Here is a 72,089-nt window from a genome sequence, read left to right as displayed (position 1 = left end):
GAATCCCTTGCAAACCTAAAAAATTGTCCAAAAAAACACATTTTCCACATATTTCTGTGGTGGAAAGTTCCAGAATCTGCGTGGATCCACAAATTTCCACCCACCCCACGTTCCCCAAAGTCTTACGAGAAAAATGGTACCTCACTTGTGCAGGTCGGCCTATGGCCTGCGACAGGAAAGTGCGCAAAACGCAACATGGTCACACCTCAATTTTGCAGTGAAAAATGACCGTTTTTTGGCAAAGTGGCTAGCGGTAGTTCTTGAACCCTACCTCTGTGGGCACCTTCGGAAATCTAGCAACCCTATACATTTTTGAAAACTAGACACCCAGGGAAATTCAGGGTGGTGTGACTTGACTGCCTCCCACCATGGTCTATTACCCGGAATCCCTTGCAAACCTAAAAAATTGTCTAAAAAACCACATTTTCCCCATATTTCTGTGGTGGAACGTTCTGGAATCTGCGTGGATCCACAAATTTCCACCTACCCCGCGTTCCCCGAAGTCTTACGAGAAAATGGTACCTCACTTGTGCGGGTCGGCCTAGTGCACGCGACAGGAAAGTGCGCAAAACGCAACGTGGTCACACCTCAATTTCGCAGTGAAAAATGACCCTTTTTTGGCAAAGTGCCTAGCTCTAGTTTTTGAACCCTAGGTCTGCGGGCACCTTGGGAAAACTAGGAAACCTATATGTTTTTGAAAACTAGACACACAGGGGAATCCAGGATGGGGTGAATTTACTCCCTCCCACCAGGTTCTGTTACCCAAAATCCCTTGCAAACCTAAAACATTGTCACAAAAACAAAATTTTCCCCATATTTCTGTGGTGGAAAGTTATGGAATCTCCGTGGATCCACAAATTTCCACCCACCGGGCGTTCCCCAAAGTCTTCTGAGAAAAAAGGTACCTCACTTGTGCGGGTCGGCCTAGTGCCCGTGACAGGAAACAGCGCAAAATGCAATGTGGTCACACCTCAATTTCGCAGTGAAAAATGACCTTTTTTTAGCAAAGTGCCTAGCTGTAGTTCTTGAACCCTAGCTCTGTGGGCACCTTCGGAAACCTAGCAAACCTATACATTTTTGAAAACTAGACACCCAGGGAAATTCAGGATGGTGTGACTTGACTGCCTCCCACCAGGGTCTGGTACCCAGAATCCCTTGCAAACCTCAATTTTTTTCCAAAAAAACACATTTTCCCCACATTTCTGTGGTGGAAAGTTCTGGAATCTGCGTGGATCCACAAATTTCCACCTACCCCGCGTTCCCCGAAGTCTTTCGAGAAAAATGGTACCTCACTTGTGCGGGTCGCCATAGTGCCCGCGACAGGAAAGTGCGCAAAACGCAACGTGGTCACACCTCAATTTCGCAGTGAAAAATTACCCTTTTTTGGCAAAGTGCCTAGCTCTAGTTTTTGAACCCTAGGTCTGCGGGCACCTTGGGAAACCTAGCAAACATATACGTTTTTGAAAACTAGACACACAGGGGAATCCAGGATGGGGTGAATTGACTCCCTCCCACCAGGTTCTGTTACCCAAAATCCCTTGCAAACCTAAAACATAGTCACAAAATTCACATTTTCCACACATTTCTGTGGTGGAAAGTTCCGGAATCTGCGTGGATCCACAAATTTCCAGCCACCCCGTGTTCCCCAAAGTCTAATGAGAAAAACGGTACCTCACTTGTGCGGGTCGGCCTAGTGCCCGCGACAGGAAACAGCGCATAATGCAATGTGGTCACACCTCATTTTCGCAGTGAAAAATGACCCTTTTTTGGCAAAGTACCTAGCTCTAGTTTTTGAACCCTAGCTCTGCGGACACCTTGGAAAACCTAGGAAACCTGTACGTTTTTGAAAACTAGACACAAAGGGGAATTCAGGATGGGGTGACTTGACTCCTTCCCACCAGGTTCTGTTACCCAAAATCCCTTGCAAACCTAAAAAATCGTCCAAAAAAACACATTTTCCCCAAATTTCTGTGGTGGAAAGTTCTGGAATCTGCGTGGATCCACAAATTTCCACCCACCCCGCGTTCCCCAAAGTCTTACGAGAAAAATGGTACCTTCCTTGTGCGGGTCGGCCTATAGCCTGCGACAGGAAAGTGCGCAAAACGCAACGTGGTCACACCTCAATTTCGCAGTGAAAATTGACCCTTTTTTGGCAAAGTGCCTAGCGGTAGTTCTTGAACCCTAGCTCTGTGGGCAACTTCGGAAACCTAGCAGACCTATACATTTTTGAAAACTAGACACCCATGGGAATCCAGGATGGTGTGGCTTGACTGCCTCCCACCAGGGTCTTTTACCCAGAATCCCTTGCAAACCTAAAAAAATTACAAAAAAACATATTTTCTCCACATTTCTGTGGTGGAAATTTCCGGAATCTGTGTGGATCCACAAATTGCCACCCACCGCACGTTCCCCAAAGTCTTCTGAGAAAAACAGTACCTCACTTGTGCGGGTCGGCCTAGTGCCCGCGACAGGAAACAGCGCAAAACGCAACGTGGTCACACCTCAATTTCGCAGTGAAAAATGACCCTTTTTTGGCAAAGTGCCTAGCGGTAGTTCTTGAACCCTAGCTCTGTGGCCACCTTCGGAAACCTAGAAGACCTATACATTTTTGAAAACTAGACACCCATGGGAATCCAGAATGGTGTGGCTTGACTGTCTCCCACCAGGGTCTGTTACCCAGAATCCCTTGCAAACCTTAAAAAAATTACAAAAAAACATATTTTCTCCACATTTCTGTGGTGGAAAGTTCCGGAATCTGTGTGGATCCACAAATTTCCACCCACCCCGCGTTCCCCAAAGTCTTACGAGAAAAACGGTACCTCACTTGTGCGGGTCGGCCTAGTGCCCGCTACAGGAAACGGCGCAAAACGCAACAAGGTCACACCTCAATATCGCAGTGAAAAATGACCCTTTTTTGGCAAAGTGCCTAGCTCTAGTTTTTGAACCCTAGCTCTGCGGGCAGCTTGGGAAACCTAGCAAACCTATACATTTTTGAAAACTAGACACCCAGAGGAATCCAGGATGGGGTGACTTGACTGCCTCCAACCAGGGTCGGTTACCCAGAATCCCTTGCAAACCTAAAAAATTGTCCAAAAAAACACATTTTCCCCACATTTCTGTGGTGGAAAGTTCCGGAATCTGCGTGGATCCACAAATTTCCACCCACCCCACGATCCCCAAAGTCTTACGAGAAAAATGGTACCTCACTTGTGCAGGTCGGCCTATGGCCTGCAACAGGAAAGTGCGCAAAACGCAACGTGGTCACACCTCAATTTTGCAGTGAAAAATGACAGTTTTTTGGCAAAGTGCCTAGCGTTAGTTCTTGAACCCTAGCTCTGTGGGCACCTTCAGAAACCTAGCAACCCTATACATTTTTTAAAACTAGACACGCATGGAAATTCAGGGTGGTGTGACTTGACTGCCTCCCACCAGGGTCTGTTACCCGGAATCCCTTGCAAACCTAAAACATTGTCCAAAAAACCACATTTTCTCCACATTTCTGTGGTGGAACGTTCTGGAATCTGCATGGATCCACAAATGTCAACCTACCCCACGTTCCCCGAAGTCCTACGAGAAAAATGGTACCTCAGTTGTGCGGGTCGGCCTAGTGCCCGCGACAGGAAAGTGCGCAAAACGCAACGTGGGCACACCTCAATTTCGCAGTGAAAAATGACCCTTTTTTAGCAAAGTGCCTAGCTGTAGTTCTTGAACCCTAGCTCTGTAGGCACCTTCAGAAACCTAGCAAACCTATACATTTTTGAAAACTAGACACCCAGGGAAATTCAGGATGGGGTGACTTGTCTGCCTCCAACCAGGGTCTGTTACACAGAATCCCTTGCAAACCTAAAAAATTGTCCAAAAAAACACATTTTCCCCACATTTCTGTGGTGGAAAGTTCCGGAATCCGCGTGGATCCACAAATTTACACCCACCCCGCGTTCCCCCACAGTCTTACGAGACAAAATGGTACCTCACTTGTGTGGGTCGGCCTATGGCCTGCGACAGGAAAGTGCGCAAAACGCATCGTGGTCACACCTCAATTTCGCAGTGAAAAATTACCCTTTTTTGGCAAAGTGCCTAGCGGTAGTTCTTGAACCCTAGCTCTGTGGGCACCTTCGGAAACCTAGCAAACCTATACATTTTTGAAAACTAGACACCCAGGGAAATTCAGGATGGTGTGACTTGACTGCCTCCCACCAGGGTCTGTTACCCGGAATCCCTTGCAAACCTAACAAATTGTCCAAAAAAACACATTTTCCCCACATTTCTGTGGTGGAAAGTTCTGGAATCTGCGTGGATCCACAAATTTCCACCTACCCCGCGTTCCCCGAAGTCTTACGAGAAAAATGGTACCTCACTTGTGCGGGTCGACATAGTGCCCGCGACAGGAGAGTGTGCAAAACGCAACGTGGTCACACCTCAATTTCGCAGTGAAAAATGACCCTTTTTTGGCAAAATGCCTAGCTCTAGTTTTTGAACCCTAGGTCTGCGGGCACCTTGGGAAACCTAGCAAACCTATACGTTTTTGAAAACTAGACACACAGGGGAATCCAGGATGGGGTGAATTGACTCCCTCCCACCAGGTTCTGTTACCCAAAATCCCTTGCAAACCTAAAACATTGTCACAAAATTCACATTTTCCACATATTTCTGTGGTGGAAAGTTCCGGAATCTGCGTGGATCCGCAAATTTCCACCCACCCCGTGTTCCCCAAAGTCTAATGAGAAAAACGGTACCTCACTTGTGCAGGTCGGCCTAGTGCTCGCGACAGGAAACAGCGCATAATGCAAAAGGTTCAAGTAATCTACCACACCTTTCCAACTATTGTGCACCGCTCGGATTCATCTGATTGTGCTAAGATCAATGATAGGATCCTAGATTTTTTGGCCCCCCTATCTGAGGAGGGTTTTGATTTACTGAGCCAAAAAATTAAATCTGGCTCCCCTGCAGACCCCCTCAAACCGGCCCTATTTAAAAACATGCAGGCCACATGTCGCGCACCCTTGCTTGCCCTTATTAATATGTCACTGGGTTCAGGGATTGTACCCACCAAGTGGAAGCAAGCGGTAGTTACCCCCATCCTAAAAAAGCCTACCCTAGATCCTATAAAACCTGAGAACTATCGCCCCATCTCTCTGCTGCCGTGGGCTGCTAAAGTCACCGAAGCCCACGTGAATGGGATCCTGGCCGACCATCTTGCCAAAGCTAACATCTTGGATCCCACGCAAATTGGTTTTCGTACAGGCCACAGCACGGAGACTGCCTTGTTATACATGGTTGAACATCTGCGCTCCGTGCTGGACACCGGACAAACAGCGGCACTCCTGTTGTTAGATCTGAGCGCCGCCTTTGATACGGTGTCCCACGAAATCCTGTTGCGGCGGTTAGAGGAAGCTGGGGTTAGGGGGCTGGCACTAGGCTGGTTCCGCTCCTTCCTTTCCAATAGATCTTTTCAGGTTGCGATACCACCCGGTAAATCCACCTCTCACCCGCTCACCTTGGGGGTCCCACAGGGATCATCTCTGAGCCCCACTCTCTTCAATCTTTATGTGAGGCCGCTGGCTGCGGTAGTCAAAGGCTGGGGCTTGACAATGGTGTCCTATGCGGATGATACGCAGCTGGCGGTCACACTAAGTGGGGACTCAGCCATGGACGCCCTCAACTTCTGTGAGGGGATACGCTCGGTGGCCAATTGGATGAACCAGAATTGTCTCCAATTGAACACAAAGAAGACAGAGGTGATGGTGTTTGGGAAGCAACCTGGATGTTGGAATGACAGCTGGTGGCCCCCCGAGTTAGGAATGATCCCCTCTCCTGCTATGGAGTTAAAAAACCTCGGGGTCTGGCTTTACCTTTACTTAGCTTCACTTGCCAGACTAAGAGGGTGGCTGCCTCTTGTTTTGGCATTATTAGGGGCATCAGGCCGGTGCTTAAATTCTTCGATGCCCCCACTAGACAGCTGGTGGTCCAGGCCTCGGTACTATCCAGGATAGATTATGCCAGTGCTCTGCTAGCAGGCACGAACAAGGCTGAACTTCTGCGGCTACAACGAGTGCAGAATGCCGCCGCAAGAGCGATATTTGGGCTGCCCAAACGTTGCTCAGTGTCCAGAGCATTGCAAACACTCCATTGGTTGCCTGTTGCTCGGCGGATTGAGTTTAAGGTGCTCTGCCTGGCCTTTAAAATTTTGAAAGGCATGGCTCCACCTATTCTCATGAACCTTCTGACTCCATATGTCCCCTCTCGCTCTTTGAGATCGATGGGCCAGAATTTGGCTGTTGTTCCTCGCTTTTTGCTGAGCAGGATTGGAGGCCGTTCCTTCCGAGTAGTAGCCGCTAAGCTTTGGAACGCTCTCCCTAATGACATCCGTGCTTTGGAAGATTTAACCAGGTTCAGACGTGTCATCAAAACTTTTCTTTTTAATAAAATCAACTGACTCTGCTGCATTTTGTGATGTTGTGTTTACCTTTCTTGGCGCCAGGACGCCCCTCTGCTGGGGCAGCTGTGCGCGGTATAAAAACCATTAACATAACATAACATAACATGTGGTCACACCTCAATTTCGCAGTGAAAAATGACCCTTTGTTGGCAAAGTACCTAGCTCTAGTTTTTGAACCCTTGCTCTGCGGACACCTTGGAAAACCTAGCAAACCTATACGTTTTTGAAAACTAGACACCCTGGGGAATCCAGGATGGGGTGAATTGACTCCCTCCCACCAGGTTCTGTTACCCAAAATCCCTTGCAAACCTAAAAAATTGTCCAAAAAAACACATTTTCCCCAAATTTCTGTGGTGGAAAGTTCTGGAATCTGCGTGGATCCACAAATTTCCACCCACCCCGCGTTCCCCAAAGTCTTACGAGAAAAATGGTACCTCACTTGTGCGGGTCGGCCTATGGCCTGCGACAGGAAAGTGCGCAAAACGCAACGTGGTCACACCTCAATTTCGCTGTGAAAAATGACCCTTTTTTGGCAAAGTGCCTAGCTCTAGTTTTTGAACCCTAGCTCTGCAGACACCTTGGGAAACCCAGCAAACCTATACATTTTTGAAAACTAGACACCCAGGGGAATCCAGGATGGGGTGGCTTGACTGCCTCCCACCAGGGTCTGTTACCCAGAATCCCTTGCAAACCTAAAAAAATTACAAAAAAACATATTTTCTCCATATTTCTGTGGTGGAAAGTTCCGGAATCTGTGTGGATCCACAAATTTCCACCCACCCCGCGTTCCCCAAAGTCTTACGAGAGAAACGGTATCTCACTTGTGCGGGTCGGCCTAGTGCCCGCTACAGGAAACGGCGCAAAACGCAACGTGGTCACACCTCAATATCGCTGTGAAAAATGACCCTTTTTTGGCAAAGTGCCTAGCTCTAGTTTTTGAACCCTAGCTCTGCGAGCACCTTGGGAAACCTAGCAAACCTATACAGTTTTGAAAACTAGACACCCACGGGAATCCAGGATGGGGTGACTTGACTGCCTCCTACCAGGGTCTGTTACCCAGAATCCCTTGCAAACCTAAAAAATTATCCAAAAAACACATTTTCCCCAAATTTCTGTGATGGAAAGTTCTGGAATCTGCATGGATCCACAAATTTCTACCTACCCCGCATTCCCCAAAGTCTTACGAGAAAAACGGTGCCTCTCTTGTGCGGGTCGGCCTAGTGCCCGCGACAGGAAATGGCGCAAAACGCAAGGTGGCCACACCTCAATTTTGCAGTGAAAAATGACCCTTTTTTGGCAAAGTGCCTAGCTGTAGATCTTGGACCCTAGGTCTGCGGGCACCTTGGGAAACCTAGCAAACCTATACGTTTTTAAAAACTAGACACACAGGGGAATCCAGGACGGGCTGAATTGACTCCCTCCCACCAGGTTCTGGTACCCAAAATCCCTTGCAAACCTAAAAACATTGTCACAAAATTCACATTTTCCACATATTTCTGTGGTGGAAAGTTCCGGAATCTGCGTAGATCCACAAATTTCCACCCACCCCACGTTCCCCAAAGTCTTACGAGAAAAATGGTACCTCACTTGTGCAGGTCGGCCTATGGCCTGCGACAGGAAAGTGCGCAAAACGCATCGTGGTCACACCTCAATTTCGCAGTGAAAAATGACCCTTTTTTGGCAAAGTGCCTAGCTCTAGTTTTTGAACCCTAGGTCTGCGGGCACCTTGGGAAACCTAGGAAACCTATATGTTTTTGAAAACTAGACACACAGGGGAATCCAGGATGGGGTGAATTTACTCCCTCCCACCAGGTTCTGTTACCCAAAATCCCTTGCAAACCTAAAACATTGTCACAAAAACCACATTTTCCCCACATTTCTGTGGTGGAAAGTTACGGAATCTCCGTGGATCCATAAATTTCCACCAACCGCGCGTTCCCCAAATTCTTCTGAGAAAAACGGTACCTCACTTGTGCGGGTCGGCCTAGTGCCCGTGACAGGAAACAGCGCAAAATGCAATGTGGTCACACCTCAATTTCGCAGTGAAAAATGACCCTTTTTTAGCAAAGTGCCTAGCTGTAGTTCTTGAACCCTAGCTCTGTGGGCACCTTCGGAAACCTAGCAAACCTATACATTTTTGAAAACTAGACACCCAGGGAAATTCAGGATGGTGTGACTTGACTGCCTCCCACCAGGGTCTGTTACCCGGAATCCCTTGCAAACCTACATTTTTTTCCAAAAAAACACATTTTCCCCACATTTCTGTGGTGGAAAGTTCTGGAATCTGCGTGGATCCACAAATTTCCACCTACCCCGCGTTCCCCGAAGTCTTTCGAGAAAAATGGTACCTCACTTGTGCGGGTCGGCATAGTGCCCGCGACAGGAAAGTGCGCAAAACGCAACGTGGTCACACCTCAATTTCGCAGTGAAAAATGACCCTTTTTTGGCAAAGTGCCTAGCTCTAGTTTTTGAACCCTAGGTCTGCGGGCACCTTGGGAAACCTAGCAAACATATACGTTTTTGAAAACTAGACACACAGGGGAATCCAGGATGGGGTGAATTGACTCCCTCCCACCAGGTTCTGTTACCCAGAATCCCTTGCAAACCTAAAATATTGTCCAAAAAACCCTTTGTCCATGTCTCCCAAGCTGGAAGGACTCCCAGCAGCAGGAGGGAAGACTTGTGTCGGTGGTGGCAGCGTCCATTTTGTGGAGCTGAGGCTATGTCTGATTTTACCCGGGTTTCAGGTTCTGTACATGTCGTGTCCCTCTAGAAGGGTGGAATGCTAACCCCATCGCCAGAATTGGTGAGGGGTTAGTATTCCAATTCGTATGACACCTTACTCTACATGTTTTGTTAAAGCCAGACCAAAGATAGCATTTAACCGCGAGGTTCATAATGCACTTAAGAGTATATGGTATGACGATATCTGGAAACAGTAGAAGGAAGTTGTTCCGACCACTGCAGACAGGCTCAGCTCATGCCAGAGCACCATCTCACATGGAACCAAGCACTCTGCCTTCAGGATTGTTAAGGCCTGCCATAGGAGTGACTTATAGGTTACCATGTGTCCCATTTAAGGTTAGGTATAGGTATACTACACCTAAGTAAGTGGTGATTACACCAACTTACCCCAGCTGAGTGATCAGCCAGTTGTGTCAAATTGTTAGGCCAAGCCTGGGGTGGCATAATACATGCTTCAGCCCCTGGCAGGCCTTGGGTACACCAATGCCCTGGGTACCTAGTGTACACTGGTACAGGGGCTGACAGGGTGATCCACTTCCAATTGGTTATGCACCTAGGGTGCATAGTTTTAATTTAGTAGAGAGAACAGCAGGCTGGGGGTCTGATTGGCAGGCCCACAGCCTCAATATGTCAAAAACCAGTGAAGCAAAAAGCAAAAATTTGGGGTGACCATAGGATAGCAGACCCTACTCTCCTACACAACCCCCCCCAAACGCTGGGACATTAAACTAGCCTTGACCAGTCTCGTCTTCATGTCCTAAGTGGAAGTACCTGGAGAGACCATCTGCATTCCCATGGTCAGTACCTGGCCGGTGCTCCACTGTGAAGTCCATCCCCTGTAGGGAAATGGACCACCTAAGCAGTTTGGGGTTTTCACCCTTCATCTGATTTAGCCACAAGAGGGGCTTATGGTCGGTCTGAATCTTGAAGTGAGTGCCAAACAAGTATGGCCTCAGCTTCTTCAGGGCCCACACCACAGCAAAGGCCTCCCTCTCAATAGCTGACCAATTCTTCTCTCTGGGGGTCAACCTTCTGCTAATAAAAGCAATGGGTTGGTCTTGACCATCTACATTAAGTTGTGACAGCACAGCTCCCACACCCAACTCAGAAGCATCTGTTTGGACAATAAACTCTTTGGAGTAGTCAGGACTTTTCAGGATAGGTGCAGAGCACATGGCCTCCTTCAGGTCATCAAATGCCTTTTGACAGCTTACTGTCCACTGAACCTTTTTGGGCATCTTCTTGGATGTCAGATCATTAAGAGGAGTCACAATGGACCCATAGTTCTTAACAAACTTCCTGTAGTACCCAGTCAAGCCCAAGAAAGCTCGAACTTGAGTCTGGGTGGTTGGAGGGGACCAGTCCTTGATGGATTGTATCTTACTCTCCAGTGGTTGAACTTGGCCTCCACCTACAAGGTGGCCCAAATATACAACCTTACTCTGCCCTATCTGGCACTTAGTAGCCTTGATAGTGAGGCCTGCCCTTTGCAGAGCCTCAAGAGCCTTCTTCAGGTGGATCAGGTGATCCTCCCAGGTGGAGCTAAAGACAGCAATGTCATCAGGATATGCTGCGCAAAAGTCATCCAACCCAGTAAGGACTTGGTTCACCAGCCTTTGGAAGGTGGCAGGTGCATTCTTCAGACCAAAGGGCATCACCACAAACTGGTAGTTCCCACCTGGGGTTGAGAATGCTGTTTTGGCCTTAGACTCCTCAGCTAATCTGATTTGCCAATAGCCAGCTGTTAAGTCAAATGTGCTCAAAAACTTTGCAGAAGCTAGTTTGTCTATGAGCTCATCTGCCCTTGGAATAGGGTGTGCATCTGTCCTGGTGACAGCATTGAGACCCCTGTAGTCCACACAGAACCTCATCTCTCTCTTGCCATCTTTGGTGTGAGGTTTGGGGACCAGAACCACTGGGCTAGCCCAGGGGCTCTCTGAGGGTTCAATGACACCTAATTCCAGCATTTTATGTACCTCAGCCTTTATACAGTCCCTGACGTGGTCAGGTTGTCTGTAAAGCTTGTTCTTTACAGGCAGACTGTCACCAGTGTCCACCACATGGGTACACCAGTCAGTTTGACTAGGTATCAAGGAAAACATATGTGAAAATGATTGTAGAACCTGTCTACATTCAGTCTGCTGATGGGCAGTGAGGTTGCCTCCAAGGGTCACTCCTTCAACTGAGCCATCTTCAGGGTTCTGAGACAACAGGTCTGGGAGAGGGTCACTCTCTTCCTCCTGTCCCTCATCTGTAGCCATGAGCAAGCCCATGTCTGCCCTGTCAACATATGCTTTAAGCCTGTTAACATGGAGTACCCTGTGGGGACTCCTGGGAGTTCCTAGGTCGACCAAGTAGGTGACCTCTCCCTTCTTTTCCAGGATTGTATGGGGTCCAGACCATTTGTCTTGGAGTGCTGCTGGGGCCACTGGCTCCAACACCCATACCTTCTGTCCTGGCTGAAACTCAACCAAGACAGCCTTTTGGTCATGCCAAGCTTTCTGTAAGGCCTGGCTTGCCTCAAGGTTTTTGGATGCCTTCTCCATATACTCAGCCATCCTGGAGCGGAGACCAAGTACATAGTCCACTATGTCTAGCTTAGGCTTTTTGAGAGGTAACTCCCATCCTTCCTTCACCAAACACAGTGGGCCTCTTACAGGGTGCCCAAACAACAATTCAAAGGGGCTGTAGCCAACTCCTTTTTGTGGGACCTCTCTGTAAGCAAACAGAAGGCAGGGTAGAAGGATGTCCCATCTTCGCCTGAGCTTTTCAGGTAATCCTTTGATCATACCCTTTAGGGTCTTGTTGAATCTCTCAACAAGCCCATTGCATTGTGGGTGATAAGGGGTGGTGAACTTGTAGTTGACACCACATTCCTTCCACATAGCTGTCAAGTATCCTGACATAAAGTTGGTACCTCTGTCAGATACTACCTCCTTAGGAAACCCCACTCTGGAGAATACTCCCAGCAGGGCCCTGGCCACAACAGGAGCTGTAGTGGTCCTAAGGGGAATTGCCTCTGGATACCTGGTGGCATGATCCACTACCACCAGTATAAATCTGTACCCAGATGCAGTGGGAGGATCCATGGGACCCACTATATCTATTCCCACTCTTTCAAAGGGGACCCCCACCACAGGTAGTGGTATTAGGGGGGCCTTTTTTGTGCCACCTGATTTGCCACTGGCTTGGCAGGTCACACAGGAGCGACAAAACTCCTTTGTATCTTCATTCATATGAGGCCAGTGAAAGTGAGGGACAAGCCTGTCCCAAGTCTTGTTCTGGCCTAAGTGTCCTGCTAAAGGAATATCATGGGCCAAGGTAAGAAGGAAGCCCCTAAATTGCAGAGGTATAACCAACCTCCTGGTAGCACCAGGCTTGGGGTCTCTAGCCTCTGAATAAAGGAGTCCTTCATCCCAATACACTTTATGGGTACCTTGAGCATTCCCAGCAGCCTCAGCAGCAGCCAGCTGTCTGAGGGGTTCAAGAGAGGGACAGGATAACTGAGCCTGCCTCAAGTCAGCCCTTGAAGGTCCCCCTGTCCCCAGAAACTCAACCTGATCAGGTTCAAGCTCTTCAGGGACAGTTCCTTCAGGGTCCTCTAGATCAGCTTCCTGGGAAGGCTGATCATCACTCTGAGGCAGGGGGGAAGGCACAGCCTTGACCCTCCTGTTCTTCTTCTTGGTAGGTGCTTGGTCCATTGTTCCAGGATCCAAGACCTGAGGTTCAGTGAGGCACTTTTTGGCCTGTGACCTGGTCACAGCAAGGACATGTGATGATATACCTAACATCTCTGCATGAGTCCTGTACTCCACTTCTGACCATAGAGAACTCTCTAGGTCATTGCCCAACAAACATTCTACTGGGAGGTCTGCACTAACCACAACCCTTTTGAGGCCAGTTACCCCTCCCCATGAGAAGTTAACAACTGCCACACTATGTGAAGTAGTGGCATTGCTGGCATTGGTCACCAGGTAGTTCTCACCTGGTATGTACTGTCCAGGGTCCACAAAGCCTGGTGTCACCATAGTGACACTGGCACATGTGTCCCTGTAGGCTTGAGCCACTTTGTCATTAATTAAAGGAGTCTGTCTGTACTTGCCCAGGTTACTGGGGCTCACAGTCAGGGACAAATCAATGTCCCCATCACAGATCAAGACTGCCTGTGTCAGGGTTCTGTCTAAGTCAGAATCTCCTTCAGTTCCCATAGTGATTCCCACTACACCCTTTGTCTGGGGACCAACACTGCTAACAGCAGTACTGGGAGCAGGTGCCTTAGGGGCAACAGTGTTGGGGGCTCCACCCTTTTTGCAATCACTAGTCCAGTGAGTTGTATTTTTGCAATGATTGCACCAGGGTTTCTTTTGACCTTCTTTCTTCTTTTTGGACTGTTGTTGGGACCCACCCTCCTTAGCAGTAGTTTGGGGCCCTGTTGAAGACTTCTGGTCTTTAGGTTTCTGATCTCCACCCTTTTGGTCTGTTTTCTTCTGATCACCCCCTTGGCTCTGGTTCTGGTTCTTTTGCTTAACCCTGGTTCTGACCCATTTGTCTGCCTTCTTTCCCAATTCTTGGGGAGAGGTCAGATCAGAGTCAACCAAGTGTTGATGCAGTTGCTGGTTTTGACAGTTATTTAAAATCTGTTCTCTCATCATCAAATTATACAATCCTGTAAAATCAGATACCTTACTTCCCAGCAACCAACCCTCCAAAGCCTTAGTGGCACATTCAACATATTCAGACCAGTCCTGAGTCTGTGTCTTTTGGGTGTCTCTGAACATTAACCTGTACTGTTCAGTGGTTAAGCCTAACCCATCTACCAGAACACTCTTCAGGACTCTGTAATTTCTGACATCCTCTTCTCTAACAGTGAGGAGTCTGTCTCTGCCTCTTCCTTCAAAGGAGAGCCAGAGGATTGTTGCCCACTGGTCTTCAGGAACCTGCTGTACTTTGCAGGCTCTCTCAAGAGCAGTTATCCATTTGTGGATGTCATCCCCACTTTTGTAGGGGGGCACAACCTTAGACAGGTTCCTATTATCAAAGACCCTATCTTTGTCCTTAGGGACAATGCTGCCACCAGTGGGTATAGACCCACTCTCTCTAGGTTGCCTAGCCTTGTTCAGTTTTTCTTCCATCAGGGCTACTTCTAGCTCCTGCTTCCTGATCCTCAGCTGGGCTTCCTGCATTCTGGCCTCATGTTCCCTCCTCTGAGGGGTGGTCATCCTTTTCCTGGAGTGACCTTGAGAGCCTCTAGAGCCATGAGAAGCATTGGAGTCACCTGAGCGATTCCTTTGCCTCCCAAGCCCTGTGTTAAGTCCACTGGGGAGATCCAATGGGGTAAACCCACTGTCAATCCCCAATAGCCTTAGTTTAGCTGGGCCAAGTATAACACTTGGCACTGGGCTAGTTCTCCCTTCATCATCACTACTTTCTGTATCCTCACCACTTTCCTCCCCTGTAGTATGATTCTCATCTAAGGGATGGCTATTGGAACTGGGTACCTCTGTAGCATCTTCAGAAGGGGGGCCTCCTGTTCCTGACCCTAAGGGGGCTAACTGGGAAGCTTTCCTGAGTTCTCTCTGATTCTCATAATTTTGTAAGAGTTCTCTGAGCTCAGCAGAGGTAGGGTTCTTGGGCTGTTTAAGGCCTCTAAGAGTTGCCAAATGCCTGAGCTCATTCTGGTTAAGGGTAGCAAAGCTGGATGGTGCCCTCTGGGGGTCACTCTCAACAGAGATGGGTACAGTGGACCCCTCTGCCCCGGCCATTGCTCTTAAGTGTGGGTGGATGTGTTGCAATCTACCTACACTTGGGTTTACCTACTAAACCTATCTAGTAGTTGTAGTCAGGGTGTGCTACTCCCTTTGCTCTACAACAACTAAGTTCAGTAGAACTTATGTATATCTAATCTTGTTTTATATGTACCTACAGGTACCTATGTGATCTTTCAATTGGTAACCAAGAGATTACAATGGTAAAACACAGCAAGCTCAAATCCAACCGCTGCTCACCAATGTGAGAAGTTGGCCTGGTATATGATGCTCACTAGTTAAAGTGATCACCTTGTACCATGCCAAGCAACCCTTATGGTGTGGTTGTAAGTCAACCTTTTCGGACTAGCTGCCCTAGTGGTAGCGTAGGCTAAGCAGTCTTTGAGGCTAAACTCGTGAAGCGTGTTAAGCCAGCTGTTTTACCAAATGTAACCCCCTTTTATACCAATGAAAGGACACCACACAGATATATATTCAAAATATATATGTATTTATTTCTCAAAGTAACCCCTAGTCTCTTTATGAGCACAGGAGCACAAATCGTCAAACAAGATTACAGTAGAATACACAGAAGTTGCACTTTATATGGATAGGCCCTGGTGGCCGCTCAAACCATATACTAAAATAGTGGTATAAGTACCACGAACAGAAAAGGGAAAAGGCCTAGGGCCTCTAGAATCGCTGGGCCTACAAGGAGCTAACTTCAGTTAGTGACCAGGAGGTCCACGGGTGGCGTGTGCAGAGCAAATAGTCACACGCGTGCTCCCATAGGTTTCAATGGGTGCGTAAAAAGTACAAAGTTACTGCAAAGAGGATCTTCCGGATGGACTAGGAACTCAAGATTTGGAACACAGGCACTAGAGATGTAATACTACACTTGGGCACAGGTGTGCCAGCTTTACCTCACCCACAGGAAGCGGGTGCACAGGCCTCGAAGTGCGTCGGGTTTCTTCGATCTGTTCCGTGGAGCCTGAAGACAAAGATGCTGCAGGCGGTCGGTCCGGGAGAGATGCAGTGGATCCAAGAGTGGATCGGGGATGCTGAAGACCTGTAAGCAGAGGGGACAGTGTTCACAGTCACTAGCCAGTGACCAGCGTGGCACCAGGTGGGTACCAGGCAATGTCGGGTGCAAACAGGAAGAAAGGTGTAGCTTGTCTCTGCAGCCACGTGGTCCCTGGAGGTCGACGACGTCCAGGAGTCGGTTCACGAGCTGTCCCACGCAGACTCTCGCTGTCGGCGGTGTCGGCGACTTGATCGAAACAACCAAGCCTTGGCAAAAGCAATTGTTGTAGGAGATGAAATAAGCTGATGGTTCTGACCAGCAAGGTCAGAAGGACTGCTCCTTTGGAGGGGAGCAAGGGCCAGTCTGGAGCAACCAGACCAGCAGTGTATTTTGTAGAGTTCGTCGCCAAGATGGCTACTAGCCAGCGGGCCAGCAACCGGTTAGGCGCGTCGAGTGGCAAAATGCAGAAGGGCCCCACGCAGATCGTGGAGATGCTGGAGGGCTCACCTTTGGTGCAGATGTTACTCGGGTGTTGGGCTTCTCAGATCCCAAAGCACAACTTGGAGGGAGCCTCGGTTGTTGCGCTTGTCAGCTTGTCGTGGTCGTTTCAAGATGGCTGGCTCCACGTGTCTCGGTGCCTCCACGGGTCTCCTCTTTTCAGGGACTGTGGATCGGGCGGTGAGAGGTCTGGAGGTCCAGGTCTTGTCAGTCTCTGGGCTCGGGCTCCGGCGGGAGGCGGCGGCAAAGCAGACGTTGATTCGCTGGATGGTGCTTGCGTTAGCAAGGTGGTCACTCCCTGACCACAGGGGAGATTGGCTTCAGTCCTCTGTGCAGCAGAGCATCGAAGTTCCCGTCTTCTTCTTAGTGTTAAGTTGATTCCAGGATGTCTGAAGTCTTAGGACACAGCTCCTACCTTTAAGCGGATTCTAGGGGCCGGACTACCTGCTAGGTCCCTCCCTATGGGTGGGACCAGGAAGGGGGGTGGTTACACCCCCAATCCTTTGTCCAGCTCGTCCCAGGCCCGGGACTGGTGTGCCCCAGGACCGGTTTGAACTGGCATATGCACCGAGGCTCCTTGTGAGCCACAGGCATGTCTGGTTTCTTTCAAGCCCTACCTGACCAATACACAAAATCCTGTCTGGGGTGGTGCACGCACCTCCCCTGGCAGGAAACCCTTTGTCCACACCTCCCAAGCTGGAAGGACTCCCAGCAGCAGGAGGGCAGACTTGTGTCTGTGGTGGCAGCATCCATTTTGTGGAGCTGAGGCTATGTCTGATTTTACCCGGGTTTCAGGTACTGTACATGTCGTGTCCCTCTAGAAGGGTGGAATGCTAACCCCGTCGCCAGAATTGGCGAGGGGTTAGTATTCCAATTCGTATGACACCTTACTCGACATGTTTTGATAAAGCCAAACCAAAGATAGCATTTAACCGCGAGGTTCATAATGCACTTAAGAGTATATGGTATGACGATATCTGGAAACAGTAGAAGGAAGTTGTTCCGACCACTGCAGACAGGCTCAGCTCATGCCAGAGCACCATCTCACATGGAACCAAGCACTCTGCCTTCAGGATTGTTAAGGCCTGCCATAGGAGTGACTTATAGGTTACCATGTGTCCCATTTAAGGTTAGGTATAGGTATACTACACCTAAGTAAGTGGTGATTACACCAACTTACCCCAGCTGAGTGATCAGCCAGTTGTGTCAAATTGTTAGGCCAAGCCTGGGGTGGCATAATACATGCTTCAGCCCCTGGCAGGCCTTGGGTACACCAATGCCCTGGGTACCTAGTGTACACTGGTACAGGGGCTGACAGGGTGGTCCACTTCCAATTGGTTATGCACCTAGGGTGCATAGTTTTAATTTAGTAGAGAGAACAGCAGGCTGGGGATCTGATTGGCAGGCCCACAGCCTCAATATGTCAAAAACCAGTGAAGCAAAAAGCAAAAATTTGGGGTGACCATAGGATAGCAGACCCTACTCTCCTACACCAAACGATCCAATCATGGAATCCAACCAACATATATAATTTACAAGGGAGCACTCGCACCGCGACACTGGTTGGCAGTGTCACAGCGCGCTGAGCGGCCAACACCATAAAAGCACATGAGGCACAGCGACAAAAAGAGGAAGGGAGACTCACGCCAAGGTGCCAGGTCTAACACGTGTCCCCTCCAGCTGAAAGGTGGGGAGAACTACCCTACCCCAGGGAGTTCCTCATCACTAAGGTGGAAAAATCTGGACAGACAGTCAGCATTGGCGTAATCTGTACCAGGGCGATGTTCCACCGTGAAATCCATACCCTGTAGGGAAATGGACCACCTCAACAGCTTCGGATTCTCACCCCTCATATGCATCAACCATCTGAGGGGCCTGTGGTCCATCTGAACCCGGAAGTGAGACCCAAACAGGTAGGGTCTTAGCTTCTTCAGCGCCCAGACCACAGCAAATGCCTCACGCTCAATAGCACTCCACCTCTGTTCCCGTGGAAGTAACCTCCTGCTAAGAAAGGCTACGGGTTGATCTAGGCCCTCCTCATTAATCTGTGAAAGAACAGCCCCCACACCATGCTCTGAAGCGTCTGTCTGAACGATAAACTCTTTGGAGAAGTTGGGAGCCAAGAGCACGGGCGCCCTGCACATAGTAGTTTTCAAGGCCTCAAAAGCTTTCTGACAGGTGTCAGTCCAAATCACTTTCCTGGGCTGCTTCTTCGAAGTCAGCGCTGTCAAGGGGGCAACCATGTTGCCATACCCCTTGACCAACCTTCTGTAGTACCCGGTGAGACCTAGGAAGGCTCTCACCTCTGTCTGGGTTTTGGGCGACTCCCAATTCAGGATGGTTTCTATCTTGGGCTGAAGGGGTGCCACCTGGCCACTCCCAACTTGGTGTCCCAAGTACACCACGGAACCCTGCCCGATCTGGCACTTACTTGCCTTGATCGTGAGGCCTGCCTTGCGCAGCGCCATCAACACTTCCCAGAGGTGGCGCAGGTGTTCTTCCCAAGTGGAGCTGCACACTGCGATGTCATCCAGGTAGGCTGCACTGAACGAATCCAGCCCAGCCAACACCTGGTTGACCAATCTCTGAAAGGTGGCAGGGGCATTCTTCATCCCAAAGGGCATAACCCGGAACTGGTAGTGCCCATCTGGGGTGGAAAATGCTGACCTCTCTTTGGCCCCCTCGGTCAAGGTGATCTGCCAATATCCAGACGTCAAATCAAACTTGCTGAGGTAGTGGGCAGCCCCTAGCCGATCTATGAGCTCATCAGCTCTGGGGATGGGGTGTGCGTCAGTCCTAGTGACTGAATTGAGTCCTCTGTAGTCCACACAGAACCGGAGTTCGGGTGTGGCTCCCGGCGCTGCAGCCTTTGGGACCAAGACCACTGGGCAGGCCCAAGGACTGCTGAAAGACTCAATTACCCCGAGTGCAAACATCTTGGAGACCTCCTCCTTGATGCATGTCCTCACCCTGTCAGTCACCCTGTAGGCCTTGTGCCGCACAGGTGTACTATCCCCAGTGTCCACATCATGGACGCACCAATCAGTGACACCGGGAACCAGGGAAAACAGATCAGAAAATTGTCCCAGCAACTGGCGACAATCATTCTGTTGCTCAGGGGTCAGGGTGGAAGAGAGGATGACACCATCCACTGACCCATCTTGCTCCTTGGCTGACAGGAGGTCAGGAAGAGGTTCTGTCTCCTCTTCCATTCCAGCATCTGTTGCCAAGAGCATGCCCACTTGGGACCTCTCCAAGTGGGGCTTGAGGCGGTTGACATGTAGGACCCTTAAGGGGTTCCTAGGAGACTTCAGGTCCACCACGTAGGTAACAGGACTCTTGCGCTCCACCACCTCAAAGGGACCGGTCCACTTATCCTGGAGCGCACACGGCTCCACGGGGGACAAGACCCATACCTTCTGTCCAGGCTGAAGCTCTACCAGAGTGGCATTCTGGTCGTACCACCGCTTCATCTCCTCCTGGCTGGCTTCCAGATTTGCCTCAGCAAGTTGCCTGAATCGCCTAGTCTGATTCCTGAAGGCCAGCATGTAACTATATACATTCTGGGGAGGTTTCCTGGGAGATTGCTCCCAGCCTTCCTTGACCAGACTTAGAGGTCCTCTGACTGGGTGACCATACAGAAGCTCAAAGGGACTGAACCCCAGAGACTTCTGTGGCACCTCACGGTAAGCGAAGAGAAGGCATGGTAAGAGGACGTCCCACTTACGCCTCATGGGTCCTTCTAGGCCCATTATCATGCCTTTGAGGGTTCGGTTGAATCTCTCAACCAACCCGTTTCCTTGGGGTGGTAAGGTGTGGTGAATTTGTATTTTACACCACACTCTTGCCAAAGGGATTTCATATATTTGGACATGAAATTGGTACCTCGGTCAGACACCACCTCTAGAGGGAATCCCACTCGGGAGAAAATTCCCATCAGTGCACGTCCCACCACGGGGGCCGTCACTGTCCTCAGAGGAATGGCTTCCGGGTACCGGGTGGCATGGTCCACCTGGACCAGGATGAACCTATTGCCCATCGCTGTCCTGGGGTCCAGTGGCCCTACGATGTCAATCCCCACTCGCTGGAACGGGGTACTGACCACAGGGAATGGCTGGAGTGGAGCCTTCTGTGCCTTGCAAAAGTCCTCCCTGGTGGGACCTCCTTCCTGCTGCCAGTGGGTCAGCTCCGGCAGGTCTCCCAGTTCAGCTATCTGCTCCCCTGTAGGCTCCAGGGCATCCCCCTCAAGGTCTGCTTCCTCCTGGACCGTGGGAACTTCAGGGGCCGGCTTCCCACGCCCCTTGCCCCTTCTCTCTGAGGCCGGTTCCTGGGCCTCCCTCTCAGGCTCCAGAACCTCTTGAGTACCTCTACTGGCTGCCATGGACCGTGTGGTGACACACGCCCAATCCGGCATACCCAACATCTCCAGGTGAGCACTCTGCTCCACCTTAGCCCAAGGTGAGCTCTCCAAATCGTTCCCTAACAAACAGTCTACAGGCATGGCGGGCCTCACAGCTACCTGAAGAGTACCAGAGACCCCCCCCACTCAAAGGGAACCTGAGCCACCTTGCAGTGCCTCTCTGTGTTGTCAGTGGCAACAATGGGATAGAATGCATTGGGGACCACCTGCTCCTGAGACACCAGGTGACACCTGACAGCTGTCACACTGGCTCCTGTATCTCTAAGAGCTTCCACTCTATGGCCATTTATGGTCACCCACTGCCTGTACTTCTTAGTGTTCTCAGGCAGCTGGGTTGGAGGGACCACTTCACGGTCTCCTAGCGAGACAAGGGACATCTCTGCGGGACCCCACCCACCTTGGATATCCCTCTCCTCCCCCAAGGCTACACTAGCCACCTGCCGGGGTGGAGCACCAGTGGGTGCTGGTTTACCAAACAAGGGACACTTTACATCAGAGGCAAAATGCCCCAAATTGTTACACCTGTAACATCTTACGGGCCCCTTCTGAACAGGAGGACCTGTCGGGGCCCCGGTCGGCTTCTGGGGTGGGGGAGGCTGAGAACCCTTCCCTTGGTTCCCTTGGGGACTACATTGGGGCCCTTTTGGGAACTGCTTCTGTTTACCCCTGTCCCCCCCACTCTTCTGCTGGGGACCCTGCCCACCTTTGGCGAAATCTCCCACGGGACCCTTGTGGACCCTGGTACTGACCCAGCGGTCCGCCTCCTCAGCAAGCTTCCTAGGGTTAGTCAGCCTACTATCTATCAGGTACTGGCGTAGCTCAGGAAAACAATTATTGGACAAGTGCTCCCATGCCATTAAATCAAGAAGCCCTTGATAATCATTTACCTTACTACCATTTACCCAACCATCCAGCGCTCTGCAAAAGAAAGTCACATACTCCACATACGTACTATTGGGAATCTTAGTGCAACCCCTGAACCTCTGTCTATATAACTCAGGGGTCAACCCATACCTAGTCATCAATGCTTCCTTCATGTGGGCGTAAGAATTATGAACATCAGCAGGTAACTCTAACAGTGTGTCCCGCCCTTCACTCAGGAACCGTCCCCACAACCCCGCTCCCCAGTCTCTCTCAGGGACCCGGTGGGAAGACATGGCTACCTCGTAGGCTCTGAACCACTGCCCGATGTCGTCATTCTTAAAGAACTCCTTCACTACATCCTTGGGAATATAAACTCTTGGTTCCGCCGGGACTGGCGGTGTGCTGCCACCAGAGGGATTGAGCTCCAAACTTTTTGCTTTCAGCTCCAGCTCCCTCAGCTTCATGTCATGCTCTAATTGTAGTTTCTTTTCTTCCATGGCTAATCTTTGTTTTTCCATATCCATCTGCCCATTAAGTCTTGCCATCTCCACTTCGTGTGCCCGGGTTGCTGCCCTGTCTGCCAACTCTTCTGGCGACAGGCCTCTGCCAAACTCATGGACACTTTCTGGTGGAACCATTTCCATCTGATTCTCTGGTGCCTTTGACTCATACCAGGCCCTCAGCGCCTTCACGAGTTGGGCCTTCTTTTTCAATCCAGTTTGGGCAATTCTGAACTTGGAGCAAAAACCTTTCAATTCTTCATTGGTATGATTCTGAAGTGCGCTTTCTTCCCAATCTATGTCCTCAAATCCAGAGATTATAGAAGCTGCCCTTCCGGCGGGAAGTGAACCAGGCATTGCTCTAACAACGGAGATTCTTGGCAAAACAAAAACAATTGCTAGTCTTGTGGCTGTGTTACTGGTCTGCTCTCACTACGTGGTGATCAGTGGTTCACTATACGCAAACCACAAATGCAAATCCGTAAATCCTCACCGCTGCCACCAATGTTAGAAATGAGGGGGCTCTGGTTGACGCAGGTGTGTACCCACAACACGCAGGGACCCTTTACTTCTTGTCAGGGCGAAGGATGACTCCCCAGAATAACCCCTGCTCACCCTCTAGGTGCGTGGTGCGAGCAGTCTAGGCTAAGTCTCAGGCGTACACGGTTAAGCAAATGCAATTACACATACAGTAAACCCCTTGCATGCACCACAAACGGACACCAATCAGGAAGTATATAAAAATAAGCTTTTATGTAGATTCAGCAGATTCAAATACAAGGCCCAGTAACGATGAACTGATGGGGCCACAACTCTTGGAAATACGGTAAAGTCTCTTTGTTACGGTAAGTTCTTTAGGCGGGCACAAGGTAACTGTGGGCCTCAGCGCACTTCGTGCCGAGGCGGCGCCCGGGAAGCACATGGCAGATGACAGGGAAATCAGAACGCTGCGGACCCTGGATCCGATGCGAGCTCGCGGTCGAGTTGGTAAGTACAGTACCTTGTTTCTTGACGCAAAGGCGGGTGCGGGATTTCAGCGGCTCTTCGACAGAAGGGCGAGGCGGCATCCGGGGCTCCCACACTTCACGATGGGGGTCTGATCTTCAGGCTCACGACAAGAGCGGGGTGTTGCAGGTGGCGGGTGAACAAAGCGGGGCAGCCGGGCACGCAGATTACGTCCGGGCCATCCGAGGCTTGGAGATGCTCACAACGTCGATTCCGGCGGGAGGGTGAAGGTGCACAGCGAGCCTCCAGTGAGCGAGGTGACAGGGGCAGCCCAGCACAGCGTAGGGGGAGCGGCTCCGATCGAGCGAGGCTCTTCCCAAGGCAGGGGCGGCTAAGCAGTCCTGGTCACGGCTCAGGGAGGGACTAGGGCACGAGGGTCACAGCTCCGGCGAGGGAAAGGACACCACAGTCCAGCGGCAGGCGAGTGAAGATCAGGTAGAGCCCAATGGTCCTGGGGCTCAGTTCAGGGGGCAAGTTCGTTTCAGGCCCTCGGAGATCGTTTTGAAAAGCACAAGTCTTGAACGTAAAAATAAAGCAAAGTCTTCAGCAACAGTTTCTCTTCTCCCCTTTGACAGCAAGGTCACCACTGCAGGCCAATCCCCCAGGATAGGGACAGTCTTCCTCCTACAGCTTTCCCGGTGCCTCCTCCTCAAGCAGAGATTCTTCTTGGTCAAAAGCGGATCTAGTTTCTTAGGAGCAGGGCTCACACATTTATACAGCAAATCTTTTGTTCTCCCAGGCCAGGGGGGCTCTTGCCTAGTCCAGTCCGGTTTCTGAGCACTTTGTTTACGCGATGCAGGCTTCTTCTTTCAGAGTGCAGGGCAGATTCATCAGACGCTCCACAGGGGGCGGAGCCGGCATTGAGGTGGCAGAGCACTGTCCTATTCAGAGCCTAGGAGTACTCCTCCCCCCATCTACCTGTCGATCGTCCTATTCACCACCAGGCTACCTAGCCCTGCCCATCTGGGTTCCCCCAGCCCTGTCACTCAAACCAGCCAGACATCAGATACATATCACGCAGAGGCGGGCTAAAATGTTTAGGCAAGCAAAGGCCAGCTTTCTAAAAGCGGCATTTGCAAACGCGGAATATTAAAATAAACCTTGGAAAAAGATGTACCTTATTATTCCGAGTTCAGGCATACTAAACTCGATCCTCTACCATGTTCCCTGGGTCGGTTAGGATCATAGGATGTAACAATCCAAGCCGCCCATACTGGCCTATGAGAACAGGGTAGCCTTGCAGTAGTGAACAACAAGATGGCGGTAATTCACTACTAGGACATGTCACGCATCTAGGCTTGTCCTACCTTATGCTTACAACGCACCCTGCCCGTGGGCCTACCAGAGGGGTGACTAACATGAAGTTAAGGGAAGGTTTAGGGACCGGCAAGTGTGGGCACTTGCCAGTCAGCATGTCAGTACCAGACTGCACGCAGGTTCTGCGATGGCAGAACTTAGACATATTTTACCGGCCGCTTCTGTGGGTGGCACAACCAGTGCTGCAAGCCCACCAGCGGTGTTTGCATTTACATGCCCTGGCGCTCCTGGCGCACTTTACTGGGGTCTGACAGTAAACCAAACGATCCAATCATGGAATCCAACCAACATATATAATTTACAAGGGAGCACTCGCACCGCGACACTGGTTGGCAGTGGCACAGCGCGCTGAGCGGCCAACACCATAAAAGCACATGAGGCACAGCGACAAAAAGAGGAAGGGAGACTCACGCCAAGGTGCCAGGTCTAACAGGAAACCTAGCAGACCTATACATTTTTGAAAACTAGACACCCATAGGAATCCAGGATGGTGTGGCTTGACTGCCTCCTACCAGGGTCTGTTACCCAGAATCCTTTGCAAACCAAAACAATTTTACAAAAAAACATATTTTCTCCACATTTCTGTGGTGGAAAGTTCCGGAATCTGTGTGGATCCACAAATCTCCACTCACCCCGCGTTCCCCAAAGTCTTACGAGAAAAACGGTACCTCACTTGTGCGGGTCGGCCTAGTGCCCGCTACAGGAAACGACGCAAAACGCAACAAGGTCACACCTCAATATCGCAGTGAAAAATTACCCTTTTTTGGCAAAGTGCCTAGCTCTAGTTTTTGAACCCTAGCTCTGCGGTCACCTTGGGAAACCTAGCAAACCTCTACATTTTTGAAAACTAGACACACAGGGGAATCCAGGATGGGGTGACTTGACTGCCTCCCACCAGGGTCTGTTACCCAGAATCCTGTGCAAACCTAAAAAATTGTCAAAAAATACACATTTTCCCAACATTTCTGTGGTGGAAAGTTACAGAATCTGCGTGGATCCACAAAATGCCACCCACCGCACGTTCCCCAAAGTCTTCTGAGAAAAAATGGTACCTCACTTGTGCGGGTCGGCCTAGTGCCCGCGACAGGAAACAGCGCAAAATGCAATGTGGTCACACCTCAATTTCGCAGTGAAAATTGACTCTTTTTTAGCAAAGTGCCTAACTGTAATTCTTGAACCCTAGCTCTGTGGGCACCTTCGGAAACCTAGCAAACCTATACATTTTTGAAATCTAGACACCCAGGGAAATTCAGGATGGTGTGACTTGACTGCCTCCCGCCAGGGTCTGTTACCCAGAATCCCTTGCAAACCTAAAAAATTGTCCCAAAAAAACACATTCTCCACATATTTCTGTGGTGGAAAATTCCGGAATCTGCGTGGATCCACAAATTTCCACACACCCCACGTTCCCCAAAGTCTTACGAGAAAAATGGTACCTCACTTGTGCAGGTCGGACTATGGCCTGCGACAGGAAAGTGCGCAAAACGCAACGTGGTCACACCTCAATTTTGCAGTGAAAAATTACCGTTTTTTGGCAAAGTGCCTAGCGGTAGTTCTTGAACCCTAGCTCTGTGGGCACCTTCGGAAACCAAGCAACCCTATTCATTTTAAAAACTAGACACCCAGGGAAATTCAGGGTGGTGTGACTTGACTGCCTCCCACCAGGGTCTGTTACCCGGAATCCCTTGCAAACCTAAAAAATTCTCCAAAAAAACAAATGTTCCCCACATTTCTGTGGTGGAACGTTCTGGAATCTGCGTGGATCCACAAATTTCCACCTACCCCGCCTTCCCCGAAGTCTTACGAGAAAAATGGTACCTCTCTTGTGCGGGTCGGCCTAGTGCTCGCGACAGGAAAGTGCGCAAAACGCAACGTGGTCACACCTCAATTTCGCAGTGAAAAATGACCCTTTTTTGGCAAAGTGCCTAGCTCTACTTTTTGAACCCTAGGTCTGCGGGCACCTTGGGAAACCTAGCAAACCTATACGTTTTTGAAAACTAGACACACAGGGGAATACAGGATGGGGTGAATTGACTCCCTCCCACCAGGTTCTGTTACCCAAAATCCCTTGCAAACCTAAAACATTGTCACAAAAACCACATTTTCCCCACATTTCTGTGGTGGAAAGTTACGGAATCTGCGTGGATCCACAAATTTCCACCCACCGCGAGTTCCCCAAAGTCTTCTGAGAAAAATGGTACCTCACTTGTGCGGGTAGGCCTAGTGCCCGCGACAGGAAACAGCGCAAAATGCAATCTGGTCACACCTCAATTTCGCAGTGAAAAATGACCCTTTTTTAGCAAAGTGCCTAACTGTAGTTCTTGAACCCTAGCTCTGTGGGCACCTTCGGAAACCTAGCAAACCTATACATTTTTGAAAACTAGACACCCAGGGAAATTCAGGGTGGTGTGACTTGACTGCCTCCCACCAGGGTCTGTTACCCGAAATCCCTTGCAAACCTAAAAAATTGTCCAAAAAACACATTTTCCCCATATTTCTGTGGTGGAAAGTTCTGGAATCTGCGTGGATCCACAAATTTCCACCCACCGCGAGTTCCCCAAAGTCTTCTGAGAAAAATGGTACCTCACTTGTGCGGGTAGGCCTAGTGCCCGCGACAGGAAACAGCGCAAAATGCAATCTGGTCAAACCTCAATTTCGCAGTGAAAAATGACCCTTTTTGGCAAAGTGCCAAGCTCTAGTTTTTGAACCCTAGCTCTGCGGGCACCTTGGAAATCCTAGCAAATCTATACATTTTTGAAAACTAGACACCCAGGGGAATCAAGGATGGGATGACTTGAATCCCTCCCACCAGGTTCTGTTACCCCAAATTCCTTGCAAACCTAAAACATTGTCACAAAAACCACATTTTCCCCACATTTCTGTGGTGGAAAGTTCTGGAATCTGCGTGGATTCACAAATTTCCACCCACCCCGCGTTCCCCAAAGTTTTACGAGAAAAACAGTACCTCACTTGTGCGGGTCGGCCTAGCGCCCGCGACAGGAAACAGCGCAAAATGCAATGTGGTTTCACCTCAATTTCGCAGTGAAAAATGACCCTTTTTTGGCAAAGTGCCAAGCTCTAGTTTTTGAACCCTAGCTCTGTGGACACCTTGGAAAACCTAGGACACCTATACATTTTTGAAAACTAGACACCCAGGGGAATCCAGTATGGTGTGACTTGACTCCCTCCCACCAGGTTCTGTTACCCAAAATCCCTTGCAAACCTAAACAATTGTCCCAAAAAACACATTTTCCCCAAATTTCTGTGGTGGAAAGGTTTGGAATCTGCGTGGATCCACAAATTTCCACTCACCCCGCGTTCCCCAAAGTCTTACGAGAAAAATGGTACCTCACTTGTGCGGGTCGGCCTATGGCCTGCGACAGGAAAGTGCGCAAAACGCAACGTGGTCACACCTCAATTTCGCAGTGAAAAATGACCCTTTTTTTTGCAAAGTGCCTTGTGGTAGTTCTTGAACCCTAGCTCTGTGGGCACCTTCAGAAACCTAGCAGACCTATACATTTTTTTAAACTAGACACCCATGTGAATCCAGGATGGTGTGGCTTGATTGCCTCCCACCAGGGTCTGTTACCCAGAATCCCTTGCAAACCTAAAAAAACTTACAAAAAAAACATATTTTCTCCACATTTCTGTGGTGGAAAGTTCCGGAATCTGTGTGGATCCACAAATTTCCACCCACCCTGCCTTCCCCAAAGTCTTACGAGAAAAACGGTACCTCACTTGTGCGGGTCGGCCTAGTGCCCGCTACAGGAAACGGCGCAAAACGCAACAAGGTCACACCTCAATATCGCAGTGAAAAATGACACTTTTTTGGCAAGGTGCCTAGCTCTAGTTTTTGAACCCTAGTTCTGCGGGCACCTTGGGAAACCTAGCAAACCTATACATTTTTGAAAACTAGGCACCCAAGGGAATCCAGGATGGGGTGACTTGACTGCCTCCCACCAGGGTCTGTTACCCAGAATCCCTTGCAAACCTAAAAAATTGTCCAAAAAAAACCACATTTTCCCCACATTTCTGTGGTGGAAAGTTACGGAATCTGCGTGGATCCACGAATTGCCACCCACTGCGCGTTTCCCAAAGTCTTCTGAGAAAAATGGTACCTCACTTGTGCGGGTCGGCCTAGTGCCCGCGAAAGGAAAGAGCGCAAAATGCAATGTGGTCACACCTCAATTTCGCAGTGAAAAATGACCCTTTTTTAGCAAAGTGCCTAGCTGTAGTTCTGGAACCCTAGCTCTGTGGGCACCTACGGAAACCTAGCAAACCTATACATTTTTGAAAACTAGACACCTAGGGAAACTCAGGATGGGGTGACTTGACTGCCTCCCACCAGGGTCTGTTACCCAGAATCCCTTGCAAACCTAAAAAATTATCCAAAAAAACACATTTTCCACAAATTTCTGTGGTGGAAAGTTCCGGAATCTGTGTGGATCCACAAATTTCCACCCACCCCGCGTTCCCTAAAGTCTTACGAGAAAAATGGTACCTCTCTTGTGCAGGTCGGCCTATGGCCTGCGACAGGAAGGTGCACAAAACGCAACGTGGTCACACCTCAATTTCGCAGTGAAAAATGACCGTTTTCTGGCAAAGTGCCTAGCGGTAGTTCTTGAACCCTAGCTCTGTGGGCACCTTCGGAAACCAAGCAACCCTATTCATTTTAAAAAACTAGACACCCAGGGAAATTCAGGGTGGTGTGACTTGACTGCCTCCCACCAGGGTCTGTTACCCGGAATCCCTTGCAAACCTAAAAAATTGTCCAAAAAAACAAATTTTCCCCACATTTCTGTGGTGGAACGTTCTGGAATCTGCGTGGATCCACAAATTTCCACCTACCCCGCCTTCCCCGAAGTCTTACGAGAAAAATGGTACCTCTCTTGTGCGGGTCGGCCTAGTGCTCGCAACAGGAAAGTGCGCAAAACGCAACGTGGTTTCACCTCAATTTCGCAGTGAAAAATGACCCTTTTTTGGCAAAGTGCCAAGCTCTAGTTTTTGAACCCTAGCTCTGCGGACACCTTGGAAAACCTAGGACACCTATACGTTTTTGAAAACTAGACACCCAGGGGAATCCAGTATGGTGTGACTTGACTCCCTCCCACCAGGTTCTGTTACCCAAAATCCCTTGCAAACCTAAACAATTGTCCCAAAAAACACATTTTCCCCAAATTTCTGTGGTGGAAAGGTTTGGAATCTGCGTGGATCCACAAATTTCCACCCACCCCGCGTTCCCCAAAGTCTTACGAGAAAAATGGTACCTCACTTGTGCGGGTCGGCCTATGGCCTGCGACAGGAAAGTGCGCAAAACGCAACGTGGTCACACCTCAATTTCGCAGTGAAAAATGACCCTTTTTTGGCAAAGTGCCTTGTGGTAGTTCTTGAACCCTAGCTCTGTGGGCACCTTCAGAAACCTAGCAGACCTATACATTTTTTTAAACTAGACACCCATGTGAATCCAGGATGCTGTGGCTTGATTGCCTCCCACCAGGGTCTGTTACCCAGAATCCCTTGCAAACCTAAAAAAACTTACAAAAAAAACATATTTTCTCCACATTTCTGTGGTGGAAAGTTCCGGAATCTGTGTGGATCCACAAATTTCCACCCACCCTGCCTTCCCCAAAGTCTTACGAGAAAAACGGTACCTCACTTGTGCGGGTCGGCCTAGTGCCCGCTACAGGAAACGGCGCAAAACGCAACAAGGTCACACCTCAATATCGCAGTGAAAAATGACCCTTTTTTGGCAAGGTGCCTAGCTCTAGTTTTTTAACCCTAGTTCTGCGGGCACCTTGGGAAACCTAGCAAACCTATACATTTTTGAAAACTAGGCACCCAAGGGAATCCAGGATGGGGTGACTTGACTGCCTCCCACCAGGGTCTGTTACCCGGAATCCCTTGCAAACCTAAAAAATTGTCCAAAAAAAACCACATTTTCCCCACATTTCTGTAATGGAAAGTTACGGAATCTGCGTGGATCCACAAATTGCCACCCACTGCGCGTTTCCCAAAGTCTTCTGAGAAAAATGGTACCTCACTTGTGCGGGTCGGCCTAGTGCCCGCGAAAGGAAAGAGCGCAAAATGCAATGTGGTCACACCTCAATTTCGCAGTGAAAAATGACCCTTTTTTAGCAAAGTGCCTAGCTGTAGTTCTGGAACCCTAGCTCTGTGGGCACCTACGGAAACCTAGCAAACCTATACATTTTTGAAAACTAGACACCTAGGGAAACTCAGGATGGGGTGACTTGACTGCCTCCCACCAGGGTCTGTTACCCAGAATCCCTTGCAAACCTAAAAAATTATCCAAAAAAACACATTTTCCACAAATTTCTGTGGTGGAAAGTTCCGGAATCTGTGTGGATACACAAATTTCCACCCACCCCGCGTTCCCTAAAGTCTTACGAGAAAAATGGAACCTCTCTTGTGCAGGTCGGCCTATGGCCTGCGACAGGAAGGTGCACAAAACGCAACGTGGTCACACCTCAATTTCGCAGTGAAAAATGACCGTTTTCTGGCAAAGTGCCTAGCGGTAGTTCTTGAACCCTAGCTCTGTGGGCACCTTCGGAAACCTAGCAACCCTATACATTTTTGAAAACTAGACACCCAGGGAAATTCAGGCTGGTGTGACTTGACTGCCTCCCACCAGGGTCTGTTACCCGGAATCCCTTGCAAACCAAAAACAAAAAAATTCCCAAAAACTACATTTTCCCCACATTTCTGTGGTGGAAAGTTCTGGAATCTGCGTGGATCCACAAATTTCCACCTACCCCGCGTTCCCCGAAGTCTTACGAGAATAATGGTACCTCACTTGTGCGGGTCGGCCTAGTGCCCGTGACAGGAAAGTGCGCAAAACGCAACGTGGTCACACCTCAATTTCGCAGTGAAAAATGACCCTTTTTTAGCAAAGTGCCTAGCTCTAGTTTTTGAACCCTAGGTCTGCGGGCACCTTGGGAAACCTAGCAAACCTATACGTTTTTGAAAACTAGACACACAGGGGAATCCAGGATGGGGTGAATTGACTCCCTCCCACCAGGTTCTGTTACCCCAAATCCCTTGCAAACCTAAAACATTGTCACAAAAACCACATTTTCCCCACATTTCTGTGGTGGAAAGTTACGGAATCTGCGTGGATCCACAAATTTCCACCCACCGCGAGTTCCCCAAAGTCTTCTGAGAAAAATGGTACCTCACTTGTGCGGATAGGCCTAGTGCCCGCGACAGGAAACAGCGCAAAATGCAATCTGGTCACACCTCAATTTCGCAGTGAAAAATGACCCTTTTTTAGCAAAGTGCCTAACTGTAGTTCTTGAACCCTAGCTCTGTGGGCACCTTCGGAAACCTAGCAAACCTATACATTTTTGAAAACTAGACACCCAGGGAAATTCAGGGTGGTGTGACTTGACTGCCTCCCACCAGGGTCTGTTACCCGAAATCCCTTGCAAACCTAAAAAATTGTCCAAAAAACACATTTTCCCCATATTTCTGTGGTGGAAAGTTCTGGAATCTGCGTGGATCCACAAATTTCCACCTACCCCGCATTCCCCGAAGACTTACGAGAAAAATGGTACCTCACTTGTGCGGGTCGGCCTAGTGCCCGCGACAGGAAAGCGCGCAAAACGCAACGTGGTCAAACCTCAATTTCGCAGTGAAAAATGACCCTTTTTGGCAAAGTGCCAAGCTCTAGTTTTTGAACCCTAGCTCTGCGGGCACCTTGGAAATCCTAGCAAATCTATACATTTTTGAAAACTAGACACCCAGGGGAATCAAGGATGGGATGACTTGAATCCCTCCCACCAGGTTCTGTTACCCCAAATTCCTTGCAAACCTAAAACATTGTCACAAAAACCACATTTTCCCCACATTTCTGTGGTGGAAAGTTCTGGAATCTGCGTGGATTCACAAATTTCCACCCACCCCGCGTTCCCCAAAGTTTTACGAGAAAAACAGTACCTCACTTGTGCGGGTCGGCCTAGCGCCCGCGACAGGAAACAGCGCAAAATGCAATGTGGTTTCACCTCAATTTCGCAGTGAAAAATGACCCTTTTTTGGCAAAGTGCCAAGCTCTAGTTTTTGAACCCTAGCTCTGTGGACACCTTGGAAAACCTAGGACACCTATACATTTTTGAAAACTAGACACCCAGGGGAATCCAGTATGGTGTGACTTGACTCCCTCCCACCAGGTTCTGTTACCCAAAATCCCTTGCAAACCTAAACAATTGTCCCAAAAAACACATTTTCCCCAAATTTCTGTGGTGGAAAGGTTTGGAATCTGCGTGGATCCACAAATTTCCACTCACCCCGCGTTCCCCAAAGTCTTACGAGAAAAATGGTACCTCACTTGTGCGGGTCGGCCTATGGCCTGCGACAGGAAAGTGCGCAAAACGCAACGTGGTCACACCTCAATTTCGCAGTGAAAAATGACCCTTTTTTGGCAAAGTGCCTTGTGGTAGTTCTTGAACCCTAGCTCTGTGGGCACCTTCAGAAACCTAGCAGACCTATACATTTTTTTAAACTAGACACCCATGTGAATCCAGGATGGTGTGGCTTGATTGCCTCCCACCAGGGTCTGTTACCCAGAATCCCTTGCAAACCTAAAAAAACTTACAAAAAAAACATATTTTCTCCACATTTCTGTGGTGGAAAGTTCCGGAATCTGTGTGGATCCACAAATTTCCACCCACCCTGCCTTCCCCAAAGTCTTACGAGAAAAACGGTACCTCACTTGTGCGGGTCGGCCTAGTGCCCGCTACAGGAAACGGCGCAAAACGCAACAAGGTCACACCTCAATATCGCAGTGAAAAATGACACTTTTTTGGCAAGGTGCCTAGCTCTAGTTTTTGAACCCTAGTTCTGCGGGCACCTTGGGAAACCTAGCAAACCTATACATTTTTGAAAACTAGGCACCCAAGGGAATCCAGGATGGGGTGACTTGACTGCCTCCCACCAGGGTCTGTTACCCAGAATCCCTTGCAAACCTAAAAAATTGTCCAAAAAAAACCACATTTTCCCCACATTTCTGTGGTGGAAAGTTACGGAATCTGCGTGGATCCACGAATTGCCACCCACTGCGCGTTTCCCAAAGTCTTCTGAGAAAAATGGTACCTCACTTGTGCGGGTCGGCCTAGTGCCCGCGAAAGGAAAGAGCGCAAAATGCAATGTGGTCACACCTCAATTTCGCAGTGAAAAATGACCCTTTTTTAGCAAAGTGCCTAGCTGTAGTTCTGGAACCCTAGCTCTGTGGGCACCTACGGAAACCTAGCAAACCTATACATTTTTGAAAACTAGACACCTAGGGAAACTCAGGATGGGGTGACTTGACTGCCTCCCACCAGGGTCTGTTACCCAGAATCCCTTGCAAACCTAAAAAATTATCCAAAAAAACACATTTTCCACAAATTTCTGTGGTGGAAAGTTCCGGAATCTGTGTGGATCCACAAATTTCCACCCACCCCGCGTTCCCTAAAGTCTTACGAGAAAAATGGTACCTCTCTTGTGCAGGTCGGCCTATGGCCTGCGACAGGAAGGTGCACAAAACGCAACGTGGTCACACCTCAATTTCGCAGTGAAAAATGACCGTTTTCTGGCAAAGTGCCTAGCGGTAGTTCTTGAACCCTAGCTCTGTGGGCACCTTCGGAAACCAAGCAACCCTATTCATTTTAAAAAACTAGACACCCAGGGAAATTCAGGGTGGTGTGACTTGACTGCCTCCCACCAGGGTCTGTTACCCGGAATCCCTTGCAAACCTAAAAAATTGTCCAAAAAAACAAATTTTCCCCACATTTCTGTGGTGGAACGTTCTGGAATCTGCGTGGATCCACAAATTTCCACCTACCCCGCCTTCCCCGAAGTCTTACGAGAAAAATGGTACCTCTCTTGTGCGGGTCGGCCTAGTGCTCGCAACAGGAAAGTGCGCAAAACGCAACGTGGTTTCACCTCAATTTCGCAGTGAAAAATGACCCTTTTTTGGCAAAGTGCCAAGCTCTAGTTTTTGAACCCTAGCTCTGCGGACACCTTGGAAAACCTAGGACACCTATACGTTTTTGAAAACTAGACACCCAGGGGAATCCAGTATGGTGTGACTTGACTCCCTCCCACCAGGTTCTGTTACCCAAAATCCCTTGCAAACCTAAACAATTGTCCCAAAAAACACATTTTCCCCAAATTTCTGTGGTGGAAAGGTTTGGAATCTGCGTGGATCCACAAATTTCCACCCACCCCGCGTTCCCCAAAGTCTTACGAGAAAAATGGTACCTCACTTGTGCGGGTCGGCCTATGGCCTGCGACAGGAAAGTGCGCAAAACGCAACGTGGTCACACCTCAATTTCGCAGTGAAAAATGACCCTTTTTTGGCAAAGTGCCTTGTGGTAGTTCTTGAACCCTAGCTCTGTGGGCACCTTCAGAAACCTAGCAGACCTATACATTTTTTTAAACTAGACACCCATGTGAATCCAGGATGCTGTGGCTTGATTGCCTCCCACCAGGGTCTGTTACCCAGAATCCCTTGCAAACCTAAAAAAACTTACAAAAAAAACATATTTTCTCCACATTTCTGTGGTGGAAAGTTCCGGAATCTGTGTGGATCCACAAATTTCCACCCACCCTGCCTTCCCCAAAGTCTTACGAGAAAAACGGTACCTCACTTGTGCGGGTCGGCCTAGTGCCCGCTACAGGAAACGGCGCAAAACGCAACAAGGTCACACCTCAATATCGCAGTGAAAAATGACCCTTTTTTGGCAAGGTGCCTAGCTCTAGTTTTTGAACCCTAGTTCTGCGGGCACCTTGGGAAACCTAGCAAACCTATACATTTTTGAAAACTAGGCACCCAAGGGAATCCAGGATGGGGTGACTTGACTGCCTCCCACCAGGGTCTGTTACCCGGAATCCCTTGCAAACCTAAAAAATTGTCCAAAAAAAAACACATTTTCCCCACATTTCTGTAATGGAAAGTTACGGAATCTGCGTGGATCCACGAATTGCCACCCACTGCGCGTTTCCCAAAGTCTTCTGAGAAAAATGGTACCTCACTTGTGCGGGTCGGCCTAGTGCCCGCGAAAGGAAAGAGCGCAAAATGCAATGTGGTCACACCTCAATTTCGCAGTGAAAAATGACCCTTTTTTAGCAAAGTGCCTAGCTGTAGTTCTGGAACCCTAGCTCTGTGGGCACCTACGGAAACCTAGCAAACCTATACATTTTTGAAAACTAGACACCTAGGGAAACTCAGGATGGGGTGACTTGACTGCCTCCCACCAGGGTCTGTTACCCAGAATCCCTTGCAAACCTAAAAAATTATCCAAAAAAACACATTTTCCACAAATTTCTGTGGTGGAAAGTTCCGGAATCTGTGTGGATACACAAATTTCCACCCACCCCGCGTTCCCTAAAGTCTTACGAGAAAAATGGAACCTCTCTTGTGCAGGTCGGCCTATGGCCTGCGACAGGAAGGTGCACAAAACGCAACTTGGTCACACCTCAATTTCGCAGTGAAAAATGACCGTTTTCTGGCAAAGTGCCTAGCGGTAGTTCTTGAACCCTAGCTCTGTGGGCACCTTCGGAAACCTAGCAACCCTATACATTTTTGAAAACTAGACACCCAGGGAAATTCAGGCTGGTGTGACTTGACTGCCTCCCACCAGGGTCTGTTACCCGGAATCCCTTGCAAACCAAAAACAAAAAAATTCCCAAAAACTACATTTTCCCCACATTTCTGTGGTGGAAAGTTCTGGAATCTGCGTGGATCCACAAATTTCCACCTACCCCGCGTTCCCCGAAGTCTTACGTGAATAATGGTACCTCACTTGTGCGGGTCGGCCTAGTGCCCGTGACAGGAAAGTGCGCAAAACGCAACGTGGTCACACCTCAATTTCGCAGTGAAAAATGACCCTTTTTTAGCAAAGTGCCTAGCTCTAGTTTTTGAACCCTAGGTCTGCGGGCACCTTGGGAAACCTAGCAAACCTATACGTTTTTGAAAACTAGACACACAGGGGAATCCAGGATGGGGTGAATTGACTCCCTCCCACCAGGTTCTGTTACCCCAAATCCCTTGCAAACCTAAAACATTGTCACAAAAACCACATTTTCCCCAAATTTCTGTGGTGGAAAGTTCTGGAATCTGAGTGGATCCACAAATTTCCACCCACCCCGCATTCCCCAAAGTCTAGCTAGAAAAACAGTACCTCACTTGTGCGGGTCGCCTAGTGCCCGTGACAGGAAACAGCGCAAAATGCTATGTGGTCACACCTCAATTTCGCAGTGAAAAATGACCCTTTTTTGGCAAAGTGCCTAGCTGTAGTTCTTGAACCGTAGCTCTGTGGGCACCTTCGGAAACCTAGCAACCCTATACATTTTTGAAAACTAGACACCCAGGGAAATTCAGGATGGTGTGACTTGACTGCCTCCCACCAGGGTCTATTACACGGAATCCCTTGCAAACCTAAAAAATTGTCCAAAAAAGCAAATTTGCCCCACATTTCTGTGGTGGAAAGCTCTGGAATCTGCGTGGATCCACAAATTTACACCTACCCCGCATTCCCCAAAGTCTTACGAGAAAAATGGTACCACACTTGTGCGGGTCGGCCTAGTGCCCGTGACAGGAAAGTGCGCAAAACGCAACGTGGTCACACCTCAATTTCGCAGTGAAAAATGACACTTTTTTGGCAAGGTGCCTAGCTCTAGTTTTTGAACCCTAGTTCTGCGGGCACCTTGGGAAACCTAGCAAACCTATACATTTTTGAAAACTAGGCACCCAAGGGAATCCAGGATGGGGTGACTTGACTGCCTCCCACCAGGGTCTGTTACCCAGAATCCCTTGCAAACCTAAAAAATTGTCCAAAAAAAAACACATTTTCCCCACATTTCTGTGGTGGAAAGTTACGGAATCTGCGTGGATCCACGAATTGCCACCCACTGCGCGTTTCCCAAAGTCTTCTGAGAAAAATGGTACCTCACTTGTGTGGGTCGGCCTAGTGCCCGTGAAAGGAAAGAGCGCAAAATGCAATGTGGTCACACCTCAATTTCGCAGTGAAAAATGACCCTTTTTTAGCAAAGTGCCTAGCTGTAGTTCTGGAACCCTAGCTCTGTGGGCACCTACGGAAACCTAGCAAACCTATACATTTTTGAAAACTAGACACCTAGGGAAACTCAGGATGGGGTGACTTGACTGCCTCCCACCAGGGTCTGTTACCCAGAATCCCTTGCAAACCTAAAAAATTATCCAAAAAAACACATTTTCCACAAATTTCTGTGGTGGAAAGTTCCGGAATCTGTGTGGATCCACAAATTTCCACCCACCCCGCGTTCCCTAAAGTCTTACGAGAAAAATGGTACCTCTCTTGTGCAGGTCGGCCTATGGCCTGCGACAGGAAGGTGCACAAAACGCAACGTGGTCACACCTCAATTTCGCAGTGAAAAATGACTGTTTTCTGGCAAAGTGCCTAGCGGTAGTTCTTGAACCCTAGCTCTGTGGGCACCTTCGGAAACCAAGCAACCCTATTCATTTTAAAAAACTAGACACCCAGGGAAATTCAGGGTGGTGTGACTTGACTGCCTCCCACCAGGGTCTGTTACCCGGAATCCCTTGCAAACCTAAAAAATTGTCCAAAAAAACAAATTTTCCCCACATTTCTGTGGTGGAACGTTCTGGAATCTGCGTGGATCCACAAATTTCCACCTACCCCGCCTTCCCCGAAGTCTTACGAGAAAAATGGTACCTCTCTTGTGCGGGTCGGCCTAGTGCTCGCGACAGGAAAGTGCGCAAAACGCAACGTGGTTTCACCTCAATTTCGCAGTGAAAAATGACCCTTTTTTGGCAAAGTGCCAAGCTCTAGTTTTTGAACCCTAGCTCTGCGGACACCTTGGAAAACCTAGGACACCTATACGTTTTTGAAAACTAGACACCCAGGGGAATCCAGTATGGTGTGACTTGACTCCCTCCCACCAGGTTCTGTTACCCAAAATCCCTTGCAAACCTAAACAATTGTCCCAAAAAACACATTTTCCCCAAATTTCTGTGGTGGAAAGGTTTGGAATCTGCGTGGATCCACAAATTTCCACCCACCCCGCGTTCCCCAAAGTCTTACGAGAAAAATGGTACCTCACTTGTGCGGGTCGGCCTATGGCCTGCGACAGGAAAGTGCGCAAAACGCAACGTGGTCACACCTCAATTTCGCAGTGAAAAATGACCCTTTTTTGGCAAAGTGCCTTGTGGTAGTTCTTGAACCCTAGCTCTGTGGGCACCTTCAGAAACCTAGCAGACCTATACATTTTTTTAAACTAGACACCCATGTGAATCCAGGATGCTGTGGCTTGATTGCCTCCCACCAGGGTCTGTTACCCAGAATCCCTTGCAAACCTAAAAAAACTTACAAAAAAAACATATTTTCTCCACATTTCTGTGGTGGAAAGTTCCGGAATCTGTGTGGATCCACAAATTTCCACCCACCCTGCCTTCCCCAAAGTCTTACGAGAAAAACGGTACCTCACTTGTGCGGGTCGGCCTAGTGCCCGCTACAGGAAACGGCGCAAAACGCAACAAGGTCACACCTCAATATCGCAGTGAAAAATGACCCTTTTTTGGCAAGGTGCCTAGCTCTAGTTTTTGAACCCTAGTTCTGCGGGCACCTTGGGAAACCTAGCAAACCTATACATTTTTGAAAACTAGGCACCCAAGGGAATCCAGGATGGGGTGACTTGACTGCCTCCCACCAGGGTCTGTTACCCAGAATCCCTTGCAAACCTAAAAAATTGTCCAAAAAAAAACAAATTTTCCCCACATTTCTGTAATGGAAAGTTACGGAATCTGCGTGGATCCACGAATTGCCACCCACTGCGCGTTTCCCAAAGTCTTCTGAGAAAAATGGTACCTCACTTGTGCGGGTCGGCCTAGTGCCCGCGAAAGGAAAGAGCGCAAAATGCAATGTGGTCACACCTCAATTTCGCAGTGAAAAATGACCCTTTTTTAGCAAAGTGCCTAGCTGTAGTTCTGGAACCCTAGCTCTGTGGGCACCTACGGAAACCTAGCAAACCTATACATTTTTGAAAACTAGACACCTAGGGAAACTCAGGATGGGGTGACTTGACTGCCTCCCACCAGGGTCTGTTACCCAGAATCCCTTGCAAACCTAAAAAATTATCCAAAAAAACACATTTTCCACAAATTTCTGTGGTGGAAAGTTCCGGAATCTGTGTGGATACACAAATTTCCACCCACCCCGCGTTCCCTAAAGTCTTACGAGAAAAATGGAACCTCTCTTGTGCAGGTCGGCCTATGGCCTGCGACAGGAAGGTGCACAAAACGCAACGTGGTTACACCTCAATTTCGCAGTGAAAAATTACCCTTTTTTGGAAAGTGCCTAGCTGTAGTTTTTGAATCCTAGCTCTGCGGGTACCTTGGGAAACCTAGCAAACCTATACATTTTTGAAAACTAGACACCCATAGGAATCCAGGATGGTGTGGCGTGACTGCCTCCCACCAGGGTCTGTTACCCAGAATCCCTTGCAAACCTAAAAAAATTACTAAAAAAACAGATTTTCTCCACATTTCTGTGGTGGAAAGATCCAGAATCTGTGTGGATCCACAAATTTCCACCCACCCCGTGTTTCCCAAAGTCTTACGAGAAAAACGGTACCTCACTTATGCGGGTCGGCTTAGTGCCCATGACAGGAAGCGGCGCAAAACGCAACGTGGTCACACCTCAATATCGCAGTGAAAAATGACCCTTTTTTGGCAAAGTGCCTAGCTCTAGTTTTTGAACACTAGCTCTGCGGGCACCTTGGGAAATGTTAGAATCCGGGGTCTCTGGTTGGCACAGGTAGGTACTTGTGACAAGCAGGGAACCTTTCCTCTAGTCAGGGTAAGGGGTTACACTACTAAAACAACCCCTGCTCACCATCTAGGTAGCTTGGCGCGAGCAGACAAGGCTTATCTCAGAGCGTTATAGGTTAAGCATTTGTGAACACTTACAGTAACCAAGTGACAGCACTACAAATGGACACCACACAGGTACTTATATTAAAAATTAGGATTCTATATATAGGATTATCACAAGACCATTAAACGATTAAAAATACACAATACGGTTGCTTAGTTGGTAGAAGATTGCTTAGTTTCTCTTAAGTTCTTAAATGCGACACTTTAAGTCAATGTACCTTAGATGCGACACGCAGGGCAACGAAAGTGTTGCAGCGATGCAGATGCGTTGAAGTTCTTGGTGCAAAAGAAATAAAGACGGGATCTTCCAGATGCGTTACGCTTCTCCGATGTTGCAACAAAGCTCGACTCGATGCGTCAGCTACAGCGGCGTCACCTCTGGCGAGATGCGACGACAGCGGCCTTGGCAGCGGCACTCTTCTCCGACGTTGCGAGACGCTTCCGCTCGATGCGATGATGCAGCGGCGACACCCCTTCTGCGAGATGCGACAACTGCGGCTCCGACGGCAGCACGCTTCTCCGTGGATGCGAGGCGCTTTTCTGGTTGCGGTGCAATGCGACAACTACGATGGTTGCGATGGCGACACGCTTCCTCCTCGATGCGAGACTCTTCTCTCGATGCGGTGCAATGCGACAGCTACGATGGCTGCGATGGCGACACGCTTCTTCGGCGTTGCGAGTCACTTCCGGAATGATGCGAGACGCTTCTGCTCTATGCGATGCTGCAGCGGCGACACTCTCTGCGAGATGCGATGGCAACAGCTTCGACGGCGGCACGCTTCTCTTCCTTGCGTCGCGCTTCCAGCTCCTTGCAACACGCAGTCCCTGAGAAGGCCCAACAACAGCAGCAGGCACTTCCAAAAGACTCTGGGGAGCTGGGGGTGAAGTCCACTTGTCCTGGGACTTCGTTCAGGGGGCAAGCTCAGTTCAAGCCCTTGGAGATCTTATCAAAGCACAAGTTGAAGCAAAGTCTTTAGTAGTCTTTCTCCTCTTCTTCAGCAGCAAGGCAACCACTGCAGGCCAATCCCCCAGGTCAGGGACAGTACTCCTCCTACAGCTTTCCCAGTTCCTTCTCCTCTGGCAGAGGTTCTTCTTGTTTCAGCAGGATCTAATTTCTTGGGAGCAGGGTCCCAATACTTATACCCCTAATTCCTTTGTTCCTCTGGGGTTGAGGGGCCTTTGCTCAGTCCAAACCAGTTCTTGAGCACTCTGTTGACATGACTCTGCCTTTCTATTCAGGCTGCAGGGCAGAGCCATCAGCCGCTCCGCAGGAGGTGGAGCCAGCATTGTGGTAGCAGAGCACAACCCTATTCAGAGCCCAGGTGTACTCCTCCCACCCATCTGACTGCCAATCTTCCTTTTCACCACCAGGCTACCTAGCCCTGCCCCTCTGGGTTTCCCCAGCCCTGTCACTCACACAACCAGACAGGCAGATACACATCATAGCAGAGGCGGGCTGAAATGGTCAATCAAGCAAATACCAACTTTCTAAAAGTGGTATTTGCAAACACAGAATATTAAAATAAACTTTACTAAAAGATGTAATTTATTATTCTGAGTTCAGGCATACTAAACTCGAATTTCTACCATGTTCCCTGGGTCTGTTAGGATCATAGGATGTAACAATTCTAACAGCCCATTCTGGCCTATGGAGAACAGGTAGCCTTACAATAGTGAAAAACGAAAATGGCTGCAATTCACTATTAGGACATGCCACACACATCAGGGCTTGTCCTACCTTATGCTTACAATGCACCCTGCCCTTGGGCCTACCATAGGGGTGACTGATATGAAGTTAAGGGAAGGTTTAGGGACTGGCAAGTGTGTGCACTTACCCAGTCAGCATGACAGTACCAGACTGCACGCAGGTTCTGCAATGGCAGACCTTAGATACATTTTACCAGGCTACTTCTGTGGGTGGCACAACCAGTGCTGCAAGCCCACCAGCAGCATTTGTATTTACAAGCCCTGGCACTCCTGGTGCACTTTACTGGGGTCTGACAGTAAACCAAATAAGTCAATCATGTAATCCAACCAACATATACATTTTAAATAGGGAGCACTTGCACTGTGGCACTGGTTGGCAGTGGCACAGTGCTCTGAGCAGCTAACACCAGCAAAACACATGAGGCACAGCGACAAAAAAGTGGAAGGGAGACTCACGCCAAGGTGCCAGGTCTAACACGTGTCCCCTCTAGCTGAAAAGTGGGGAGAACTACCCTACCCCAGGGAGTTCCTCATCACTAAGTCGGAAAAATCAGGACAGACCGTCAGCATTGGCGTGATCTGTACCAGGGCGATGTTCCACCGTGAAATCCATACCCTGTAGGGAAATGGACCACCTCAACAGCTTTGGATTCTCACCCCTCATATGCATCAACCATCTGAGGGGCCTGTGGTCTGTCTGAACCCGGAAGTGAGACCCAAACAGGTATGGTCTTAGCTTCTTCAGCGCCCAGACCACAGCAAATGCCTCACGCTCAATAGCACTCCATCTCTGTTCCCGTGGAAGTAACCTCCTGCTAATAAAGGCTACAGGTTGATCTAGGCCCTTTTCATTAGTCTGTGAAAGAACAGCCCCCACACCATGCTCTGAAGCGTCTGTCTGAACGATAAACTCTTTGGAGAAGTTGGGAGCCAAAAGCACGGGCGCCGTGCACATAGCAGCTTTCAGGGCCTCAAAAGATTTCTGACAGGTGTCAGTCCAGATCACCTTCCTGGGCTGCTTCCTTGAAGTCAGTGCTGTCAAGGGGGCAACAATATTGCCATACCCCTTGACAAACCTCCTGTAGTACCCGGTGAGACCTAGGAAGGCTCTCACCTCTGTCTGGGTTTTGGGCGACTCCCAATTCAGGATGGTTTCTATCTTGGGTTGAACGGGTGCCACCTGGCCACTCCCAACTTGGTGCCCCAAGTACTCCACTGAACCTTTCTCGATCTGGCACTTACTCGCCTTGATCGTGAGGCCTGCCTTGCGCAGCGCCATCAACACTTCCCAGAGGTGGCGCAGGTGTTCTTCCCAAGTGGAGCTGAACACTGCGATGTCATCCAGGTAGGCTGCACTGAACGAATCCAGCCCAGCCAACACCTGGTTGACCAATCTCTGAAAGGTGGCAGGGGCATTCTTCATCCCAAAGGGCATAACCCGGAACTGGTAGTGCCCATCTGGGGTGGAAAATGCTGACCTCTCTTTGGCCCCCTCGGTCAAGGTGATCTGCCAATACCCAGACGTTAGATCAAACGTGCTAAGGTAGTGGGCAGCCCCTAGCCGATCTATGAGCTCATCAGCTCTGGGGATGGGGTGTGCGTCAGTCCTGGTGACTGAATTGAGTCCTCTGTAGTCCACACAGAACCGGAGTTCGGGTGTGGCTCCCGACGCTGCAGCCTTTGGGACCAAGACCACTGGACTGGCCCAAGGACTGCTTGAGGACTCAATTACCCCAAGGGCAAACATCTTGGAGACCTCCTCCTTGATGCAGGCCCTTACCCTGTCAGTCACCCTGTAGGCCTTGTGCCTCACGGGGGTACTATCCCCAGTGTCCACATCATGGACGCACCAATCAGTGACACCGGGAACCAGGGAAAACAGGTCAGAAAATTGTCCCAGCAGCTGGCGACAATCATTCTGTTGCTCAGGGGTCAGGGTGGAAGAGAGGATGACACCATCCACTGACCCATCTTGCTCCTTGACTGACAGGAGTTCAGGAAGAGGCTCGGTCTCCTCCTCCATCCCAGCATCTGTCGCTAAGAGCATGCCCACTTGGGACCTCTCCAAATGGGGCTTGAGGCGGTTGACATGTAGGACCCTTAAGGGGTTCCTAGGAGACTTCACGTCCACCAAATAGGTAACCGGACTCTTGTCCTCCACCACCTCAAAGGGACCGGTCCACTTATCCTGGAGCGCACAGGGCTCCACGGGGGCCAAGACCCATACCTTCTGTCCAGGCTGAAGCTCTACCAGAGTGGCATTCTGGTCGTACCACCGCTTCATCTCCTCCTGGCTGGCTTCCAGGTTTGCCTCAGCAAGTTCCCTGAAACGCCTAGTCTGGTTTCTGAAGGCCAGCATGTAACTATATACATTCTGGGGAGGTTTCCTGGGAGATTGCTCCCAGCCTTCCTTGACCAGACTTAGAGGTCCTCTCACTGGGTGTCCGTACAGAAGCTCAAAGGGACTGAACCCTAGAGACTTCTGTGGCACCTCTCTGTAAGCAAAGAGAAGGCATGGCAAGAGGACGTCCCACTTACGGCTCATGGGTCCTTCCAGGCCCATTATCATGCCTTTGAGGGTTCGGTTGAATCTCTCAACCAACCCGTTTCCTTGGGGGTGGTAAGGTGTGGTGAACTTGTAGGTTACACCACATTCTTGCCAAAGGGATTTCATATATTTAGATATGAAATTGGTACCTCGGTCAGACACCACCTCTAGAGGGAATCCCACTCGGGAGAAAATTCCCATCAGCGCACGTCCCACCACGGGGGCCGTCACTGTCCTCAGAGAGATGGCTTCCGGGTACCGGGTGGCATGGTCCACCAGGACCAGGATGAACCTATTGCCCATCGCTGTCCTGGGGTCCAGTGGCCCTACAATGTCAATCCCCACTCGCTGGATTGGGGTACCGATCACAGGGAATGGTTGGGGTGGAGCCTTCTAATTCCTTCCACTCTTCCCACTTGCCTGGCAAGTTTGGCATGTTCTGCAGTGAGTATCTGAACTACTGCGCATTTGGGGCCAAAAGAAGTGGGTGACAAGCCTTTAAAAGGTCTTGTCCTGCCCCGAATGTCCTGCTAAGGGTACATCGTGAGCCAGCCCCAGTAGGAAGGGTCTGAAGTGCTGGGGTACCACCAGCACACGGGCTGACCCAGGCTCAGCAACCTTAGGCTCATAATACAGGAGGTCGTTCTCCCAGTAAATGAAATGTGTTCCGGACTGATCACCGTTGGCCTGGTCTGCAGCCTTCTGCCGCATACCCACAAGAGAAGGGCATTCTTTCTGCTCCCTGCAGAACTCTTCCCTGGAGGGTCCTCCTTCCTGCTGCCAATGGGTCAGCTCCGGCAGGTCCCCCAGTTCAGCTATCTGTTCCCCTGTAGGTTCCAGGGCATCCCCCGCAAGGTCTGCTCCCTCCTGGACCGTGGGAACTTCAGGGGCAGGCTTCCCGCGCCCCCTGCTCCTTCTCTTTAAGGCCGGTCCCTGGGCCTCCCTCTCAGGCTCCAGGACCTCTTGAGTACCTCTACTGGCTGCCATGGACCGTGTGGTGACACACGCCCAATCCGGCATACCCAACATCTCCAGGTGAGCACTCCACTCCACCTTAGCCAAAGGTGAGCTCTCCAAGTCGTTCCCTAACAGACAGTCTACAGGCATGGCGGGCCTCACAGCTACCTGAAGAGTACCAGAGACCCCCCCCACTGAAAGGGAACCTGAGCCACTGGGCAGTGACTCTCGGTGTTGTCGGCGGCAACAACCGGATAGAATGCTCCTGGGACAACCTGCTCCTGAGACACCAGGTGGCGCTTGACAGCCGTCACACTGGCTCCTGTGTCTCTGAGAGCTTCAACCCTATGGCCATTTATGGTCACCCACTGCCTGTATTTTTTAGTGTTCTTAGGCAGCTGGGTTTGGGGGGCCACTTCACAGTCTCCTAATGAGACAAGGGACATCTCTGTGGGACCCCACCCACCTTGGACACCCATCTCCTCCCCCAGGGCTACACTAGTCACCTGCCGGGATGGAGCACCAGTGGGTGCTGGTTTACCAAACAATGGACACTTCACATCAGAGGCAAAATGCCCCATGTTACCACACTTGTAAATTCTGATGGGCCCCTTCTGAACAGGTGTACCTGTCGGGGCCCCTGTTGGTTTCTGTGGTGGGGGAGGTTGAGAACCTTTCCCTTGGTTCCCTTGGGGATTACTTTGGGGCCTCTTCTGGAACTCCCTCTGTTTACCCTTGTCCCCCCCACTCTTCTGCTGGGGACCCTGCCCACCTTTGGTGGAATCTCCCACTTGACCCTTGTGGACCCTGGTACTGACCCAGCGGTCCGCCTCTTCAGCAAGCTTCCTAGGGTTAGTCAGCCTACTATCAATCAGGTGCTGGCGTAGCTCAGGAAAACAATTACTGGACAAGTGCTCCCATGCCATTAAATCAAGAAGCCCTTGAAAATCATTAACTTTGCTACCCTTAATCCAACCATCCAGTGCTCTGCAAAAAAAAGTCACATATTCAACATACGTACTGTTTGGAATCTTGGTGCAACTCCTGAACCTTTGCCTATACAACTCAGGGGTCAACCCATACCTAGACATCAAAGCAGCCTTCATATGGGGATAGGAATTATAATCATCTGAAGGCAAATCCAGCAGTGTATCCCACCCCTCACTAAGGAACCGACCCACAACCCCGCTCCCCAATCTTTCTCAGGGACCCGGTGGGAAGACATGGCTACCTCATAGGCCTTAAACCACTGCCCTATGTCTTCATTCTTGAAGAATTCCTTAACCACATCCTTGGGTATGAACACCCTTGATTCTGTCTGCACTGACGGTGTGCTGCCACCAGAGGGAGTAGACTCTAAAATCTTAGCTTTCAGATCTAATTCCCTCAACTTTGTTTCATGCTCCATTTGTATTCTTCTCTTTTCCAGAGCCAGATTCTTGCTCTCTAGCTCCAGCTGCCCATTCAATTTGAGCTTTGCCATTTCCATTTAGTGCATCCTACCCTCTCTTCTATCTGCCAGCTCCTCTGGAGATAACTTTTCCTTGAAACACTGCTACCGGCAGAGGAAGGGCTTCTCCTTCCTCTTGAGCCCACTGGCCCATCCAGTTGTTCATCTGCATTATCATCATCAGTGGCCTTCCTTGCTTCTACCCAGACCCTCAGCGCCTTGTAGAGCTGTGTTTTGTTTTTACATCCAGTTGTAGAAACATTAAACTTCTTGCAAAAGAACTTTAGCTGCTTGGCAGTGTAATTATCTATTTCCTCTTCTTCCCATTCAAATTCTGTATTGACAGAGACTATGGATGCTGCTTTCTCCACCATGGTAAAGCTTGGCAGTGCTCAAAAATAGACAGTCCAAAAAGAAATCTACCAACAAGTATTGGTTGCGTTTAAGGTCTGCACTCACTAAGTAGTGTTCACCGATCACTGTACATGAGTCACAAATACAAGTCCAGAATCCTCACCGCTGACCACCAATGTTAGAATCCGGGTTCTCTGGTTGGCACAGGCAGGTACTTGTGACAAGCAGGGAACCTTTCCTCTAGTCAGGGTAAGGGGTTACACTACCCCTGCTCACCCTCTAGGTAGCTTGGCGCGAGCAGACAAGGCTTATCTCAGAGCGTTATAGGTTAAGGTTACACATACAGTAACCAAGTGACAACACTACAAATGGACACCACACAGGTATTTATATTAAAAATAAGGATTCTTTATATAGGATTATCGCAAGACCATTAAACGATTAAAAATACACAATACGGTTGCTTAGTTGGTAGAAGATTGCTTAGTTTCTCTTAAGTTCTTAAATGCGACACTTTAAGGCAATGTACCTTAGATGCGACACGCAGGGCAACGAAAGTGTTGCAGCGATGCAGATACGTTGAAGTTCTTGGTGCAAAAGTAATAAAGATGGGATCTTCCAGATGCGTTGCGCTTCTCCGATGTTGCGAGAAGGCTCGACTCAATGCTTCAGCTACAGCGGCGTCACCTTTGGCGAGATGCGACTACAGCGGCCTTGGCAGCGGCACTCTTCTCCGACGTTGCTAGACACCTCCACTCGATGCGATGCTGCAGCGGCAACACCCCTTCTGCGAGATGCGACGACAGCGGCTCCGACGGCGGCACGCTTCCCCGTGGATGCGAGGTGCTTTTCTGGTTGCGGTACAATGCGACAACTACGATGGCTGCGATGGCGACACGCTTCCTCCTCGATGCGAGACTCTTCTCTCGATGCGGTGCAATGCGACATAGCTACGATGGCTGCGATGGCGACACGCTTCTTCGGCGTTGCGAGACACTTCCGGAATGATGCGAGACGCTTCCGCTCGATGCGATGCTGCAGCGGCAACACTCTCTGTGTGATGCAACGGCAACAGCTCCGACGGCGGCACGCTTCTCTTCCTTGCGTCGCGCTTCCAGCTCCTTGCGACAAGCAGTCCCTCAGAAGGCCCAACAACAGCAGCAGGCACTTCCAAAAGACTCTGGGGAGCTGGGGGAGAAGTCCACTGGTCCTGGGACTTCGTTCAGGGGGCAAGCTCAGTTCAAGCCCTTGGAGATCTTTTCAAAGCACAAGTTGAAGCAAAGTCTTTAGTAGTCTTTCTCCTCTCCTTCAGCAGCAAGGCAACCACTGCAGGCCAATCCCCCAGGTCAGGGACAGTATTCCTCCTACAGCTTTCCCAGTTCCTTCTCCTCTGGCAGAGGTTCTTCTTGTTTCAGCAGGATCTAATTTCTTGGGAGCAGGGTCCCAATACTTATACCCCTAATTCCTTTGTTCCTCTGGGGTTGAGGGGACTTTGCCCAGTCCAAACCAGTTCTTGAGCACTCTGTTGACATGACTCTGCCTTTCTATTCAGGTTGCAGGGCAGAGCCATCAGCTGCTCCGCAGGAGGTAGAGCCAGCATTGTGGTAGCAGAGCACAACCCTATTCAGAGCCCAGGTGTACTCCTCCCACGCATCTGACTGCCAATCTTCCTATTCACCACCAGGCTACCTAGCCCTGCCCCTCTGGGTTTCCCAAGCCCTGTCACTCACACAACCAGACAGGCAGATACACATCATAGCAGAGGCGGGCTGAAATGGTCAAGCAAGCAAATACCAACTTTCTAAAAGTGGTATTTGCAAACACAGAATATTAAAATAAACTTTACTAAAAGATGTATTTTATTATTCTGAGTTCAGGCATACTAAACTCGAATTTCTACCATGTTCCCTGGGTCTGTTAGGATCATAGGATGTAACAATTCTAACAGCCCATTCTGGCCTATGGAGAACAGGTAGCCTTACAATAGTGAAAAACGAAAATGGCTGTAATTCACTATTAGGACATGCCACACACATCAGGGCTTGTCCTACCTTATGCTTACAATGCACCCTGCCCTTGGGCCTACCATAGGGGTGACTGATATGAAGTTAAGGGAAGGTTTAGGGACTGGCAAGTGTGTGAACTTACCCAGTCAGCATGACAGTACCAGACTGCATGCAGGTTCTGCAATGGCAGACCTTAGATACATTTTACCATGCTACTTCTGTGGGTGGCACAACCAGTGCTGAAAGCCCACCAGCAGCATTTGTATTTACAAGCCCTGGCACTCCTGGTGCACTTTACTGGGGTCTGACAGTAAACCAAATAAGTCAATCATGGAATCCAACCAACATATACATTTTAAATAGGGAGCACTTGCACTGTGGCACTGGTTGGCAGTGGCACAGTGCTCTGAGCAGCTAACACCAGCAAAAAACATGAGGCACAGCGACAAAAAAGTGGAAGGGAGACTCACGCCAAGGTGCCAGGTCTAACAGGAAACCTCGCAAACCTATACATTTTTGAAAACTAGACACCAAGGGGAATCCAGGATGGGGTGACTTGACTGCCTCCCACCAGGGTCTGTTACCCAGAATCCCATGCAAACCTAAAAAATTGTCAAAAAAACACATTTTCCCCACATTTCTGTGGTGGAAAGTTACGGAATCTGTGTGGATCCACAAATTTCCACCCACCGCTCGTTCCCCAACGTCTTCTGAGAAAAACGGTACCTCACTTGTGTGGGTCGGCCTAGTGCCCGCGACAGGAAACAGCGCAAAATGCTATGTGGTCACACCTCAATTTCGCAGTGAAAAATGACCCTTTTTTGGCAAAGTGCCTAGCTCTAGTTTTTGAACCCTTGGTCTGTGGGCAACTTGGGAAACCTAGCAAAGCTATACGTTTTTGAAAACTAGACACACAGGGGAATCCAAGATGGGGTGAATTGACTCCCTCCCACCAGGTTCTGTTACCCAAAATCCCTTGGAAACCTAAAAAATTGTCACAAAAACCACATTTTCCCCACATTTCTGTGGTGGAAAGTTCTGGAATCTGTGTGGATCCACAAATTTCCACCCACCCCGCGTTCCCCAAAGTCTTACGAGAAAAATGGTACCTCATTTGTGCGGGTCGGCCTATGGCCTGCGACAGGAAACGGTGCAAAATGCAACATGGTCACACCTCAATTTCGCAGTGAAAAATGACCCTTTTTTAGCAAAGTGCCTAGCTGTAGTTCTTGAACCCTAGCTCTGTGGGCACCTTTGAAAACCTAGCAAACCTATACATTTTTGAAAGCTAGACACCCAGGGGAATCCAGGATGGGATGACTTGACTGCCTCCCACCAGGGTCTGTTACCCAGAATCCCTTGCAAACCTAAAAAATTGTCCAAAAAAACAAATTTTCCCCACATTTCGGAATCTGCGTGGATCCACAAATTTCCACCCACCCCGTGTTCCCCAAAGTCTTACGAGAAAAACGGTACCTCTCTTGTGCGGGTCGGCCTAATGCCCGCGACAGGAAACGGCGCAAAATGCAATGGGGGTCACACCTCAATTTCACAGTGAAAAATGACCCTTTTTTGGCAAAGTGCCTAGCTGTAGTTCTTGAGCCCTAGCTCTGTGGGCACCTTCGGAAACCTAACAAACCTATACATTTTTGAAAACTAGACACCCAGGGAAATTCAGGATGGGGTGTGTTGGACCTGTCAGCCCTAGGGTGGTCTCCCCCTCTATTTTTGATCGTGCCTCATTTTTTCCACCCTCATTTTGATGTTGGACTTAGGTCTCCGGGCGCCTTTTCATTGCCAATCAGTGTTAAGGTGCAGGTGCTCCCTTCTCCCAAGATGGCTGCCACAGGCCCCTGCTACTGCAGAGTGGTCTTTCTAGTAGCACCCTAGCTGCCAGGAGCTGGCTGGAACCCCACAACAATGTTGCAACACCAGCCTGCCTTTTTTGTCCCATAGGTAGAATGGGGAAACTCCTGGAATGTGCTGGAACCTTCTAGAAGGGAGGTGTGTTTTTACTTTTGCCGCCTTGGATAGAGGTCACCTGACCTAGGGCTACTTAACAGTGGGAGGTAACATTTTCTAGTCAGTTGGCCAGTGGGGTAAAGCAGAGCTGGAGAATCCACGCAGGAGTTTTAGGCGGTAGGGCCTAGCCAGGACTTATGCCTCTGAGAGTGACAGGATTTAGGTGCTGCCTCTTAAGTGAGTGAGGGATCCTGTAAAGCCCACTGATCTTGCCCAGCAGTAGGAGGACCCAGGGAGCCTCTGCCCAGCCTGACTAGGAAGGACCTAGTCCCCAACTCAATCCCTACCCCCCAGGAACAGAACCCCCCAAGGGCGCCGGAAATATCTGCGCCATCAGGACTTTAGGTCACCCCTGAATGCTGAAACTGAATGCTGAGACCTCATGTCACGACTGCATGCTGAACCTGAATGCTGAAACTGAATGCTGAGACCTCGTGTCACGACTGCATGCTGAACCTGAATGTTGAGACTTCATGTCGAACCTGAACACTGAAACTTTACGCTAAAGCTGATTGCGGAACGACTGGGGATCAACCAGGTACTGGCGCTGAGACCCCTGCGCCCCCTGACCTGGCCTAGGATCCCCGGCATCCATCCCCGTTGAGCGTGGAGCTCTCCTGCTTAATTTGACCCTCCCTGTGTGTGCGGGGACCAGAGCGCGCTCACCGCTGCGGCCCGGAAGCCTGAAGTGTGCACCATCACCCCAGCGTGGCCCGCGGAGAAGCCCGGGGCCCTGTCTCTGCCGTGGCAGTTGCATGCAGAGGTGTGTAAGGCCGTGGCCTGGCCCGTCGCGGAAGAAGCTACTGCGGAGTCCGGGGCTGGGTCGGACGCCTCCAGACGTCGAGATCAAGGTAAGCCGGGAGGCTTGGGACGGACCCGGTGTGCCCCCTACAGACCGGGAGCGGCACCGCACCCTGACACCCGGATTCCCCCTCCGAGGGTGTTCCCCCCGTTCACTCAAGACTTTGACACCCCGCCGAGGGATTGCCCTCGCCTCTGAGACTGTCAAGCAGCATTGTGCCCCACGAACGGCACAGAAGTACTTGAAGCTTGGTTAGTACGAGTAGCTCTATGTTCGCAGGCTTGGCTCTGAAGCGTTCAATGCTTAATTATTACGAGTTACGCTATGTTCGCAGGCTTGGCTCTGAAGTGTTCAATGCTCAATTATTGCGATTAACGCTATGTTCGCAGACTTTGCTCTGAAGCGTTCAATGCTCAATTATTGCGATTAATGCTATGTTCGCAGGCTTTGCTCTGAAGTGTTCAATGCTTAATTATTACGAGTAACGCTATGTTCGTAGGCTTTGCTCTGAAGTGTTCAATGCTTAATTATTACGAGTAACGCTATGTTCGTAGGCTTTGCTCTGAAGTGTTCAATGCTCACTTATTGCGATTAACGCTATGTTCGCAGACTTTGCTCTGAAGCGTTCAATGCTCAATTATTGCGATTAACGCTATGTTCGCAGGCTTTGCTCTGAAGTGTTCAATGCTTAATTATTACGAGTAACGCTATGTTCGTAGGCTTTGCTCTGAAGTGTTCAATGCTTAATTATTACGAGTAACGCTATGTTCGTAGGCTTTGCTCTGAAGTGTTCAATGCTCACTTATTGCGATTAACGCTATGTTCGCAGGCTTTGCTCTGAAGTGTTCGATGCTCACTTATTACGAGTAACGCTACGTCCGCAGGCTCTGCTCACAAGGATTCACGGTGCAGTTATTGCGAGTAGCGCGGTAACCGCCCACTGAGGCGCTAAGGGTACCAGAGGGGCGGGAAGCCCGCGAGGTCGCCCTGAGCCCCCCACTAGACCCCAGGTGTGGCGCTACGATTCCCAGTCCGTACAACGGATGTTAAGTTATACGAGGGTGGCCTAGGGCCTCAGAGGGAATTGCTGGTGAATATAGTGCAACAGATGCTAACCGATGTAGTGAACTGCATTTACCTCTAGTGAATTGCATTTACATATAATGAACTGCATTTACATCTAATGAATTACATTTACGTATAATGAACTGTCTTTATGCCCATCTGCTTGGATAAACTTGAGTTGTTGCATAAACCCTATAGTGTGGCGTCCCTTATTGTGTGCGTTCCCTGCTTCAGAGGTTGTGTGTGGTGTATGGTCGCTTTACACAAAAGCCTTTGGGTGCCCAGCCACTCGAGTCACGTTACCCCCTTAGGGCTTGGTGACCCCAGGTCTTACATTGTTGGCGAGCGGTGGGATTAGGACCTGTGACCATATATCACCCTCCCGTGAAGCGGAGGGCGCCACAATTAACCCCTTCCATGCTCATGACGGAACGGTTCCGTCATGAGCATCGGTTGAGCTGTGCTCATGACGGAACTGTTCCGTCATGGCCCCGCCCGCGCTCGAACCCTTCAGCACCGCGGAGGAATCCGCGCAGCGCTGAAGGGGTTAAACGCCTATTGTATTGAAGCTCTGCAACTGTTATTACTGCACTGATTGCATTCCACTGTCCAGACTGAGGGTGTAAAATCCTGGTTAGCTTGAAACTGTCACCCAGATCCTAGAGTTTTTCTTCCTTAGTATCTAGGTCCCCACCTGTCACGATGGAGTTCTGGTTAGCCGACCTTGAGGGGTACACTGTAAGGCAACTGAGGGAATTCGGGCAGGGGATGGGGGTGCCTGGGGTGCGGAGGACCAAAGGACCGGAACTCCGTACTGCCTTAAGGGCATGGGTAGAGGCCCACCCAGCAGGGAGACAGGATGAGGGACAGGAGGCGCCAGATGCACCTCAGGAGGAGAGCGCCCAGGAAGTACTAGACATACTCAATGTGGATATGTCCAAAAATGTGCCCCCAGGGAGACGTTCTGGGGCCAGTAGTAGGACAGGGTCTAGTAGGAGCGCGTCTCCAAAGGAGTATGAGGACAGGAGGGAGGAGAGGCAGTTAAAGTGGGAGCTGGCCAAGTTGGAACAAGAGAGAGAAAGGGAATTGGCCAAGTTGGAACAAGAGAGAGAAAACAAGAGATGGGCAATGGAGGAAAAGAAGCTGGCGCACAAGCTTCAGCTGAAGGAGTTGGAGCTGCGCGCCCTCCAGATAAATGCGTCCAATAAGGACAATGGTGGCAGCGTACCAAGAGAGTCCCATGAGTCAAAATTTTATTTACCCAAAGAAGTCATTGCCAGCTACACAGTGGGGGACGATATTGCCAAATGGTTGGAGGCATACGAGGTGGCCTTGACCGCCCATGGGGTTCCCGAGAGCAATTGGGGAGGGGGCTTGTATCGCTATATACCTCCCAATGTCAGGGACACCCTGTTATACTTAGCCAAGGCGGATCAGGTCAGGTATGCCCCCATGAAAGAGGCCTTACTCAAGAAATTTGGTCTTAACCCCGAGAGGTACAGGCAGAAGTTCCGTGGCAGCCATAAAGGGGAACCTTTCAGAAACCTATCTGCTGCTAAAGTACTCCTGCTGCCTAGAACAAGCATCTGAGGAAGCCGAGTCTTCGCCCACCCGTCTCCCGCCGCCTGACCCTTGTTCCATCTGTGGGTCGGACCGCTGAGCGGAGCGCGGTGCTGCGGCTTGCCAAAACTACATTTCCCAGCATTCCCGGCGACGCTGACCGCGTCAATCGAGCGCCAGGAGGCGCATAAAATTGTTGTCACCCCGGTCGAGTGGGGAACCTTTCAGAAACCTATCTGCTGCTAAAGTACTCCTGCTGCCTAGAACAAGCATCTGAGGAAGCCGAGTCTTCGCCCACCCGTCTCCCGCCGCCTGACCCTTGTTCCATCTGTGGGTCGGACCGCTGAGCGGAGCGCGGTGCTGCGGCTTGCCAAAACTACATTTCCCAGCTTTCAGAAACCTATCTGCTGCTAAAGTACTCCTGCTGCCTAGAACAAGCATCTGAGGAAGCCGAGTCTTCGCCCACCCGTCTCCCGCCGCCTGACCCTTGTTCCATCTGTGGGTCGGACCGCTGAGCGGAGCGCGGTGCTGCGGCTTGCCAAAACTACATTTCCCAGCATTCCCGGCGACGCTGACCGCGTCAATCGAGCGCCAGGAGGCGCATAAAATTGTTGTCACCCCGGTCGAGTGGGGAACCTTTCAGAAACCTATCTGCTGCTAAAGTACTCCTGCTGCCTAGAACAAGCATCTGAGGAAGCCGAGTCTTCGCCCACCCGTCTCCCGCCGCCTGACCCTTGTTCCATCTGTGGGTCGGACCGCTGAGCGGAGCGCGGTGCTGCGGCTTGCCAAAACTACATTTCCCAGCATTCCCGGCGACGCTGACCGCGTCAATCGAGCGCCAGGAGGCGCATAAAATTGTTGTCACCCCCGTCTCGCGGGACGCGAGCGGGACGCCGGGCGAAGCCCGGGCCAAGGGCGGGCCCGTTTTAGCCCGTTCTAGACTGTGAGAGACTGGACTGGGCCAGCCCTCTTTCACTCTTGGATAAGTGCTTTCCGGAGCTGCGCCAACATCTGGTGGACCGCAAGTTAACGGATCCCCGTGAGCTTGCGGAGGAGGCAGATATTTGGGTGATCACCCAGGTGTCTCACAAGGGCCCCGGGGGAGATGGCTCGAAAGGCGGACAGGGTTTCCCCCAGAAGAAAGAGGCGGGAGATAAAAAGGTGGAGTTCTCAAAAGGCCCCCAAAATAAGTTTGGGAAAGGAGTAGGAACCCCACCCCCGTCCAATTCCACAAAACCCACTCACCCTGACAGGAGTCAGCAGCCAAGGATTGTGAGGTGCTACGAATGTGGGGAGATTGGACACTACAAAGGAGATCCCAAGTGTCGCAAGCGACCCCCAGCCCCACCGGGTGGGAAGAGCCCCGGGGTGAGTAGTGTAGCGCTTGGGGTGGAGCTGCCCTTAGATAGGGAAGGGGAGTGGACAGGCCTGACCCTGGTTTCACTCGGGGATAGAGAGGTGGTCCCCGTAGTGTCCCTGCCCCCGAACACTGCTAAATATCAGCAGAGGGTGAGAGTTTACAGGGAGGAGGTGGAGGCTCTGAGGGACACAGGTGCCAGCATGACCACTGTAGTGAGGCGGCTGGTGTCCCCAGACCAAGTAGTCCCCGAGGAGTTCCATCCGGCCGTATTGGCTGACGGCAGTGTGAGTCACTATCCAGTGGCTCGTGTTCCATTTGAGTGGGGAGGAGTCAAAGGCCTACTGAGAGTTGCGGTGAGCCCTGCCTTGCCTGTGGGGTGCTTGCTAGGGAACGACCTGGAGCACACCAAGTGGAAAGATGTCGAGTTTCGAGCTCATACCGAGATGCTGGGATTACCAGGATGGACATGCGTAGTCACGCGGTCCATGGCTGCCCGGCATGGAACTCACCCCGGGTTGGAGCCTGGAATCATGGCCCAACCCAACGCCAAATGTGGAAAGAAGATGGTGGTAGAGGACACGCCCCATGAGATGGATGGGGAGGCCGCAGAGGTGCCCCCGGAGTCCGCGGAGGTGGGTGTCGTTCCCGTGGGGGACTTGCCTACCCTTGCCGACTGGTATGTGGAAGGAGGGCCTACCCGGGAGGAATTTTGTCAGGCATAAAGGGCGTGCCCCACGCTTGAAGGCATGCGGCGACAGGCCGAAGCCCAAGTCGCCAGTCAGGAGGCGGGCGGATACCATGTGTATTGGGAGGATGGTCTCCTGTACAGTGAGCCTAAGGTGCCGGTACATGGATCTTCGAGGGCCATAGTGGTCCCCCAATGTTACCGGGCCTTCCTGCTGGAGTTAGCACACAAGATACCCTTAGCCGGACATCTGGGCCAGGACAAAACCTTTGCGCGGTTGGTCCCACATTTTTATTGGCCCAGGATGAGGATCGCCTCAGATACATTTTGTAAGACCTGTAAGTCTTGCCAGACAAGTGGCAAGACTGGGACTAAATTGAAGGTCCCTTTGGAACCGCTCCAGTGGTCGGGACCCCTTTTGAGAGGGTCGGCATAGACATTGTTGGGCCGTTGGACCCTCTGACCGCAGCGGGACACCGGTTCATTCTGGTCTTGGTGGACCACGCCACTAGGTACCCAGAGGCTATTCCTCTGAGGACCATCACTGCACCGGTGGTGGCGCGGGCACTGTTGGGGATTTTTACCCGGGTGGGATTCCCCAAGGTCGTGGTGTCGGACAGGCACACAAATTTTATGTCGGCCTATATGCAGGCCATGTGGAAGGAGTGTTGAGTGACCTACCGGTTCTCCACTCCTTACCAGCCCCAGACTAACAGGCTCGTAGATCGCTTCAACAAAACCTTGAAGGGAATGATCCGAAGCCTGCCAGAGGGCTTGAGGCGTAAATGGGACGTCCTCCTCCCCTGCTTGTTGTTCTCCTACCGGGAGGTACCGCAGAAGGGAGTCGGGTTCAGCCAGTTTGAGTTGCTCTATGGCCATCCCGTTAGGGGTCCCCTCAGCTTAGTGAAGGAGGGGTGGGAGAAGACTTCGCAGAAGCTGCCCCGTGACATTGTCAGCTACATGCTGGCGTTCCGCAGCCAGATGGCCAGGCTGTGGAAGGCGGCCTCAGAGAACCTAGAGGCTAGCCAGACCATTATGAAGGAGTGGTATGACCGCAACGCTCGGACGGTCGAGTTGAACGTTGGACAGAAGGTGTGGGTCATGGAACCTGGGGAGCTTTGTGCCCTCCAGGACCGGTGGACTGGCCCGTATGACATTGTGGAGCGACGAGGCCAGACCACATACGTAGTGGATCTAAAGACCCCCCGACAGCCCCTGAGGGTATTCCACGTCAACCGCCTGAAGCCGCACCATGAGCGATCAGAGCTTGCTCTCCTTATGGTGACGGATGGGATCGAAGAGGAAGAGAGTGAAGCTCTTCCTGACCTTCTAGCGGTACAGGAGAAGAATGGCTCGGTAGAAGGTGTAGTCCTTTCCTCATCCTTAACCCCAGAGCAACAGAGGGACTGCCGCCATGTCCTGGGACCGTTCGCCTCGTTGTTCTCCCTCACGCCTGGAATCACTCATCTGTGTACCCATGATGTGGACACAGGGGACAGCCCCCCGGTGAAGAACAAGTCTTACCGGCTCTCTGACCGAGTGAAGGATAGCATCCAGCGTGAGGTAGCCAATATTTTGGAGCTGGGGGTGATAGAACCTTCCAGCAGCTCGTGGGCTTGTCCGGTGGTGTTGGTGCCGAAAGCGGCCCCACCGGGTACCACATGTGAGAAAGTGGCTCTGTATATACTGTTCCTTAATAGGTACAGGGTGTACAGAGTCCACAGACCCCAAGGGTTAAACAGAGGTTAAAGTTAGATATATCCTTACTCTCCAAAGTGGTAGCCTGGTCGAGCAGTAAGGCAGTATCAGAGGACGTGTAAAGCATTTGTTGTACACACTCAGTCAGCAAATAGTTCCACACACTCAATAACTGAACTCTAGGCCAATGGTTTGTATATAAAAAAAATATATGCTTGTTTTATTTTAGAACCAACACTTGGAATTAAAATATACTTTCTCGACAAGAGATGTTTCATAAAAATACTTTTGTATATGCAATAGACTTTTTAGTAAACAGTTACAAATAGTTGCAGTAGGCAACTCTATTTCTAAACACAATACATTGAGCTCAATGATAAATTCAAGTTATATGTAACAGATTACTTTCAGATTACTTTTGTAATTCCAGGCTTGGATCCTAGATCCAGTCCTGGGTCAGTTCTCAGAATCAGCTGTTGAAAGTCGACTTTGGGACTGTAGTGATTTTTAACTAATATTTAGCTATTTCAAAAGTGAGCACTTAGAAAATATTTTAGAGCAAACAATCAATGATTCCCTATGGAAGGAAATATAGGTTACAGGTACAGTAGGTTATCGTTACTTTTGTAATCCAGTACTGGGTGGCTAGACTCAGTACTGGGACATTTATCCAAAACAGGTAAGTAATTACGTTTTCAGATGTTATACGATTTTTGAGGAATATTTAGACATTGCAGAAATCAACACTTTAGACATTGCAGAAATCAACACTTAGAAGAAATTTCATAGAAAAGCAGTCAATGGTTTCCTATGGCAGAAAAATGAGTTAAAGGTAAGTATAGTTGTGGGTACTTTTCAGAGTCAGTGCTGGGCACCAAGATCCAGCACTGGGAGCTCACCTAAGAGCAGGTGAGTAAATTAGTTTTTGGTACTCGGCTGATTTTTGGGGAATATTTTGAGTTTTGAAAAGTTCACACTTAGAAGAATTTTCAAGAAAAAGCCAGTCAATGTTACCCTATGAGAAAAATGAAGTTCGCGGTTTAAGGGTAAGTTCTCGACTGGCAGAGTTGAAGTTCTGGGCATAGACTCAGGGGTCTCCCAGTGTCAGGTAGGTACAGTCAGTTCACCCTCAGCGGTTTCAGGACGGCCGGGTGCAGAGAGAGTTAGGCCCAATGTTAGCCTATGAGGAATAGGGGGGCCTGGTTTGGTGGCTGCTGACTAGCAGGCCACGCGGCTGTGGGAGCTGGACTCCTGGTCACTCACTCAGGGCAAGTGGGGAAGTAGGCTAGTGTAGAGATTGCACTGCCAGGGCCGCTCGGGCGGCTGGGTGCAGGGTGCTTTTGAGCCTTCGGGTGCTCAATGGAAATCAATGGGAATATTCCGGTTAGGAAAAAGGCTGCAAGCTCGGGGACGAGGATGCTTCAGGTGCCACCACCACTTCGAGAGGTAAGTCGGGTAGTTGTAGGTTAGGTGGGTACCCTGGGATTGGGCACAGGGGGCCGCAGGACGCCGCGTGCAGGGGTGCCTTTTGGTGTCGGGAAATCTTACCCTCTGATGATCGCGGTTGGGGAGGGCACCTTGTTCCGAGGCTGCAGGCTTCTTCCGGAATGTCGAGGGGGGTCCTTGGGTGTCGGACTCGGGGTCACAGTCGCCGTGGGGTCGTCCTCAGGGTCTTTGTCCACTCCGGCACTGGCCAGGCTTGGCTGGTGCAGAGTGTGCTGGGTTCGCGGTTCCGGACTGCTGCCAGGGGTTAGAAATAGGTTTCTGAGTAGAGCCTCTACTCATGGGAGTCCCAGGGGCTTAGAGCCAAAAGGTAGCCAGGTCCTCCGGGGTTGGTGAGGTTGCTGGCCACGAGAGATGCCGCGCTGGTGCAGGTCCGGGAGTCGACAGGCCGGTAGGGCTGGGGCCAAAGCAGTTGGTGTCTTCTTCCCTTTTTAGCAGCTGCAGGGCAGGTCTTTGTTCTTCTTGCTCTTCTTGTAGTTTTTCGAATCTGGAATCTGGGGAAGGAAGGTTCAGGGTGCCCCTAAATACTAGATTTAGGGGCGTTACAGGTAGGTGAAGGTCAGAGACCAATGAGTCCTTGTCCTGGGGTGGGTACACCCCCTATCCTGCCCCTCTCCTGTGGGAGGGGGGCAGTAGCCTAATCCTGATAGGGTAGGGCCTCCCATCTTCAAGATGGCGAGAGCCCGGAGATGTGCTTCACCTCGCCTCCCCCACCTGAGGGGTGGGGTGGGCAGGCTGGCACATCCCCTGCCCTTGTATGGGGTTTCCGGCCAAGCTTCCCGCCAGAGTGGGGGGTTGCAGTGGCCTGGGGAAACTCCTAGAGGCGGCAGGCCTTTGAAGCTTCCCTTTGCTCATCCTGGGGGAGGAGATTTATCACCTCATCCAGGATGTGCATTGTTGCAGGCCCGGGAGAGCAGGGGCTCTCCCACCCAGGGGTCCAGCAACGTGTCTGCTGTGTGGCAGCCTGGGCAGCCTCAGAGCAGACGTGGATTGTAGGTTAGTTGTAAGGGGGCATCTCTAAGGTGCCCTCTGGGGTGCATGGGCATAAGGCACCCAGCCAGAGGGGTGACTGACATATGCCTTGGCAGTGTGGGTGTTGGGCATGGCACACAGGGATGTGTGCCATGTCGAAGCTTCATTTTGTCCTGCACCCAGACACTCAGCCTGCAAAGGCAGTGTGTGTGTGTAAGGGTACAGGGCCCCTAAGGGTGGCACAATGAGTGCTGCAGCCCTTAGGGGCCTTCCCTGGTCACAAGGCCCTGGGTACCTAGGGTACCATTTACTAGGGGCTGACATGTGGCCAGGGTTTGCCAATTTGGAGTTTGTGTGTTTAAGGAAGGAACATAGGCCCTGGGCACCTGATTGGCAGGAGTCCAGGGTACACTCAGTCAAAGTACATTCAGCAATTTAGCAAAAAGTGGGGGCATACCATGCAAGAAAGAGGCACTTTCTCACACCACACCGGAACTTCGGTTCTGTGTGGACTACAGGGGGTTGAACTCTGTCACGAAGACAGATGCTCACGCCATCCCACGAGCAGATGAGCTGGTGGACCGGCTGGGAGCAGCCCGGTACCTCAGCACCATTGATCTAACATCCGGATATTGGCACATTGCCATGGCCGATGGAGCAAGGGAGAAGACAGCATTCTCCACCCCCGAGGGCCACTTTCAGTTCCGAGTGATGCCCTTTGGGCTCAAAAATGCTCCGGCCACATTCCAGCGGTTAGTGAATCAGGTACTATCTGGTCTGGAGTCCTACTCAGCGGCCTACTTGGATGACATAGCTGTCTTCAGCAGCACCTGGGAGGACCATCTGCAGCACCTCCAGGAGGTATTGCAGACGCTACAACGCGCTGGCCTAACAATTAAAGCCAGCAAGTGCCAGATTGGACAGGTGTAGGAGAGTAGGGTCTGCTATCCTATGGTCACCCCAAATTTTTGCTTTTTGCTTCACTGGTTTTTGACATATTGAGGCTGTGGGCCTGCTAATCAGACCCCCAGCCTGCTGTTCTCTCTAACTAAATTGACACTATGCACCCTAGGCGCATAACCAATTGGAATTGGATCACCCTGTGAGCCCCTGTACCAGTGTACACTAGGTACCCAGGGCATTGGTGTATCCAAGGCCTACCAGGGGCTGAAGCATGTATTGTGACACCCCTGGCCTGGCCTAACAATTTGACTCAACTGGCTGATCACTCAGCTGGGGTAAGTTGGTGTAACCACCTCTTACTTAGGTGTAGTATACCTATACCTAACCTTAAATGGGACACATGTTAACCTATAAGTCACTCCTATGGCAGGCCTTAACAATCCTGAAGGCAGAGTGCTTGGTTCCATGTGAGATGGTGCTCTGGCATGAGCTGAGCCTGTCTGCAGTGGTCGGAACAACTTCCTTCTACCGTTTCCAGATATCGTCATACCATATACTCTTAAGTGCATTATGAACCTCGCGGTTAAATGCTATCTTTGGTTTGGCTTTATCAAAACATGTCGAGTAAGGTGTCATACGAATTGGAATACTAACCCCTCGCCAATTCTGGCGACGGGGTTAGCATTCCACCCTTCTAGAGGGACACGACATGTACAGTACCTGAAACCCGGGTAAAATCAGACATAGCCTCAGCTCCACAAAATGGATGCTGCCACCACAGACACAAGTCTGCTCTCCTGCTGCTGGGAGTCCTTCCAGCTTGGGAGACGTGGACAAAGGGTTTCCTGCCAGGGGAGGTGCGAGCACCACCCCAGACAGGATTTTGTGTATTGGTCATGTAGGGCTTGAAAGGAACCAGACATGCCTGAGGCTCACAAGGAGCCTCGGTGCATATGCCAGTTCAAACCGGTCCTGGGGCACACCAGCCCCAGACCTGGGGCGAGCTGGACAAAGGATTGGGGGTGTAACCACCCCCCTTCCTGGTCCCACCCTTAGGGAGGGACCTAGCAGGTAGTCCGGCCCCTAGAATCCGCTTAAAGGTAGGAGCTGTGTCCTAAGACTTCAGACATCCTGGAATCAACTTAACCACAAGAAGAAGACGGGAACTTCAACGCTCTGCTGCACAGAGGACTGAAGGAAATCTCCCCTATGGTCAGGGAGTGACCATCTTGCTAACGCAAGCACCAACCAGCTATTCAACATCTGCTTTGCCGCCGCCTCCTGCTGGAGCCTGAGCCCAGAGCCCGACAAGACCTGGACCTCCAGACCTCTCACAGCCCGTTCCACAGTCCCTGCAAAGAAGGAACCCGTGGAGGCACCGAGACACGTGGAGCCAGCCATCTTGGAAGACCGACGACAAGCTGCAAGTGCAATGACAGAGGCTCCCTCCAAGTTGTGCTTTGGGTCCTGAGAAGCCCAACACCCAAGCAGCATCTGCACCAAAGGTGAGCCCTCCAGCATCTCCACGATCTGCATGGGGCCCCTCTGCACTTTGCATCTCGACGCGCCTGCCCAGTCCCTGGCCCGTTGGCTAGTGGCCATTTTGGCGACCTATTATGAAATCAACGACACTGGTCTGGTTGCTCCAGACTGGCCCTAGCTGCTCTCCAAAAGAGCAGCCCCTCTGACCTTGCTGGTCAGAACAATCAGCTTTCCTCTCTTTCCACGACTCCTGCCTTTGCCAAGGCTTGTTTGCTTCTTTCAAGTTGCTGACACCGCCGACAGCGAGAGCCTGCGTGGGACAGCTCGTGACTCGACTCCTGGACGTTGTCGACCTTCAGGGACCACGTGGCTGCAGAGACAAGCTACACCTCATCACCTGTTTGCACCCAACATCGCCTGGTACCTACCTGGTGCCACGTCGGTCACTGGCTAGTGACTGTGAACACTGTCCCCTCTGCTTTCAGGTCTTCTACAACTCCGATCCACTCTTGGATCCACCGCATCTCTTCTGGACCGACCGCCTGCAGCATCTTTGTCATCAGGCTCCATTGAATCGATAGAAGAAACCCGACGCACTTCGAGACCTATGCACCCGCTTCCTGTGGGTGAGGTAAAGCTGGCACTCCGGTGCCCAAGTGTAGAGAAACATCTCTAGTGTCTGTGTTTTGAATCTTAAGATCATAGTCCATCCAGAAGACCCTTTCTGCAGTAACTTTTAAACTTTTACGCACCCATTGAAAACCTATGGGAGCCCGCGTGTAACTTTCCTCACTGCACACGCGACCCGTGGACCTCCTGGTCACTAACTGAAGTTAGCTCCTTGTAGGCCCAGCGATTCTAGAGGCCCTAGGCCTTTTCCCTTTCCTGTTCGTGGTACTTATACCACTATTTTAGTATATGGTTTGAGTGGCCACCAGGGCCCATCCATATAAAGTGCAACTTCTGTATATTATGACGTTGTCTTGTTTAACAATTTGTGCTCCTGTGCTCATAAAGAGTCTAGGGGATACTTTGAGAAATAAATACATATATATTTTGAATATATATCTGTGTGGTGTCCTTTCATTGGTATAAAGGGGGGTTACATTTGGTAAAACAGCCTGCATAACACGCTTTAACGAGTTTAGCCTCAAAGACTGCTTAGCCTACGCTACCACTAGGGCAGCTAGTCCGAAAAGGTTGACTTACAACCACACCATAAGGGTTGCTTGGCATGGTACAAGGTGGTCACTTTAACTAGTGAACATCATATACCAGGCCAACTTCTCACATTGGTGAGCAGCGGTTGGATTTGAGCTTGCTGTGTTTTACCATTGTAATCTCTTGGTTACCAATTGAAAGATCACATAGGTACCTGTAGGTACATATAAAACAAGATAGATATACTTAAGTTCTACTGAACTTAGTTGTTGTAGAGCAAAGGGAGAAGCACCCCCTGACTACAACTACTAGATAGGTTTAGTAGGTAAACCCAAGTGTAGGTAGATTGCAACACATCCACCCACACTTAAGAGCAATGGAGGGGTCCAAGGTACCTATCTCTGTCGAGAGTGACCCCCAGAGGGCACCAACTCTCTTTGCTACCCTAAATCAAAATGAGCTCAGGCAGTTGGCAAATATCAGGGGCCTTAAACAGCCCAAGAACCCTACTTCTGCTGAACTCAGAGAGCTTTTACAAGCTGATGAAGATCAGAAAGCTCTCAAGAAAGCCTCCCAGTTAGGACCCTTAGGGACTGGAACAGGAGGCCCCCCTTCTGAAGATGCAACTGAGGTACCCCTTTCCAATAATCACCCCTTAGATGAGATTCATATTACAGAGGATGAAAGTGATAGGGATACAGATGTTAGTGGGGATGAAGGGAGAACTAGCCCAGTGCCAAGTGTTATACGTGGCCCAGCTAACCTAAGGCTATTGGGGACTGACAATGGGATCATCCCATTGGATCTCCCCAGTGGACTTAACCAGGGGCTTGGGAGGCAAAGGAATCACTCAGGTGAATCTAATGCTTCTCATGCCTCTAGAGGCTCTAAAGGTCACTCCAGAAGGAAGATGACCACCCTTCAGAGGAGGGAGCATGAGGCCAGAATGCAGGAAGCTCAGCTGAGAATCAGGAGACAGGAGCTAGAAGTAGCTCTGATGGAAGAGAAACTGAGTAAGGCTAGGCAACCTAAAGAGAGTGGGTCTATACCCACTGGTGGCAGCATTGTCCCTAAGGACAAAGATAGGGTCTTTGACAATAGGAACCTGTCCAAGGTTGTGCCCCCCTACAAAAGTGGGGATGACATCCACAAATGGATGACTGCTCTTGAGAGAGCCTGCAAAGTGCAGCAGGTTCCTGAAGACCAGTGGGCAGCAATCTTATGGCTCTCCTTTGAAGGAAGAGGCAGAGATAGACTCCTCACTGTTAGGGAGGAGGATGTCAGAAATTACAGAGCCCTGAAGAGTGTCCTAGTTGATGGGTTAGGCTTAACCACTGAACAGTACAGGTTAATGTTCAGAGACACCCAGAAGACACAGACTCAGGACTGGTCTGAATACATTGAATGTGCCACTAAGGCTTTGGAGGGTTGGTTGCTGGGAAGTAAGGTATCTGATTATACAGGATTGTACAATTTGATGATGAGAGAACAGATTTTAAATAACTGTCAGAACCAGCAACTGCATCAACACTTGGTTGACTCAGATCTGACCTCTCCCCAAGAATTGGGAAAGAAGGCAGACAAATGGGTCAGAACCAGGGTTAAGCAAAAGAACCAGAACCAGGGCCAAGGGGGTGATCAGAAGAAAACAGACCAAAAGGGTGGAGATCAGAAATCCAAAGACCAGAAGTCTTCAACAGGGCCCCAAACTAGTACTAACGAGGGTGGGTCCCAGCCTAAAGGGAAGAAGAAAGAAGGTCCAAAGAAACCCTGGTGCAAATCTTGCAAGAATACAACTCACTGGACTAGTGATTGTAAGAAGGGTGGAGCCCCCAACACTGTTGCCCCTAAGGCACCTGCTCCCAGTACTACTGTTAGCAGTGTTGGTCCCCAGACAAAGGGTGTAGTGGGAATCACTATGGGAACTGAAGGAGATTCTGACTTAGACAGAACCCTGACACAGGCAGTCTTGATCTGTGATGGGGCATGGATTTGTCCCTGACTGTGAGCCCCAGTAATCTGGGCAAGCACAGACAGACTCCTTTAATTAATGAAAAGTGGCTCAAGCCTACAGGGACACATGTGCCCGTGTCACCATGGTGACACCAGGCTTTGTGGACCCTGGACAGTACACACCAGGTGAGAATTACCTGGTGACCAATGCCAGCAATGCCACTACTTCACATAGTGTGGCAGTTGTTAACTTCTCATGGGGAGGAGTAACTGGCCTCAAAAGGGTTGTGGTTAGTGCAGACCTCCCAGTAGAATGTTTGTTGGGCAATGACCTAGAGAGTTCTCTATGGTCAGAAGTGGAGTACAGGACACATGCAGAGATGTTAGGTATATCACCACATGTCCTTGCTGTGACCAGGTCACAGGCCAAAAAGTGCCTTACTGAACCACAGGTCTTGGATCCTGGAACAATGGACCAAGCACGTACCAAGAGGAAGAACAGGAGGGTTAAGGCTGTGCCTTCCCCCCTGCCTACAAGTGATGATCAGCCTTCCCAGGAAGATGATCTAGAGGACCCTGAAGGAACTGTCCCTGAAGAGCTTGAACCTGATCAGGTTGAGTTTCTGGGGACAGGGGGACCTTCCAGGGCTGACTTGGGGCAGGCTCAATTATCCTGTCCATCTCTTGAACCCCTCAGACAGCTGGCTGCTGCTGAGGCTGCTGGGAATGCTCAAGGTACCCATAAAGTGTATTGGGATGATGGGCTCCTTTATTCAGAGGCTAGAGACCCAAAACCTGGTGCAACCAGGAGGTTGGTTATACCTCTGCAATTTAGGGGCTTCCTTCTTACCTTGGCCCATGATATTCCTCTAGCAGGAACTTAGGCCAGAACAAGACCTGGGACAGACTTGTCCATCACTTTCACTGGCCTCACATGAATGAAGATACCAAGGAGTTTTGTCGCTCCTGTGTGACCTGCCAAGCCAGTGGCAAATCAGGTGGCACAACAAAGGCCCCCCTAATACCACTACCTGTGGTGGGGGTCCCCTTTGAAAGAGTGGGAATAGATATAGTGGGTCCCATGGATCCTCCCACTGCATCTGGGCACAGATTTATACTGGTGGTAGTGGATCATGCCACCAGGTATCCAGAGGCAATTCCCCTTAGGACCACTGCAGCTCCTGTTGTGGCCAGGGCCCTGCTAGGAGTATTCTCCAGAGTGGGGTTTCCTAAGGAGGTGGTTTCTGACAGAGGTACCAACTTCATGTCAGGATACTTGACAGCTATGTGGAAGGAATGTGGTGTCAACTGCAAGTTCACCACTCCTTATCACCCACAATGCAATGGGCTTGTTGAGAGATTCAACAAGACCCTAAAGGGTATGATCAAAGGATTACCTGAAAAGCTCAGGCGAAGATGGGACATCCTTCTACCCTGCCTTCTGTTTGCTTACAGAGAGGTCCCACAAAAAGGAGTTGGCTACGGCCCCTTTGAATTGTTGTTTGGGCACCCTGTAAGAGGCCCACTGTGTTTAGTAAAGGAAGGATGGGAGTTACCTCTCAAAAAGCCTAAACAAGACATAGTGGACTACGTACTTGGTCTCTGCTCCAGGATGGCTGAGTATATGGAGAAGGCATCCAAAAACCTTGAGGCAAGCCAGGCCTTACAGAAAGCTTGGCATGACCAAAGGCTGTCTTGGTTGAGTTTCAGCCAGGGCAGAAGGTATGGGTGTTGGAGCCAGTGGCCCCAGCAGCACTCCAAGACAAATGGTCTGGACCCCATACAATCCTGGAAAAGAAGGGAGAGGTTACCTACTTGGTGGACCTAGGAACTCCCAGGAGTCCCCACAGGGTACTCCATGTTAACAGGTTAAAAGCATATGTTGACAGGGCAGACATGGGCTTGCTCATTGCTACAGATGAGGGACAGGAGGAAGAGAGTGACCCTCTCCCAGACCTGCTGTCTCAGAACCCTGAAGATGGCTCAGTTGAAGGAGTGACCCTTGGAGGCAACCTCACTGATCATCAGCAGATTGAATGTAGACAGGTTCTACAATCATTTCAACACATGTTTTCCTTGATACCTAGCCAAACTGACTGGTGTACCCATGTGGTGGACACTGGTGACAGTCTGCCTGTAAAGAACAAACTTTACAGACAACCTGACCACGTCAGGGACTGTATAAAGGCTGAGGTACACAAAATGCTGGAATTGGGTGTCATTGAACCCTCAGAGAGCCCCTGGGCTAGCCCAGTGGTTCTGGTCCCCAAACCTCACACCAAAGATGGCAAGAGAGAGATGAGGTTCTGTGTGGATTACAGAGGACTCAATGCTGTCACTAGGACAGATGCACATCCTATTCCAAGGGCAGATGAGCTCATAGACAAACTAGCTTCTGCTAAGTTTTTGAGCACATTTGACTTGACAGCTGGCTATTGGCAAATCAGGTTAGCTGAGGAGTCTAAGGCCAAAACAGCATTCTCAACCCCAGGTGGGCATAATCAATTTTTGGTGATGCCCTTTGGTCTGAAGAATGCACCTGCCACCTTCCAAAGGTTGGTGAATCAAGTCCTTACTGGGTTGGATGACTTTTGTGCAGCATATCTTGATGACATTGCTGTCTTTAGCTCCACCTGGGAGGATCACCTGATCCACCTGAAGAAGGTACTGGAGGCTCTGCAAAAGGCAGGCCTCACTATCAAAGCTACTAAGTGCCAGATAGGGCAGAGTAAGGTTGTGTATTTGGGCCACCTTGTAGGTGGGGGCCAAGTTCAACCACTGGAGAGTAAGATACAATCCATCAAGGACTGGTCTCCTCCAACCACCCAGACTCAAGTTCGAGCTTTCTTGGGCTTGACTGGGTACTAAAGGAAGTTTGTTAAGAACTATGGGTCCATTATGACTCCTCTTAATGATCTGACATCCAAGAAGATGCCCAAAAAGGTTCAGTGGACAGTAAGCTGTCAAAAGGCATTTGATGACCTGAAGAAGGCCATGTGCTCTGCACCTATCCTGAAAAGTCCTGACTCCTCCAAAGAGTTTATTGTCCAAACAGATGCTTCTGAGTTGGGTGTGGGAGCTGTGCTGTCGCAACTTAATGTAGATGGTCAAGACCAACCCATTGCTTTTATTAGCAGAAGGTTGACCCCCAGAGAGAAGAATTGGTCAGCTATTGAGAGGGAGGCCTTTGCTGTGGTGTGGGCCCTGAAGAAGCTGAGGCCATACTTGTGGCTAAATCAGATGAAGGGTGAAAACCCCAAACTGCTTAGGTGGTCCATTTCCCTACAGGGGATGGACTTTGCAGTGGAGCACCGGCCAGGTACAGACCATGGGAATGCAGATGGTCTCTCCAGGTACTTCCACTTAGGACATGAAGACGAGACTGGTCAAGGCTAGTTTAATGTCCCTGCGTTTGGGGGGGGTTGTGTAGGAGAGTAGGGTCTGCTATCCTATGGTCACCCCAAATTTTTGCTTTTTGCTTCACTGGTTTTTGACATATTGAGGCTGTGGGCCTGCTAATCAGACCCCCAGCCTGCTGTTCTCTCTAACTAAATTGACACTATGCACCCTAGGTGCATAACCAATTGGAAGTGGATCACCCTGTGAGCCCCTGTACCAGTGTACACTAGGTACCCAGGGCATTGGTGTATCTAAGGCCTGCCAGGGGCTGAATCATGTATTATGCCACCCCAGGCTTGGCCTAACAAATTTGACACAACTGGCTGATCACTCAGCTGGGGTAAGTTGGTGTAACCACCTCTTACTTAGGTGTAGTATACCTATACCTAACCTTAAATGGGACACATGTTAACCCATAAGTCACTCCTATGGCAGGCCTTAATAATCCTGGAGGCAGAGTGCTTGGTTCCATGTGAGATGGTGCTCTGGCATGAGCTGAGCCTGTCTGCAGTGGTCGGAACAACTTCCTTCTACCGTTTCCAGATATCGTCATACCATATACTCTTAAGTGCATTATGAACCTCGCGGTTAAATGCTATCTTTGGTTTGGCTTTATCAAAACATGTCGAGTAAGGTGTCATGCGAATTGGAATACTAACCCCTCGCCAATTCTGGCGACGGGGTTAGCATTCCACCCTTCTAGAGGGACACGACATGTACAGTACCTGAAACCCGGGTAAAATCAGACATAGCCTCAGCTCCACAAAATGGATGCTGCCACCACACACACAAGTCTGCCCTCCTGCTGCTGGGAGTCCTTCCAGCTTGGGAGATGTGGACAAAGGGTTTCCTGCCAGGGGAGGTGCGAGCACCACCCCAGACAGGATTTTGTGTATTGGTCAGGTATGGCTTGAAAGAAACCAGACATGCCTGAGGCTCACAAGGAGCCTTGGTGCATATGCCAGTTCAATCCGGTCCTGGGGCACACCAGCCCCGGACCTGGGGCCAGCTGGACAAAGGACTGGGGGTGTAACCACCCCCCTTCCTGGTCCCACCCTTAGGGAGGCACCTAGCAGGTAGTCCGGCCCCTAGAATTCGCTTAAAGGTAGGAGCTGTGTCCAAAGACTTTAGACATCCTGGAATCAACTTAACAACAAGAAGAAGACGGGAACTTCGACGCTCTGCTGCACAGAGGACTGAAGGAAATCTCCCCTATGGTCAGGGAGTGACCATCTTGCTAACGCAAGCACCAACTAGCTATTGAACGTCTGCTTTGCTGCCGCCTCCTGCCGGAGCCCGAGCCCAGAGCCCGACAAGACCTGGACCTCCAGACCTCTCACAGCCCGATCCACAGTCCCTGCAAAGAAGGAACCCGTGGAGGCACCGAGACACGTGGAGCCAGCCATCTTGGAAGACCGACGACAAGCTGCAAGCGCAACGACAGAGGCTCCCTCCAAGTTGTGCTTTGGGTCCTGAGAAGCCCAACCATCGAGCAGCATCTGCACCAAAGGTGAGCCCTCCAGCATCTCCACGATCTGCGTGGGGCCCCTCTGCACTTTGCATCTCGACGCGCCTGCCCGGTCCCTGGCCCGTTGGCTAGTGGCCATTTTGGCGACGAACTTTGAAATCAATGACGCTGGTCTGGTTGCTCCAGACTGGCCCTAGCTGCTCTCCAAAAGAGCAGCCCCTCTGACCTTGCTGGTCAGATCAATCAGCTTTCCTCTCTTTCCACGACTCCTGCCTTTGCCAAGGCTTGTTTGATTCTTTCGAGTCGCCGACACCGCTGACAGCGAGAGCCTGCGTGGGACAGCTCGTGACTCGACTCCTGGACGTCGTCGACCTTCAGGGACCACGTGGCTGCGGAGACAAGCTACACCTAACCACCTGGTTGCACCCGACATCGCCTGGTACCTACCTGGTGCCACACCGGTCACTGGCTAGTGACTGTGAACACTGTCCCCTCTGCTTTCAGGTATTCTACAACTCCGATCCACCCTTGGATCCACTTGCAGCTCTTC

The sequence above is a fragment of the Triturus cristatus genome, chromosome 1_1 (genome assembly GCF_964204655.1).
Source record: "Triturus cristatus chromosome 1_1, aTriCri1.1, whole genome shotgun sequence".
Classification (NCBI taxonomy): domain Eukaryota; kingdom Metazoa; phylum Chordata; class Amphibia; order Caudata; family Salamandridae; genus Triturus; species Triturus cristatus.
The sequence above is the reverse complement of the archived record's forward strand: the minus strand, read 5'-3'. Positions refer to the sequence as shown.